The sequence below is a fragment of the Salmo salar genome, chromosome ssa01 (assembly GCF_905237065.1).
Source record: "Salmo salar chromosome ssa01, Ssal_v3.1, whole genome shotgun sequence".
In the NCBI taxonomy this organism is placed as follows: domain Eukaryota; kingdom Metazoa; phylum Chordata; class Actinopteri; order Salmoniformes; family Salmonidae; genus Salmo; species Salmo salar.
This window is the reverse complement of record NC_059442.1, coordinates 115,400,044-115,472,132: the sequence shown is the minus strand read 5'-3', so window position 1 is coordinate 115,472,132 and position 72,089 is coordinate 115,400,044. Positions and strand designations below refer to the sequence as shown.

General features: G+C 44.3%; 2 protein-coding genes and 1 pseudogene across 2 annotated transcripts; 1 reads left to right on the top strand and 2 right to left on the bottom strand.

Moving 5' to 3' along the window:
- Nucleotides 1–25,783: 25,783 nt before the first annotated feature.
- Nucleotides 25,784–38,052, bottom strand: LOC106613861 (uroporphyrinogen-III synthase-like; annotated as a pseudogene).
- bccip (BRCA2 and CDKN1A interacting protein) lies at nucleotides 38,031–48,488 on the top strand. The gene is given in 6 exon segments (NM_001140316.1): nucleotides 38,031–38,793; nucleotides 39,170–39,325; nucleotides 39,576–39,668; nucleotides 42,173–42,360; nucleotides 43,478–43,646; nucleotides 47,788–48,488. Coding segments are annotated over 6 exon segments (1,002 nt in total). The 5' UTR covers nucleotides 38,031–38,568; the 3' UTR covers nucleotides 47,959–48,488.
- Nucleotides 48,230–68,536, bottom strand: LOC106591983 (putative pre-mRNA-splicing factor ATP-dependent RNA helicase DHX32). The gene is made up of 13 exons (XM_014183268.2): nucleotides 67,899–68,536; nucleotides 65,021–65,214; nucleotides 62,683–62,812; nucleotides 62,208–62,289; nucleotides 61,732–61,895; nucleotides 60,609–60,863; nucleotides 60,339–60,432; nucleotides 59,190–59,339; nucleotides 55,542–55,733; nucleotides 54,038–54,178; nucleotides 50,297–50,487; nucleotides 49,620–49,810; nucleotides 48,230–48,949 (listed from the first exon to the last, which is right to left on the bottom strand). The coding sequence occupies exons 1-13, from the start codon at nucleotides 68,184–68,186 to the stop codon at nucleotides 48,757–48,759; spliced, it is 2,265 nt and encodes a 754-aa protein (XP_014038743.1). The 5' UTR covers nucleotides 68,187–68,536; the 3' UTR covers nucleotides 48,230–48,756.
- Between the last annotated feature and the right edge of the window lie 3,553 nt (nucleotides 68,537–72,089).

Genomic DNA, 72,089 nt, shown 5'->3' with positions numbered 1-72,089 from the left:
ACATTCCTCTAGTCTGGGTACCAGTCCTCTAGTCTGGGTACCAGTCTGTTTAGGTAACATTCCTCTAGTCTGGGTACCAGTCTGTTTAGGTAACATTCCACTAGTCTGGGTAAAAGTCCTCTAGTCTGGGTACCAGTCTGTTTAGATAACATTCCTCTAGTCTGGGTACCAGTCCTCTAGTCTGGGTACCAGTCTGTTTAGATAACATTCCTCTAGTCTGGGTACCAGTCTGTTTAGATAACATTCCACTAGTCTGGGTACCAGTCTGTTTAGATAACATTCCTCTAGTCTGGGTACCAGTCCTCAAGTCTGGGTACCAGTCTGTTTAGATAACATTCCTCTAGTCTGGGTACCAGTCTGTTTAGATAACATTCCACTAGTCTGGGTACCAGTCTGTTTAGATGACATTCCACTAATCTGGGTACCAGTCTGATTAGGTAACATTCCTCTAGTCTGGGTACCAGTCCTCTAGTCTGGGTACCAGTCTGTTTAGATAACATTCTATTAGTCTGGGTACCAGTCTGTTTAGATAACATTCCTCTAGTCTGGGTACCAGTCTGTTTAGATAACATTCCACTAGTCTGAGTACCAGTCTGTTTAGATAACATGCCACTAGTCTGGGTACCAGTCTGTTTAGATAACATTCCACTAGTCTGAGTACCAGTCTGTTTAGGTAACATTCCTCTAGTCTGGGTACCAGTCCTCTAGTCTGGGTACCAGTATGTTTAGATAACATTCCTCTAGTCTGGGTACCAGTCTGTTTAGATAAAATTCCTCTAGTCTGGTTACCAGTCTGTTTAGATAACATTCCACTAGTCTGGGTACCAGTCTGTTTAGATAACATTCCACTAGTCTGGGTACCAGTCTGTTTAGATAACATTCCTCTAGTCTGGGTACCAGTCCTCTAGTCTGGGTACCAGTCTGTTTAGATAACATTCTATTTGTCTGGGTACCAGTCTGTTTAGATAACATGCCACTAGTCTGGGTACCAGTCTGTTTAGATAACATTCCACTAGTCTGGGTACCAGTCTGTTTAGGTAACATTCCTCTAGTCTGGGTACCAGTCCTCTAGTCTGGGTACCAGTATGTTTAGATAACATTCCTCTAGTCTGGGTACCAGTCTGTTTAGATAACATTCCTCTAGTCTGGTTACCAGTCTGTTTAGATAACATTCCACTAGTCTGGGTACCAGTCTGTTTAGATAACATTCCACTAGTCTGGGTACCAGTCTGTTTAGATAACATTCCTCTAGTCTGGGTACCAGTCCTCTAGTCTGGGTACCAGTCTGTTTAGATAACATTCCACTAGTCTGGGTACCAGTCTGTTTAGGTAACATTCCACTAGTCTGGCTACCAGTCTGTTTAGGTAACATTCCACTAGTCTGGGTACCAGTCTGTTTAGGTAACATTCCACTAGTCTGGGTACCAGTCTGTTTAGGTAACATTCCACTAGTCTGGGTACCAGTCTGTTTAGATAACATTCCTCTAGTCTGGCTACCAGTCCTCTAGTCTGGGTACCAGTCCTCTAGTCTGGGTACCAGTCTGTTTAGATAACATTCCACTAGTCTGGGTACCAGTCTGTTTAGATAACATTACACTAGTCTGGCTACCAGTCTGTTTAGATAACATTCCACTAGTCTGGGTACCAGTCTGTTTAGATAACATTCCACTAGTCTGGGTACCAGTCTGTTTAGATAACATTCCTCTAGTCTGGGTACCAGTCTGTTTAGATAACATTCCACTAGTCTGGGTACCAGTCTGTTTAGGTACCAGTCCTCTAGTCTGGGTACCAGTCTGTTTAGATAACATTCCACTAGTCTGGGTACCGGTCTGTTTAGATAACATTCCACTAGTCTGGCTACCAGTCTGTTTAGGTAGAATTCCACTAGTCTGGGTACCAGTCCTCTATTCTGGGTACCAGTCCTCTAGCCTGGGTACCAGTCTGTTTAGGTAACATTCCACTAGTCTGGGTACCAGTCTGTTTAGATAACATTCCTCTAGTCTGGGTACCATTCTGTTAAGATAACATTCCTCTAGTCTGGGTACCAGTCTGTTTAGAAAACATTCCTCTAGTCTGGGTACCAGTCCGTTTAGATAACATTCCTCTAGTCTGGGTACCAGTCTGTTTAGATAACATTCCACTAGTCTGGGTACCAGTCTGTTTAGATAACATTCCACTAGTCTGGGTACCAGTCTGTTTAGAAAACATTCCTCTAGTCTGGCTACCAGTCTGTTTAGATAACATTCCACTAGTCTGGGTACCAGTCTGTTTAGAAAACATTCCTCTAGTCTGGCTACCAGTCTGTTTAGATAACATTATTCTAGTCTGGGTACCAGTCTGTATAGATAACATTCCACTAGTCTGGGTACCAGTCTGTTTAGATAACGTTCCTCTAGTCTGGGTACCAGTCTGTTTAGGTAGCATTCCTCTAGTCTGGGTATCAGTCTGTTTAGATAACATTCCACTAGTCTGGGTACCAGTCTGTTTAGATAACATTCCACTAGTCTGGCTACCAGTCTGTTTAGATAACATTCCACTAGTCTGGGTACCAGTCTGTTTAGATAACATTCCACTAGTCTGGGTACCAGTCTGTTTAGATAACATTCCTCTAGTCTGGGTACCAGTCTGTTTAGGTAGCATTCCTCTAGTCTGGGTATCAGTCTGTTTAGATAACATTCCACTAGTCTGGGTACAGTCTGTAGTAACATTCCACTAGTCTGGGTACCAGTCTGTTTAGATAACATTCCTCTAGTCTGGGTACCAGTCCTCTAGTCTGGGTACCAGTCTGTTTAGGTAACATTCCACTAGTCTGGGTACCAGTCTGTTTAGATAACATTCCACTAGTCTGGGTACCAGTCTGTTTAGATAACATTCCACTAGTCTGGGTACCAGTCTGTTTAGATAACATTCCACTAGTCTGCTACCAGTCTCTAGTCTGGGTACCAGTCCTCTAGTCTGGGTACCAGTCTGTTTAGATAACATTCCACTAGTCTGGGTACCAGTCTGTTTAGATAACATTACACTAGTCTGGCTACCAGTCTGTTTAGATAACATTCCACTAGTCTGGGTACCAGTCTGTTTAGATAACATTCCACTAGTCTGGGTACCAGTCTGTTTAGATAACATTCCTCTAGTCTGGGTACCAGTCTGTTTAGATAACATTCCACTAGTCTGGGTACCAGTCTGTTTAGGTAACAGTCCTCTAGTCTGGGTACCAGTCTGTTTAGATAACATTCCACTAGTCTGGGTACCGGTCTGTTTAGATAACATTCCACTAGTCTGGCTACCAGTCTGTTTAGATAAAATTCCACTAGTCTGGGTACCAGTCCTCTATTCTGGGTACCAGTCCTCTAGCCTGGGTACCAGTCTGTTTAGGTAACATTCCACTAGTCTGGGTACCAGTCTGTTTAGATAACATTCCTCTAGTCTGGGTACCAGTCTGTTTAGATAACATTCCTCTAGTCTGGGTACCAGTCTGTTTAGAAAACATTCCTCTAGTCTGGGTACCAGTCTGTTTAGATAACATTCCTCTAGTCTGGGTACCAGTCTGTTTAGATAACATTCCACTAGTCTGGGTACCAGTCTGTTTAGATAACATTCCACTAGTCTGGGTACCAGTCTGTTTAGAAAACATTCCTCTAGTCTGGGCTACCAGTCTGTTTAGATAACATTCCACTAGTCTGGGTACCAGTCTGTTTAGAAAACATTCCTCTAGTCTGGCTACCAGTCTGTTTAGATAACATTCCACTAGTCTGGGTACCAGTCTGTTTAGATAACATTCCACTAGTCTGGGTACCAGTCTGTTTAGATAACGTTCCTCTAGTCTGGGTACCAGTCTGTTTAGGTAGCATTCCTCTAGTCTGGGTATCAGTCTGTTTAGATAACATTCCACTAGTCTGGGTACCAGTCTGTTTAGATAACATTCCACTAGTCTGGGTACCAGTCTGTTTAGATAACATTCCACTAGTCTGGGTACCAGTCTGTTTAGATAACATTCCACTAGTCTGGGTAAAATCTCTAGTCTGGGTACCAGTCTGTTTAGATAACATTCCTCTAGTCTGGGTACCAGTCCTCTAGTCTGGGTACCAGTCTGTTTAGATAACATTCCTCTAGTCTGGGTACCAGTCTGTTTAGATAACATTCCACTAGTCTGGGTACCAGTCTGTTTAGATAACATTCCACTAGTCTGGGTACCAGTCTGTTTAGATAACATTCCTCTAGTCTGGGTACCAGTCCTCTAGTCTGGGTACCAGTCTGTTTAGGTAACATTCCACTAGTCTGGGTACCAGTCTGTTTAGATAACATTCCACTAGTCTGGGTACCAGTCTGTTTAGATAACATTCCTCTAGTCTGGGTACCAGTCCTCTAGTCTGGGTACCAGTCTGTTTAGATAACATTCCACTAGTCTGGGTACCAGTCTGTTTAGATAACATTCCACTAGTCTGGGTACCAGTCTGTTTAGATAACATTCCTCTAGTCTGGGTACCAGTCCTCTAGTCTGGGTAACAGGCTGTTTAGATAACGTTCCTCTAGTCTGGGTACCAGTCTGTTTAGGTAACATTCCACTAGTCTGGGTACCAGTCTGTTTAGATAACATTCCACTAGTCTGGGTACCAGTCTGTTTAGATAACATTCCTCTAGTCTGGGTACCAGTCCTCTAGTCTGGGTACCAGTCTGTTTAGATAACATTCCTCTAGTCTGGGTACCAGTCTGTTTAGATAACATTCCACTAGTCTGGGTACCAGTCCTCAAGTCTGGGTACCAGTCTGTTTAGATAACATTCCTCTAGTCTGGGTACCAGTCTGTTTAGATAACATTCCACTAGTCTGGGTACCAGTCTGTTTAGATAACATTCCACTAGTCTGGGTACCAGTCTGATTTAGGTAACATTCCTCTAGTCTGGGTACCAGTCCTCTAGTCTGGGTACCAGTCTGTTTAGATAACATTCTATTAGTCTGGGTACCAGTCTGTTTAGATAACATGCCACTAGTCTGGGTACCAGTCTGTTTAGATAACATTCCACTAGTCTGAGTACCAGTCTGTTTAGGTAACATTCCTCTAGTCTGGGTACCAGTCCTCTAGTCTGGGTACCAGTATGTTTAGATAACATTCCTCTAGTCTGGGTACCAGTCTGTTTAGATAAAATTCCTCTAGTCTGGGTACCAGTCTGTTTAGATAACATTCCACTAGTCTGGGTACCAGTCTGTTTAGATAACATTCCACTAGTCTGGGTACCAGTCTGTTTAGATAACATTCCACTAGTCTGGGTACCAGTCTGTTTAGATAACATTCCACTAGTCTGGGTACCAGTCTGTTTAGATAACATTCCTCTAGTCTGGGTACCAGTCCTCTAGTCTGGGTACCAGTCTGTTTAGATAACATTCTATTAGTCTGGGTACCAGTCTGTTTAGATAACATGCCACTAGTCTGGGTACCAGTCTGTTTAGATAACATTCCACTAGTCTGGGTACCAGTCTGTTTAGGTAACATTCCTCTAGTCTGGGTACCAGTCCTCTAGTCTGGGTACCAGTCTGTTTAGATAACATTCCACTAGTCTGGGTACCAGTCTGTTTAGATAACATTCCACTAGTCTGGGTACCAGTCTGTTTAGATAACATTCCACTAGTCTGGGTACCAGTCTGTTTAGATAACATTCCACTAGTCTGGGTACCAGTCTGTTTAGATAACATTCCTCTAGTCTGGGTACCAGTCCTCTAGTCTGGGTACCAGTCTGTTTAGGTAACATTCCTCTAGTCTGGGTACCAGTCTGTTTAGGTAACATTCCACTAGTCTGGTAAATCTCTAGTCTGGGTACCAGTCTGTTTAGATAACATTCCTCTCGTCTGGCTACCAGTCCTCTAGTCTGGGTACCAGTCTGTTTAGATAACATTCCACTAGCCTGGGTACCAGTCTGTTTAGATAACATTCCACTAGTCTGGGTACCAGTCTGTTTAGATAACATTCCTCTAGTCTGGGTACCAGTCCTCAAGTCTGGGTACCAGTCTGTTTAGATAACATTCCTCTAGTCTGGGTACCAGTCTGTTTAGATAACATTCCACTAGTCTGAGTACCAGTCTGTTTAGATAACATTCCACTAGTCTGGGTACCAGTCTGTTTAGATAACATTCCTCTAGTCTGGGTACCAGTCCTCTAGTCTGGGTACCAGTCTGTTTAGATAACATTCTATCTAGTCTGGGTACCAGTCTGTTTAGATAACATTCCACTAGTCTGGGTACCAGTCTGTTTAGATAACATTCCACTAGTCTGGGTACCAGTCTGTTTAGATAACATTCCACTAGTCTGGGTACCAGTCTGTTTAGATAACATTCCACTAGTCTGGGTACCAGTCTGTTTAGGTAACATTCCTCTAGTCTGGGTACCAGTCCTCTAGTCTGGGTACCAGTATGTTTAGATAACATTCCTCTAGTCTGGGTACCAGTCTGTTTAGATAACATTCCACTAGTCTGAGTACCAGTCTGTTTAGATAACATTCCACTAGTCTGGGTACCAGTCTGTTTAGATAACATTCCTCTAGTCTGGGTACCAGTCTGTTTAGATAACATTCCACTAGTCTGGGTACCAGTCTGTTTAGATAACATTCCACTAGTCTGGGTACCAGTCTGTTTAGATAACATTCCACTAGTCTGGGTACCAGTCTGTTTAGATAACATTCCTCTAGTCTGGGTACCAGTCCTCTAGTCTGGGTACCAGTCTGTTTAGATAACATTCCTCTAGTCTGGGTACCAGTCTGTTTAGGTAACATTCCATCTAGTCTGGGTACCAGTCTGTTTAGATAACATTCCACTAGTCTGGGTACCAGTCTGTTTAGATAACATTACACTAGTCTGGGTACCAGTCTGTTTAGATAACATTCCACTAGTCTGGGTACCAGTCCTCTAGTCTGGGTACCAGTCTGTTTAGATAACATTCCTCTAGTCTGGGTACCAGTCTGTTTAGATAACATTCCACTAGTCTGGGTACCAGTCTGTTTAGATAACATTCCACTAGTCTGGGTACCAGTCTGTTTAGAAACATTCCTCTAGTCTGGGTACCAGTCTGTTTAGATAAACATTCCTCTAGTCTGGGTACCAGTCTGTTTAGATAACATTCCACTAGTCTGGGTACCAGTCTGTTTAGATAACATTCCACTAGTCTGGGTACCAGTCTGTTTAGATAACATTCCACTAGTCTGGGTACCAGTCTGTTTAGATAACATTCCACTAGTCTGGGTACCAGTCTGTTTAGATAACATTCCTCTAGTCTGGGTACCAGTCCTCTAGTCTGGGTACCAGTCTGTTTAGGTAACATTCCTCTAGTCTGGGTACCAGTCTGTTTAGGTAACATTCCACTAGTCTGGGTAAAAGTCCTCTAGTCTGGGTACCAGTCTGTTTAGATAACATTCCTCTAGTCTGGGTACCAGTCCTCTAGTCTGGGTACCAGTCTGTTTAGGTAACATTCCTCTAGTCTGGGTACCAGTCTGTTTAGATAACATTCCACTAGTCTGGGTACCAGTCTGTTTAGATAACATTCCACTAGTCTGGGTACCAGTCTGTTTAGATAACATTCCTCTAGTCTGGGTACCAGTCCTCTAGTCTGGGTACCAGGCTGTTTAGATAACATTCCACTAGTCTGGGTACCAGTCTGTTTAGATAACATTCCTCTAGTCTGGGTACCATTACATTCTAGTCTGGGTACCAGTCTGTTTAGATAACATTCCACTAGTCTGGGTACCAGTCCTCTAGTCTGGGTACCAGTCTGTTTAGATAACATTCCACTAGTCTGGGTACCAGTCTGTTTAGATAACATTCCACTAGTCTGGGTACCAGTCTGTTTAGATAACATTCCTCTAGTCTGGGTACCAGTCCTCTAGTCTGGGTACCAGTCTGTTTAGATAACATTCCTCTAGTCTGGGTACCAGTCTGTTTAGATAACATTCCACTAGTCTGGGTACCAGTCTGTTTAGATAACATTCCACTAGTCTGGGTACCAGTCCTCTAGTCTGGGTACCAGTCTGTTTAGGTAACATTCCACTAGTCTGGGTACCAGTCTGTTTAGGTAACATTCCACTAGTCTGGGTAACAGTCCTCTAGTCTGGGTACCAGTCTGTTTAGATAACATTCCTCTAGTCTGGGTACCAGTCTGTTTAGATAACATTCCACTAGTCTGGGTACCAGTCTGTTTAGATAACATTCCACTAGTCTGGGTACCAGTCTGTTTAGATAACATTCCTCTAGTCTGGGTAAAAGTCCTCTAGTCTGGGTACCAGTCTGTTTAGATAACATTCCTCTAGTCTGGGTACCAGTCCTCTAGTCTGGGTACCAGTCTGTTTAGATAACATTCCTCTAGTCTGGGTACCAGTCTGTTTAGATAACATTCCACTAGTCTGGGTACCAGTCTGTTTAGATAACATTCCTCTAGTCTGGGTACCAGTCCTCAAGTCTGGGTACCAGTCTGTTTAGATAACATTCCTCTAGTCTGGGTACCAGTCTGTTTAGATAACATTCCACTAGTCTGGGTACCAGTCTGTTTAGATGACATTCCACTAATCTGGGTACCAGTCTGATTAGGTAACATTCCTCTAGTCTGGGTACCAGTCCTCTAGTCTGGGTACCAGTCTGTTTAGATAACATTCTATTAGTCTGGGTACCAGTCTGTTTAGATAACATGCCACTAGTCTGGGTACCAGTCTGTTTAGATAACATTCCTCTAGTCTGGGTACCAGTCTGTTTAGATAAAATTCCTCTAGTCTGGTTACCAGTCTGTTTAGATAACATTCCACTAGTCTGGGTACCAGTCTATTTAGATAACATTCCACTAGTCTGGGTACCAGTCTGTTTAGATAACATTCCTCTAGTCTGGGTACCAGTCCTCTAGTCTGGGTACCAGTCTGTTTAGATAACATTCTAATTGTCTGGGTACCAGTCTGTTTAGATAACATGCCACTAGTCTGGGTACCAGTCTGTTTAGATAACATTCCACTAGTCTGGGTACCAGTCTGTTTAGGTAACATTCCTCTAGTCTGGGTACCAGTCCTCTAGTCTGGGTAACAGTATGTTTAGATAACATTCCTCTAGTCTGGGTACCAGTCTGTTTAGATAACATTCCTCTAGTCTGGTTACCAGTCTGTTTAGATAACATTCCACTAGTCTGGGTACCAGTCTGTTTAGATAACATTCCACTAGTCTGGGTACCAGTCTGTTTAGATAACATTCCTCTAGTCTGGGTACCAGTCTGTTTAGATAACATTCCACTAGTCTGGGTACCAGTCTGTTTAGATAACATTCCACTAGTCTGGGTACCAGTCTGTTTAGATAACATTCCTCTAGTCTGGGTACCAGTCCTCTAGTCTGGGTACCAGTCTGTTTAGGTAACATTCCACTAGTCTGGGTACCAGTCTGTTTAGGTAACATTCCACTAGTCTGGGTACAAGTCCTCTAGTCTGGGTACCAGTCTGTTAGATAACATTCCTCTAGTCTGGGTACCAGTCCTCTAGTCTGGGTACCAGTCTGTTTAGATAACATTCCACTAGTCTGGGTACCAGTCTGTTTAGATAACATTACACTAGTCTGGCTACCAGTCTGTTTAGATAACATTCCACTATCTGGACAGTAGTCTGGGTACCAGTCTGTTTAGATAACATTCCACTAGTCTGGGTACCAGTCTGTTTAGATAACATTCCTCTAGTCTGGGTACCAGTCTGTTTAGATAACATTCCACTAGTCTGGGTACCAGTCTGTTTAGGTAATTTAGTCTGGGTACCAGTCCTCTAGTCTGGGTACCAGTCTGTTTAGATAACATTCCATTAGTCTGGGTACCGGTCTGTTTAGATAACATTCCACTAGTCTGGGTACCAGTCTGTTTAGGTAGAATTCCACTAGTCTGGGTACCAGTCCTCTATTCTGGGTACCAGTGAGTAAATTCCTCTAGTCTGGGTACCAGTCTGTTTAGGTAACATTCCACTAGTCTGGGTACCAGTCTGTTTAGATAACATTCCTCTAGTCTGGGTACCATTCTGTTAAGATAACATTCCTCTAGTCTGGGTACCAGTCTGTTTAGAAAACATTCCTCTAGTCTGGGTACCAGTCTGTTTAGATAACATTCCTCTAGTCTGGGTACCAGTCTGTTTAGATAACATTCCACTAGTCTGGGTACCAGTCTGTTTAGATAACATTCCACTAGTCTGGGTACCAGTCTGTTTAGAAAACATTCCTCTAGTCTGGCTACCAGTCTGTTTAGAAAACATTCCTCTAGTCTGGCTACCAGTCTGTTTAGATAACATTCCACTAGTCTGGGTACCAGTCTGTTTAGAAAACATTCCTCTAGTCTGGGTACCAGTCTGTTTAGATAACATTATTCTAGTCTGGGTACCAGTCTGTATAGATAACATTCCACTAGTCTGGGTACCAGTCTGTTTAGATAACATTCCACTAGTCTGGCTACCAGTCTGTTTAGATAACATTCCACTAGTCTGGGTACCAGTCTGTTTAGATAACATTCCACTAGTCTGGGTACCAGTCCTCTAGTCTGGGTACCAGTCTGTTTAGATAACATTCCACTAGTCTGGGTACCAGTCTGTTTAGATAACATTCCACTAGTCTGGTAAAAGTCTCTAGTCTGGGTACCAGTCTGTTTAGATAACATTCCTCTAGTCTGGGTACCAGTCCTCTAGTCTGGGTACCAGTCTGTTTAGGTAACATTCCTCTAGTCTGGGTACCAGTCTGTTTAGATAACATTCCACTAGTCTGGGTACCAGTCTGTTTAGATAACATTCCACTAGTCTGGGTACCAGTCTGTTTAGATAACATTCCTCTAGTCTGGGTACCAGTCCTCTAGTCTGGGTAACAGTCTGTTTAGATAACGTTCCTCTAGTCTGGGTACCAGTCTGTTTAGGTAGCATTCCACTAGTCTGGGTACCAGTCTGTTTAGATAACATTCCACTAGTCTGGGTACCAGTCTGTTTAGGTAGCATTCCACTAGTCTGGGTACCAGTCCTCTAGTCTGGGTACCAGTCTGTTTAGATAACATTCCACTAGTCTGGGTACCAGTCTGTTTAGATAACATTCCACTAGTCTGGGTACCAGTCTGTTTAGATAACATTCCTCTAGTCTGAGTACCAGTCCTCTAGTCTGGGTACCAGTCTGTTTAGATAACATTCCACTAGTCTGGGTACCAGTCTGTTTAGATAACATTCCACTAGTCTGGGTACCAGTCTGTTTAGATAACATTCCTCTAGTCTGGGTACCAGTCCTCTAGTCTGGGTACCAGTCTGTTTAGATAACATTCCTCTAGTCTGGGTACCAGTCTGTTTAGGTAACATTCCACTAGTCTGGGTAATTTAGTCTGGGTACCAGTCTGTTTAGATAACATTCCTCTAGTCTGGGTACCAGTCTGTTTAGATAACATTCCACTAGTCTGGGTACCAGTCTGTTTAGATAACATTCCACTAGTCTGGGTACCAGTCTGTTTAGATAACATTCCACTAGTCTGGGTACCAGTCTGTTTAGATAACATTCCTCTAGTCTGGGTACCAGTCCTCTAGTCTGGGTACCAGTCTGTTTAGGTAACATTCCACTAGTCTGGGTAAAAGTCCTCTAGTCTGGGTACCAGTCTGTTTAGATAACATTCCTCTAGTCTGGGTACCAGTCCTCTAGTCTGGGTACCAGTCTGTTTAGATAACATTCCTCTAGTCTGGGTACCAGTCTGTTTAGATAACATTCCACTAGTCTGGGTACCAGTCTGTTTAGATAACATTCCTCTAGTCTGGGTACCAGTCCTCAAGTCTGGGTACCAGTCTGTTTAGATAACATTCCACTAGTCTGGGTACCAGTCTGTTTAGATAACATTCCACTAGTCTGGGTACCAGTCTGTTTAGATAACATTCCACTAGTCTGGGTACCAGTCTGATTTAGGTAACATTCCTCTAGTCTGGGTACCAGTCCTCTAGTCTGGGTACCAGTCTGTTTAGATAACATTCTATTAGTCTGGGTACCAGTCTGTTTAGATAACATGCCACTAGTCTGGGTACCAGTCTGTTTAGATAACATTCCACTAGTCTGAGTACCAGTCTGTTTAGGTAACATTCCACTAGTCTGGGTACCAGTCCTCTAGTCTGGGTACCAGTCTGTTTAGATAACATTCCTCTAGTCTGGGTACCAGTCTGTTTAGATAACATTCCTCTAGTCTGGGTACCAGTCTGTTTAGATAACATTCCACTAGTCTGGGTACCAGTCTGTTTAGATAACATTCCACTAGTCTGGGTACCAGTCTGTTTAGATAACATTCCTCTAGTCTGGGTACCAGTCCTCTAGTCTGGGTACCAGTCTGTTTAGATAACATTCCACTAGTCTGGGTACCAGTCTGTTTAGATAACATTCCACTAGTCTGGGTACCAGTCTGTTTAGGTAACATTCCTCTAGTCTGGGTACCAGTCTGTTTAGATAACATTCCTCTAGTCTGGGTACCAGTCTGTTTAGATAACATTCCTCTAGTCTGGGTACCAGTCTGTTTAGATAACATTCCACTAGTCTGGGTACCAGTCTGTTTAGATAACATTCCACTAGTCTGGGTACCAGTCTGTTTAGATAACATTCCACTAGTCTGGGTACCAGTCTGTTTAGATAACATTCCACTAGTCTGGGTACCAGTCTGTTTAGATAACATTCCACTAGTCTGGGTACCAGTCTGTTTAGATAACATTCCTCTAGTCTGGGTACCAGTCCTCTAGTCTGGGTACCAGTCTGTTTAGGTAACATTCCTCTAGTCTGGGTACCAGTCTGTTTAGGTAACATTCCACTAGTCTGGGTAAAAGTCCTCTAGTCTGGGTACCAGTCTGTTTAGATAACATTCCTCTAGTCTGGGTACCAGTCCTCTAGTCTGGGTACCAGTCTGTTTAGATAACATTCCTCTAGTCTGGGTACCAGTCTGTTTAGATAACATTCCACTAGTCTGGGTACCAGTCTGTTTAGATAACATTCCTCTAGTCTGGGTACCAGTCCTCAAGTCTGGGTACCAGTCTGTTTAGATAACATTCCTCTAGTCTGGGTACCAGTCTGTTTAGATAACATTCCACTAGTCTGGGTACCAGTCTGTTTAGATAACATTCCACTAATCTGGGTACCAGTCTGATTAGGTAACATTCCTCTAGTCTGGGTACCAGTCCTCTAGTCTGGGTACCAGTCTGTTTAGATAACATTCTATTAGTCTGGGTACCAGTCTGTTTAGATAACATGCCACTAGTCTGGGTACCAGTCTGTTTAGATAACAGTCCACTAGTCTGAGTACCAGTCTGTTTAGATAACATGCCACTAGTCTGGGTACCAGTCTGTTTAGATAACATTCCACTAGTCTGAGTACCAGTCTGTTTAGGTAACATTCCTCTAGTCTGGGTACCAGTCCTCTAGTCTGGGTACCAGTATGTTTAGATAACATTCCTCTAGTCTGGGTACCAGTCTGTTTAGATAAAATTCCTCTAGTCTGGTTACCAGTCTGTTTAGATAACATTCCACTAGTCTGGGTACCAGTCTGTTTAGATAACATTCCACTAGTCTGGGTACCAGTCTGTTTAGATAACATTCCTCTAGTCTGGGTACCAGTCCTCTAGTCTGGGTACCAGTCTGTTTAGATAACATTCTATTTGTCTGGGTACCAGTCTGTTTAGATAACATGCCACTAGTCTGGGTACCAGTCTGTTTAGATAACATTCCACTAGTCTGGGTACCAGTCTGTTTAGGTAACATTCCTCTAGTCTGGGTACCAGTCCTCTAGTCTGGGTACCAGTATGTTTAGATAACATTCCTCTAGTCTGGGTACCAGTCTGTTTAGATAACATTCCTCTAGTCTGGTTACCAGTCTGTTTAGATAACATTCCACTAGTCTGGGTACCAGTCTGTTTAGATAACATTCCACTAGTCTGGGTACCAGTCTGTTTAGATAACATTCCTCTAGTCTGGGTACCAGTCCTCTAGTCTGGGTACCAGTCTGTTTAGATAACATTCCACTAGTCTGGGTACCAGTCTGTTTAGGTAACATTCCACTAGTCTGGCTACCAGTCTGTTTAGGTAACATTCCACTAGTCTGGGTACCAGTCTGTTTAGGTAACATTCCACTAGTCTGGGTACCAGTCTGTTTAGGTAACATTCCACTAGTCTGGGTACCAGTCTGTTTAGATAACATTCCTCTAGTCTGGCTACCAGTCCTCTAGTCTGGGTACCAGTCCTCTAGTCTGGGTACCAGTCTGTTTAGATAACATTCCACTAGTCTGGGTACCAGTCTGTTTAGATAACATTACACTAGTCTGGCTACCAGTCTGTTTAGATAACATTCCACTAGTCTGGGTACCAGTCTGTTTAGATAGCATTCCACTAGTCTGGGTACCAGTCTGTTTAGATAACATTCCTCTAGTCTGGGTACCAGTCTGTTTAGATAACATTCCACTAGTCTGGGTACCAGTCTGTTTAGGTACCAGTCCTCTAGTCTGGGTACCAGTCTGTTTAGATAACATTCCACTAGTCTGGGTACCGGTCTGTTTAGATAACATTCCACTAGTCTGGCTACCAGTCTGTTTAGGTAGAATTCCACTAGTCTGGGTACCAGTCCTCTATTCTGGGTACCAGTCCTCTAGCCTGGGTACCAGTCTGTTTAGGTAACATTCCACTAGTCTGGGTACCAGTCTGTTTAGATAACATTCCTCTAGTCTGGGTACCATTCTGTTAAGATAACATTCCTCTAGTCTGGGTACCAGTCTGTTTAGAAAACATTCCTCTAGTCTGGGTACCAGTCTGTTTAGATAACATTCCTCTAGTCTGGGTACCAGTCTGTTTAGATAACATTCCACTAGTCTGGGTACCAGTCTGTTTAGATAACATTCCACTAGTCTGGGTACCAGTCTGTTTAGAAAACATTCCTCTAGTCTGGCTACCAGTCTGTTTAGATAACATTCCACTAGTCTGGGTACCAGTCTGTTTAGAAAACATTCCTCTAGTCTGGCTACCAGTCTGTTTAGATAACATTATTCTAGTCTGGGTACCAGTCTGTATAGATAACATTCCACTAGTCTGGGTACCAGTCTGTTTAGATAACGTTCCTCTAGTCTGAGTACCAGTCCTCTAGTCTGGGTACCAGTCTGTTTAGATAACATTCCACTAGTCTGGGTACCAGTCTGTTTAGATAACATTCCACTAGTCTGGCTACCAGTCTGTTTAGATAACATTCCACTAGTCTGGGTACCAGTCTGTTTAGATAACATTCCACTAGTCTGGGTACCAGTCCTCTAGTCTGGGTACCAGTCTGTTTAGGTAACATTCCTCTAGTCTGGGTACCAGTCTGTTTAGGTAACATTCCACTAGTCTGGGTAAAAGTCCTCTAGTCTGGGTACCAGTCTGTTTAGATAACATTCCTCTAGTCTGGGTACCAGTCCTCTAGTCTGGGTACCAGTCTGTTTAGGTAACATTCCTCTAGTCTGGGTACCAGTCTGTTTAGATAACATTCCACTAGTCTGGGTACCAGTCTGTTTAGATAACATTCCACTAGTCTGGGTACCAGTCTGTTTAGATAACATTCCACTAGTCTGGGTACCAGTCTGTTTAGATAACATTCCTCTAGTCTGGGTACCAGTTCCTCTAGTCTGGGTACCAGTCTGTTTAGATAACATTCCTCTAGTCTGGGTACCAGTCTGTTTAGGTAACATTCCTCTAGTCTGGGTACCAGTCCTCTAGTCTGGGTACCAGTCTGTTTAGATAACATTCCACTAGTCTGGGTACCAGTCTGTTTAGATAACATTCCACTAGTCTGGGTACCAGTCTGTTTAGATAACATTCCTCTAGTCTGGTACCAGTCCTCTAGTCTGGGTACCAGTCTGTTTAGGTAACATTCCTCTAGTCTGGGTACCAGTCTGTTTAGAGTAACATTCCACTAGTCTGGGTACCAGTCCTCTAGTCTGGGTACCAGTCTGTTTAGATAACATTCCTCTAGTCTGGGTACCAGTCCTCTAGTCTGGGTACCAGTCTGTTTAGATAACATTCCACTAGTCTGGGTACCAGTCTGTTTAGATAACATTCCATCTAGTCTGGGTACCAGTCTGTTTAGATAACATTCCTCTAGTCTGGGTACCAGTCTGTTTAGATAACATTCCACTAGTCTGGGTACCAGTCTGTTTAGATAACATTCCACTAGTCTGGGTACCAGTCTGTTTAGATAACATTCCACTAGTCTGGGTACCAGTCTGTTTAGATAACATTCCTCTAGTCTGGGTACCAGTCCTCTAGTCTGGGTACCAGTCTGTTTAGGTAACATTCCACTAGTCTGGGTACCAGTCTGTTTAGGTAACATTCCACTAGTCTGGGTAAAAGTCCTCTAGTCTGGGTACCAGTCTGTTTAGATAACATTCCTCTAGTCTGGGTACCAGTCCTCTAGTCTGGGTACCAGTCTGTTTAGATAACATTCCTCTAGTCTGGGTACCAGTCTGTTTAGATAACATTCCACTAGTCTGGGTACCAGTCTGTTTAGATAACATTCCTCTAGTCTGGGTACCAGTCCTCAAGTCTGGGTACCAGTCTGTTTAGATAACATTCCACTAGTCTGGGTACCAGTCTGTTTAGATAACATTCCACTAGTCTGGGTACCAGTCTGTTTAGATGACATTCCACTAATCTGGGTACCAGTCTGATTAGGTAACATTCCTCTAGTCTGGGTACCAGTCCTCTAGTCTGGGTACCAGTCTGTTTAGATAACATTCTATTAGTCTGGGTACCAGTCTGTTTAGATAACATGCCACTAGTCTGGGTACCAGTCTGTTTAGATAACATTCCACTAGTCTGAGTACCAGTCTGTTTAGGTAACATTCCTCTAGTCTGGGTACCAGTCCTCTAGTTTGGGTACCAGTATGTTTAGATAACATTCCTCTAGTCTGGGTACCAGTCTGTTTAGATAAAATTCCTCTAGTCTGGTTACCAGTCTGTTTAGATAACATGCCACTAGTCTGGGTACCAGTCTGTTTAGATAACATTCCACTAGTCTGGGTACCAGTCTGTTTAGATAACATTCCTCTAGTCTGGGTAAAAGTCCTCTAGTCTGGGTACCAGTCTGTTTAGATAACATTCCTCTAGTCTGGGTACCAGTCTGTTTAGATAACATTCCACTAGTCTGGGTACCAGTCTGTTTAGATAACATTCCACTAGTCTGGGTACCAGTCTGTTTAGATAACATTCCTCTAGTCTGGGTACCAGTCCTCAAGTCTGGGTACCAGTCTGTTTAGATAACATTCCTCTAGTCTGGGTACCAGTCTGTTTAGATAACATTCCACTAGTCTGGGTACCAGTCTGTTTAGATAACATTCCACTAGTCTGGGTACCAGTCTGTTTAGATAACATTCCACTAGTCTGGGTACCAGTCTGTTTAGATAACATTCCACTAGTCTGGCTACCAGTCTGTTTAGATAACATTCCACTAGTCTGGGTACCAGTCTGTTTAGATAACATTCCACTAGTCTGGGTACCAGTCTGTTTAGATAACATTCCTCTAGTCTGGGTACCAGTCTGTTTAGATAAAATTCCTCTAGTCTGGTTACCAGTCTGTTTAGATAACATTCCACTAGTCTGGGTACCAGTCTGTTTAGATAACATTCCACTAGTCTGGGTACCAGTCTGTTTAGATAACATTCCTCTAGTCTGGGTACCAGTCCTCTAGTCTGGGTACCAGTCTGTTTAGATAACATTCTATTTGTCTGGGTACCAGTCTGTTTAGATAACATGCCACTAGTCTGGGTACCAGTCTGTTTAGATAACATTCCACTAGTCTGGGTACCAGTCTGTTTAGGTAACATTCCTCTAGTCTGGGTACCAGTCCTCTAGTCTGGGTACCAGTATGTTTAGATAACATTCCTCTAGTCTGGGTACCAGTCTGTTTAGATAACATTCCTCTAGTCTGGTTACCAGTCTGTTTAGATAACATTCCACTAGTCTGGGTACCAGTCTGTTTAGATAACATTCCACTAGTCTGGGTACCAGTCTGTTTAGATAACATTCCTCTAGTCTGGGTACCAGTCCTCTAGTCTGGGTACCAGTCTGTTTAGATAACATTCCACTAGTCTGGGTACCAGTCTGTTTAGGTAACATTCCACTAGTCTGGCTACCAGTCTGTTTAGGTAACATTCCACTAGTCTGGGTACCAGTCTGTTTAGGTAACATTCCACTAGTCTGGGTACCAGTCTGTTTAGATAACATTCCACTAGTCTGGGTACCAGTCTGTTTAGATAACATTCCTCTAGTCTGGCTACCAGTCCTCTAGTCTGGGTAACAGTCCTCTAGTCTGGGTACCAGTCTGTTTAGATAACATTCCACTAGTCTGGGTACCAGTCTGTTTAGATAACATTACACTAGTCTGGCTACCAGTCTGTTTAGATAACATTCCACTAGTCTGGGTACCAGTCTGTTTAGATAACATTCCACTAGTCTGGGTACCAGTCTGTTTAGATAACATTCCTCTAGTCTGGGTACCAGTCTGTTTAGATAACATTCCACTAGTCTGGGTACCAGTCTGTTTAGGTACCAGTCCTCTAGTCTGGGTACCAGTCTGTTTAGATAACATTCCACTAGTCTGGGTACCGGTCTGTTTAGATAACATTCCACTAGTCTGGCTACCAGTCTGTTTAGGTAGAATTCCACTAGTCTGGGTACCAGTCCTCTATTCTGGGTACCAGTCCTCTAGCCTGGGTACCAGTCTGTTTAGGTAACATTCCACTAGTCTGGGTACCAGTCTGTTTAGATAACATTCCTCTAGTCTGGGTACCATTCTGTTAAGATAACATTCCTCTAGTCTGGGTACCAGTCTGTTTAGAAAACATTCCTCTAGTCTGGGTACCAGTCCGTTTAGATAACATTCCTCTAGTCTGGGTACCAGTCTGTTTAGATAACATTCCACTAGTCTGGGTACCAGTCTGTTTAGATAACATTCCACTAGTCTGGGTACCAGTCTGTTTAGAAAACATTCCTCTAGTCTGGCTACCAGTCTGTTTAGATAACATTCCACTAGTCTGGGTACCAGTCTGTTTAGATAACATTCCTCTAGTCTGGCTACCAGTCTGTTTAGATAACATTATTCTAGTCTGGGTACCAGTCTGTTTAGATAACATTCCACTAGTCTGGGTACCAGTCTGTTTAGATAACATTCCTCTAGTCTGGGTACCAGTCTGTTAGGTAGCATTCCTCTAGTCTGGGTACCAGTCTGTTTAGATAACATTCCACTAGTCTGGGTACCAGTCTGTTTAGATAACATTCCACTAGTCTGGGTACCAGTCTGTTTAGATAACATTCCACTAGTCTGGGTACCAGTCTGTTTAGATAACATTCCACTAGTCTGGGTACCAGTCTGTTTAGATAACATTCCTCTAGTCTGGGTACCAGTCCTCTAGTCTGGGTACCAGTCTGTTTAGGTAACATTCCTCTAGTCTGGGTACCAGTCTGTTTAGATAACATTCCACTTCGTAAGTTCTAGTCTGGGTACCAGTCTGTTTAGATAACATTCCTCTAGTCTGGGTACCAGTCCTCTAGTCTGGGTACCAGTCTGTTTAGATAACATTCCTCTAGTCTGGGTACCAGTCTGTTTAGATAACATTCCACTAGTCTGGGTACCAGTCTGTTTAGATAACATTCCTCTAGTCTGGGTACCAGTCCTCAAGTCTGGGTACCAGTCTGTTTAGATAACATTCCTCTAGTCTGGGTACCAGTCTGTTTAGATAACATTCCACTAGTCTGAGTACCAGTCTGTTTAGATAACATTCCACTAGTCTGAGTACCAGTCTGTTTAGGTAACATTCCACTAGTCTGGGTACCAGTCCTCTAGTCTGGGTACCAGTCTGTTTAGATAACATTCTATCTAGTCTGGGTACCAGTCTGTTTAGATAACATGCCACTAGTCTGGGTACCAGTCTGTTTAGATAACATTCCACTAGTCTGGGTACCAGTCTGTTTAGGTAACATTCCTCTAGTCTGGGTACCAGTCCTCTAGTCTGGGTACCAGTATGTTTAGATAACATTCCACTAGTCTGGGTACCAGTCTGTTTAGATAAAATTCCTCTAGTCTGGGTACCAGTCTGTTTAGATAACATTCCACTAGTCTGGGTACCAGTCTGTTTAGATAACATTCCACTAGTCTGGGTACCAGTCTGTTTAGATAACATTCCTCTAGTCTGGGTACCAGTCCTCTAGTCTGGGTACCAGTCTGTTTAGATAACATTCCACTAGTCTGGGTACCAGTCTGTTTAGGTAACATTCCACTAGTCTGGGTACCAGTCTGTTTAGGTAACATTCCACTAGTCTGGGTACCAGTCTGTTTAGGTAACATTCCACTAGTCTGGGTACCAGTCCTCTAGTCTGGGTACCAGTATGTTTAGATAACATTCCTCTAGTCTGGGTACCAGTCTGTTTAGATAACATTCCTCTAGTCTGGGTACCAGTCTGTTTAGATAACATTCCACTAGTCTGGGTACCAGTCTGTTTAGATAACATTCCACTAGTCTGGGTACCAGTCTGTTTAGATAACATTCCTCTAGTCTGGGTACCAGTCCTCTAGTCTGGGTACCAGTCTGTTTAGATAACATTCCACTAGTCTGGGTACCAGTCTGTTTAGGTAACATTCCACTAGTCTGGCTACCAGTCTGTTTAGGTAACATTCCACTAGTCTGGGTACCAGTCTGTTTAGGTAACATTCCACTAGTCTGGGTACCAGTCTGTTTAGGTAACATTCCACTAGTCTGGGTACCAGTCTGTTTAGGTAACATTCCACTAGTCTGGGTACCAGTCCTCTAGTCTGGGTACCAGTCCTCTAGTCTGGGTACCAGTCTGTTTAGGTAACATTCCACTAGTCTGGGTACCAGTCTGTTTAGATAACATTACACTAGTCTGGCTACCAGTCTGTTTAGATAACATTCCACTAGTCTGGGTACCAGTCTGTTTAGATAACATTCCACTAGTCTGGGTACCAGTCTGTTTAGATAACATTCCTCTAGTCTGGGTACCAGTCTGTTTAGATAACATTCCACTAGTCTGGGTACCAGTCTGTTTAGGTAACATTCCTCTAGTCTGGGTACCAGTCTGTTTAGATAACATTCCACTAGTCTGGGTACCGGTCTGTTTAGATAACATTCCACTAGTCTGGCTACCAGTCTGTTTAGGTAGAATTCCACTAGTCTGGGTACCAGTCCTCTATTCTGGGTACCAGTCCTCTAGCCTGGGTACCAGTCTGTTTAGGTAACATTCCACTAGTCTGGGTACCAGTCTGTTTAGATAACATTCCTCTAGTCTGGGTACCAGTCTGTTAAGATAACATTCCTCTAGTCTGGGTACCAGTCTGTTTAGATAACATTCCTCTAGTCTGGGTACCAGTCCGTTTAGATAACATTCCTCTAGTCTGGGTACCAGTCTGTTTAGATAACATTCCACTAGTCTGGGTACCAGTCTGTTTAGATAACATTCCACTAGTCTGGGTACCAGTCTGTTTAGAAAACATTCCTCTAGTCTGGCTACCAGTCTGTTTAGAAAACATTCCTCTAGTCTGGGCTACCAGTCTCTAGTCTGGGTACCAGTCTGTTTAGATAACATTCCACTAGTCTGGGTACCAGTCTGTTTAGAAAACATTCCTCTAGTCTGGGTACCAGTCTGTTTAGATAACATTCCACTAGTCTGGGTACCAGTCTGTTTAGATAACATTCCACTAGTCTGGGTACCAGTCTGTTTAGATAACATTCCACTAGTCTGGGTACCAGTCTGTTTAGGTAACATTCCACTAGTCTGGGTACCAGTCTGTTTAGATAACATTCCACTAGTCTGGGTACCAGTCTGTTTAGATAACATTCCACTAGTCTGGCTACCAGTCTGTTTAGATAACATTCCACTAGTCTGGGTACCAGTCTGTTTAGATAACATTCCACTAGTCTGGGTACCAGTCTGTTTAGATAACATTCCACTAGTCTGGGTACCAGTTAGATAACATTCCACTAGTCTGGGTACCAGTCTGTTTAGGTAACATTCCACTAGTCTGGGTAAAAGTCCTCTAGTCTGGGTACCAGTCTGTTTAGATAACATGTCCTCTAGTCTGGGTACCAGTCTGTTTAGGTAGCATTCCTCTAGTCTGGGTATCAGTCTGTTTAGATAACATGCCACTAGTCTGGGTACCAGTCTGTTTAGACAACATTCCACTAGTCTGGGTACCAGTCTGTTTAGGTAACATTCCTCTAGTCTGGGTACCAGTCCTCTAGTCTGGGTACCAGTCTGTTTAGATAACATTCCACTAGTCTGGGTACCAGTCTGTTTAGGTAACATTCCACTAGTCTGGGTACCAGTCTGTTTAGGTAACATTCCACTAGTCTGGGTACCAGTCTGTTTAGGTAACATTCCACTAGTCTGGGTACCAGTCTGTTTAGGTAACATTCCTCTAGTCTGGGTACCAGTCTCCTCTAGTCTGGGTACCAGTCTGTTTAGGTAACATTCCTCTAGTCTGGGTACCAGTCTGTTTAGATAACATTCCACTAGTCTGGGTACCAGTCTGTTTAGATAACATTCCACTAGTCTGGGTACCAGTCTGTTTAGATAACATTCCACTAGTCTGGGTACCAGTCTGTTTAGATAGCATTCCTCTAGTCTGGGTACCAGTCTGTTTAGATAACATTCCTCTAGTCTGGGTACCAGTCTGTTTAGATAACATTCCACTAGTCTGGGTACCAGTCCTCTAGTCTGGGTACCAGTCTGTTTAGATAACATTCCACTAGTCTGGGTACCGGTCTGTTTAGATAACATTCCACTAGTCTGGGTACCAGTCTGTTTAGGTAGAATTCCACTAGTCTGGGTACCAGTCCTCTGTTTGGGTACCAGTCCTCTAGTCTGGGTACCAGTCTGTTTAGGTAACATTCCACTAGTCTGGGTACCAGTCTTTTAGATAACATTCCTCTAGTCTGGGTACCAGTCTGTTTAGATAACATTCCTCTAGTCTGGGTACCAGTCTGTTTAGAAAACATTCCTCTAGTCTGGGTACCAGTCCGTTTAGATAACATTCCTCTAGTCTGGGTACCAGTCTGTTTAGATAACATTCCACTAGTCTGGGTACCAGTCTGTTTAGATAACATTCCTCTAGTCTGGGTACCAGTCTGTTTAGATAACATTCCTCTAGTCTGGGTACCAGTCTGTTTAGATAACATTCCTCTAGTCTGGGTACCAGTCTGTTTAGGTAACATTCCACTAGTCTGGGTACCAGTCTGTTTAGATAACATTCCTCTAGACTGGCTAACAGTCTAGGATGATCTACTTCCCATCCAGATCTTCTCTTTTATTATTTATTATCTAAATTGTCTACTTCCCATCCAGATCCAGAGGGTCTGATGCAGTCACTAGAGGAGCTGCATTACCTCGCGGCATTGGACATCGATGGGAACCTATCAGAGGTCGGGATCATAATCTCTGAGTTGTCATTGGACGCTCAGATGGCCAAGGCTCTGCTGGCGTCCTGTGAGTTTGATTGTGTGAACAAGGTGGTGACCATAGCAGCTTTGCTATCAGGTATGTAGTTTACACTCTTATGACCTTTGGCCCATTTTAGTTTGATTCTATTTGATTCACTCAGGGTGGATTGCACCAACATGAATTAACTCTTAAACTGGGTTTAATCAAGGTTTATCTAGTCATGTTGTTGCACTGAACTTTAAACCTTGTTTTCAATAATCATAGTTCAATCTAATACTTCTTCTACACTGAATTTAATTTAGAAATCAAACCAAGATCAAATTTAATGTTGTTGCTCCATTGTTTTAGAAACAAATTTAAATTCAGTTTTGGGATTAAATCTAAACTGCCACTGTTTAAAAGTCATTTGTATGTCCTTTATTTTCTTTCTGATTAACCATTTTATCTCCTGTGGTTTATCATGTTCATTAAAGTCATTTGACAGAAAAGTGCAATTAATTTCATCCTTAGCCTGAAGTGAAAAGTCACTTTGCTGGCTAGCTAGCAATGACCAATTCTGGTTTGTTTCCATAGAATTACAACATATTGCTATGGTGAATCCATTAGGACACGTATCACTGATCATAGTTTAGTGCTTTAACCTTTAGATTAACTAATCCAGTCTTAAAATTAAGTGGTGCAACACATATTTGATGAACTATAAACGTATAGATTTACAAAATCTACATTAGGTCTAATCTAAAATGGATTTAAACCATGTTGGTGCAGAACACCCTCCATGTCTTGTAATGGGGTTAAACTCTCACACTTATGTTAACATCCATAAAGCCTTTATTACCGCTACTGAAGATATTAGAATATCCATCATAAGCAGTCCTAACAATTATGGACAACTACATCTGCATCTCTGACCTTGTGAATGTATAATCTGCCAGACAGTATGATCTGCCATATATTGAATAACTGAACATCACATTTGCACCTAATAAAATACTGATCACTTGGAGAGAGAGAGAGAGAAAAACAGTTTTACCTCAGCAGTATCCTTGTCTGTTATGAGCTCAGCCTGGTGAGAGGAAGGGATCTGTAGATCTGAATGATCCCGACTGTGGAAGAGTTTCTCTGCATCAGTGGAGCCAATGCTGGTCAACAATAATACATTTATCAGCTGGAGTAAAATCAGCATCGTAGTTGTTGCGGTGTGGTCTTGACACGGGTCAGTTTGCTGGGGTGAGAGAGAGATAATGACCCACTGAAGAGCTAATCTTAAACCTCAACTAAATGTAAGGCTCCTTTCCAAAGTTACGCCCTTTTAACGTGACACACTTTGAAGTTTACAGAGTATGGACACTTTAATAAAGTACACCTATAGATGGCCCTTTGACTCGCAATACGCACTCAGCTGCGAAAGGTAAACACGGGGCTGCTAAATTAAAATGTCGGCCAAACGTGTGAGTAACGCTTCACTGGTTACTAATGGATACCGGGCGTTTTAACTGTTGGCCTTTCATCCCGACAGTAAAGGGCGGGAAAACAGCCGCGCGACTCCCGCCCAGGAACACACCTGTTTGGAACGCATGGCGCGCATCTCTCCTCCCAGCTGGATTTAAAAAAAATAACGGCCATAAATAAAAATCAATAATCACCATTTAAACATATTGTTATAGTCGTGGACTAATTGTTCACTATTTATTTTCAATAATTAAATTCATCATGCTCAATTCTCAAAGTATGCACCTTTTTTTAAATGTATTTAAAATGTATTTAACTAGGCAAGTCAGTTAAGAACAAATTATTATTTACAATGATGACCTACCTGGGAACAGTGGGGTTAACTGACTTGTTCAGGGGCAGAAGGACAGATTTTTACCTTGTCAGCTCAGGGATTCAATCTAGCAACCTTTCAGGTTACTGGTCCAACTCCTCTAACCACTAGCCTACCTGCCTCTAACCACTAGGCTACCAGCCTCTAACCACTAGGCTACCTGCCTCTAACCACTAGGCTACCTGCCTCTAACCACTAGGCTACCTGCCTCTAACCACTAGGCTACCTGCCCCTAACCACTAGGCTACCCGCCTCTAACCACTAGGCTACCCGCCTCTAACCACTAGGCTACCCGCCTCTAACCACTAGGCTACCCTCCTCTAACCACTAGGCTACCCGCCTCTAACCACTAGGCTACCCGCCTCTACCACTAGGCTACCCGCCTCTAACCACTAGGCTACCTGCCTCTAACCACTAGGCTACCTGCCTCTAACCACTAGGCTACCACTAGGCTATAAATAATAAAATAATTGTCTCAATTTTTTACCATAAAAACAATACTTCTATCAGCTCAGTGTATTCACAAGTTTATAAGAGCATGATTTGATACATTCAGTGTCAACAAATAGGCATAAAGCATTACAATATCTCTGTGGTGCACAACAACACATGAGAATATAATAAATATACAGATGGTTACCGGGATCAAAATATGACATAAAAAGCCACAAATAATAGCAAATACTTCAGAGAGATAAAGCAATCCCAAAGGCTGCAATACCACAATCCATTTCAGAAGCTGATTGAGAAAGTGATGGGGGACGGATCAAGTTTTCAGGTTGGTTTGTGGTCCGTCTCGTCAGTCTGTCACTGTAGAGCCTTTGCTATCCCTGTGGCTAGGTGCTCAGCTGTAGGTTTGTATGCTGAGCAGCTAACCGATAGCCCCTCTGCTATCATGGCATCTGCTGTGGTGGGTCCTATGGCTGCAAACTGGAAGACAAAACAACACAACATTAAGTTCAGTTGTATTGGCAGTATAGTATCACAAGCTCAAAGAAGATATCCACAGTCACTTAAAGTTACATCGAAAAACTAGAAACGTTTTACCTTTATCCGCTTAAGTTGTTCACCTGACAGTCTTCTCACAGTTTCCAAGCAGAACTTGACTCCCGATGGGCTGAAGAAAGCAATGCTGGCTGGAACACCCTGTGTGTGGACAGAGCCCAAACCATGATGATTAGTGTATAACTGTTTCTGAACGATAACAACATCACAGCGTATATATCGGATAGTGTTTTGAGGGGAAAGTCCCGCTTGTTGATGCTTCCTGTACCTGCTCTGTAAAATGGTTCTTCAGGTTCTTCTCCAGGTCTGGATGTTGAGCTGTCTGATAAACCATCAGTGTGTCTAGAGGAACTCCTAAAAAAAAAACATAATGAAATGAATGTCACCTATGGTATTAGATACTACCTTGTAAATAGTACAGTATTCATGGGTATTACAAATATTAGTTATAATGCATTTAAGTAAGTCGTAATAGAGGAAACTTACCGTTTTCCCTCAAAGCAGTAGGTAAAACTTATCTTTTAATAGAACCACAGGGGAAGAAAAGTGGTAATATATTGGTGTCCTCTCCTATATCAAGCCAGAATGTAGGTATAGTTAGCCAGCTCAATATAATACAAAAATAAAAACGCAACATGCAACAATTTCAAAGATTTTACTGAGTTACAGTTCATATAACCAAATCAGTTAATTGAAATAAATAAATTTATGGATTTCACATAACTGGGAATACAGATATGCATCTGTTTTTCGCAGATACCTTTAAAAAAAACAGTTAGTGGCGTGGATCAGAAAACCAGTCAGTATCTGGTGTGACCAACGTTTGCCTCATGCAGCGCGACACATCTCCTTCACATAGAGTTGATCAGGCTGTTGATTGTGGCCCTTGGAATGTTTTCCCACTCCTCTTCAATTGGTGCGCGAAGTTGCTGGATATTGGTGGGAACTGGAACACTCTGTCGTACACGCCGACCCAGAGCATCCCAAACATGCTCAATGGGTGTCTTGTCTGGTGAGTATGCAGGCCATGGAAGAACTGGGACATTTTCAGCTTCCAGGAATTGTGTACAGATCCTTGCGACATGGGGCCATGCATTATCATGCTGAAACATGAGGTGATGTTGACTGATGAATGGCACAACAATGGGCCTCAGTATCTCATCACGGTATCTCTGTGCATTCAAATTTCCATCAATGAAATGCAATTGTGTTCGTTGTCCGTAGCTTATGCCTGCCCATACTATAACCCCACCGCCACCATGGGGCACTCTGTTCACAACGTTGACATCAGCAAACTGCTCGCTCACACAACGCTGTCTGCCATCTGCCCGATACAGTTGAAACCGTGTTTCATCCGTGAAGAGAACACTTCTCCAGCGTGCCAGTGGCCATCGAATGTGAGCATTTTCCCACTGAAGTCGGTTTCGACGCCAAACTGCAGTCAGGACAAGACCCTGGTGAGGACAACGAGCACGCAGATGAGCTTGTGAGGCCGGCTGGACGTACTGCCAAATTCTCTAAAACAACACTGGAGGCGGCTTATGGTAGAGAAATTAACATTCAATTATCTGGCAACAGCTCTGGTGGACATTCCTGCAGTCAGCATGCCAATTGCACGCTCCCTCAAAACTTGAGACATCTGTGGCATTGTGCTCTGTGACAAAACTGGCTTATCGTGGCAACGGAGAAATGTTCACTAACAGGGATGTAAACAAATGTGTGCACAAAATTTGAGAGAAATAAGCTTTTTGTGTGTATGGAAAATTTCTAGGATCTTTTATTTCAAGTCATGAAACGCGGGACCAACACTTTGCATGTTGCGTTTATATTTTTGTTCAGTGTAGTTGCAGTCAAAACTGTTCGCTGCTCTGGCACCCCAATGGTGGAACAAGCTCCCTCACGACGCCAGGACAGCGGAGTCAATCACCACCTTCCATAGACACCTGAAACCCCACCTCTTTAAGGAATACCTGGGATAGGATTAAGTAATCCTTCTAACCCCCCCCCATAAAAAGATATAGATGTACTATTGTAAAGTGGTTGTTCCACTGGATATCATAAGGTGAATGCACCAATTTGTAAGTCGCTCTGGATAAGAGCGTTTGCTAAATGACGTAAATGTAAATGTAAATAACTGTCATACGTTCAAGGATGAGGCGCGAGAGAACGTCTGCAGTCCCAGTGTCCTCTCCCAGGGGGACCAGACCTAGGAAGAAAAACAGACAACTGAAATATAATACCAAACAGAAACCTACTTTTCATCTAATGACATGAATACATGTAGTAGTTTATGATATTAATACATGAAGTAGTTTATGGCATTAATACATGTAGTAGTTTGATATTAATACATGTGGTAGTTTGATATTAATACATGTAGTAGTTTATGACATTAATACATTAGTATTCATTATGACAGTAATACATGTAGTAGTTTATGACATTAATACATGTAGTAGTTTATGGCATTAATACATTAGTAGTTTATGATAGTAATACATGTAGTAGTTTATGACATTAATACATGTAGTAGTTTATGACATTAATACATTAGTAGTTTATAATATTAATACATGTAGTAGTTTATGATAATACATGTAGTAGTTTATGACATTAATACATGTAGTAGTTTATGACATTAATACATTAGTATTCATTATGACAGAAATACATGTAGTAGTTTATGATAGTAATACATGTAGTAGTTTATGACATTAATACATGTAGTAGTTTATGATAGTAATACATATAGTAGTTTATGATAGTAATACATGTAGTAGTTTATGACATTAATACATGTAGTCATTAAGCTACACATGAATGAACACCCTAAACATTCTTAGAAAGTGTTTTGGTGCAGATAACAAACAGTTCAATACACTCAAACTTTAGCTGAAACGTTAACAGAACAACCCTGTAATTCCTCCCCAATAATCAGAGGTAAACGGAACAGTACAGATACCAAGAGAGTATTGCACCTGCCACCTGCCCTCTATAAAGACAAGGCAGCAAGATGTCAGTAAACTGTCACTTGTGGAAAAGTCATTTCCAGCTGAATGCAGGCTAGTGGATAACATGGTCGACACGTTACTGTGACATCCAGGTGCCTGCCACACATACTATATCTAGTTCCATCTCATTAAAGGCTCACTCTGTGATATTTACATTTTTTTTATTACACTCAGCTGCCAGTATATTAGGTACACCATCCCGTTCACAAAAATGGTTCTCTCGTTACAGACAGTGAGTCGCGTGGCCGTGGCTTGCTATAATAAAGCAGGCAGACAGGCATCGATGCTTTCAGTTACTGTTCGATTGAACGTTAGAGTTGGGAAAAACAAGTTGCCTAAACGACTTTGAGCGTGTTATGGTCGTTGGTGCCAGACGCGCCGGTTCCCGTATCTCAGAAACGGCCGCCCTCCAGGGCATTTCAAGCACTACAGTGACTAAGGGTTTACCGACAATGATGCAACAAACACACAACATCCAGTCAGCGGCAGTCCTGTGGGTGAAAACAGCTCGTTGATTAGAGTTCGGAAGAGAATGGCAAGAATGGTGCATGCTAACAGGTGGGCCTCAAACAGGCAAATAACGCCGCATTTCACAACAGTGGTGTGCAGACCAGCATCTCGGAACGTGCAACTCTCTGTCCTTGTCACAGATGGGCTATTGCAGTAGATGACTAGGACTGTTGCAGTGACCTTATTACTGCCACACTGGCAGTCATGAGTCATGAACGCAGTAAATTTCCACGTGACCGTTGATGGACATGCTTTAGTAGTACCCAACCTGCTAACAGACCATCAAGGTCCTAATGGCCTGGAACTCAGGGCTCTACTGTCCCTTTATCAGGTCCTAATGGCCTGGAACTCAGGGCTCTACTGTCCCTCCATCAGGTCCTAATGGCCTGGAACTCAGGGCTCTACTGTCCCTCCATCAGGTCCTAATGGCCTGGAACTCAGGGCTCTACTGTCCCTTTATCAGGTCCTAATGGCCTGGAACTCAGGGCTCTACTGTCCCTCCATCAGGTCCTAATGGCCTGGAACTCAGGGCTCTACTGTCCCTCCATCAGGTCCTAATGGCCTGGAACTCAGGGCTCTACTGTCCCTCCATCAGGTCCTAATGGCCTGGAACTCAGGGCTCTACTGTCCCTCCATCAGGTCATAATGGCCTGGTACTCAGGGCTCTACTGTCCCTCCATCAGGTCCTAATGGCCTGGAACTCAGGGCTCTACTGTCCCTGCATCAGGTCCTAATGGCCTGGAACTCAGGGCTCTACTGTCCCTCCATCAGGTCCTAATGGCCTGGAACTCAGGGCTCTACTGTCCCTCCATCAGGTCCTACCGGCCTGGAACTCAGGGCTCTATTGTCCCTCCATCAGGTCCAAATGGCCTGGAACTCAGGGCTCTACTGTCCCTCCATCAGGTCCTAATGGCCTGGAACTCAGGGCTCTACTGTCCCTCCATCAGGTCCTAATGGCCTGGAACTCAGGGCTCTACTGTCCCTCCATCAGGTCATAATGGCCTGGTACTCAGGGCTCTATTGTCCCTCTAACCACTCTGACATCAATGCAAATGGAATCACATCCAACACTTATCATTAAAACAGTTGGCCTATCTTACTTTTAAAACTCACCTCACTGTGATGATCAATTTGAAGAAAGAAGTTCAACAGTAGGTTGAAACAGAGTAAAACATGATTGTTGTGGATGTTGTTTCAAAGCTTAACACAACGAAAATGGACAGCGCTTTCTAAGGATATAAATTATTCAAAACATCCATACGCATATTAGAGCTTATGCATATAGGATTATGAATTTGTATTTGATTTTGAATAGCCTAGTAATGGGGATTTTAAAAATATTTTCATAATTAATTGGGCGACACATTACCTTTATAGCGTTACAGATTATCCCACCGGTATTCGTTTCCATCTCCTCCTCTCTCTCCTGTACTCCTTTCTCGAGCACGCAGACAGGCTGTCAACACTACAGACAACCACACCACTACAGACGACCACACCACTACAGACGACCACAGCCACCACAGACGACCACACCCTACAGACGACCACAGACGACCACAGATGACCACACCACTACAGACGACCACAGACGACCACAGATGACCACACCACCACAGACGACCACAGACGACCACAGCCCTACAGACGACCACAGCCCTACAGACGACCACAGCCCTACAGACGACCACAGCCCTACAGACGACCACAGCCCTACCGACGACCAGACCACTACAGACGACCACACCACTACAGACGACCACACCACTACAGACGACCACACCACTACAGACGACCACAGATGACCACACCACTACAGACGACCACACCACTACAGACGACCACACCACTACAGACGACCACAGCCCTACAGACGACCACACCACTACAGACGACCACAGCCCTACAGACGACCACACCACTACAGACCACACCACTACAGACGACCACACCACTACAGACGACCACACCACTACAGACGACCACAGACGTCCACACCACTACAGACGACCACACTACTACAGACGACCACAGACGACCACACCACTACAGACGACCACACCACTACAGACGACCACAGACCTACAGACAACCACAGACCTACAGACGACCACACCACTACAGACGACCACAGACGACCACAGACCTACAGACGACCACACCACTACAGACGACCACAGCACTACAGACGACCACAGCCCTACCGACGACCACACCACTACAGACGACCACAGCACTACAGACGACCACACCACTACAGACGACCACAGCCCTACAGACGACCAGACCACTACAGATGACCACACCACTACAGACGACCACAGACGACCACACCACTACAGACGTCCACACCACTACAGACGACCACACCACTACAGACGACCACAGACGACCCCACCACTACAGACGACCACAGACCTACAGACAACCACAGACCTACAGACGACCACACCACTACAGACGACCACAGACCTACAGACGACCACAGACCTACAGACGACCACACCACTACAGACGACCACAGCACTACAGACGACCACACCACTACAGACGACCACAGCACTACAGACGACCACAGCCCTACCGACGACCACAGCCCTACAGACGACCACACCACTACAGACGACCACACCACTACAGACGACCACACCACTACAGACGACCACACCACTACAGACGACCACAGCCCTACAGACGACCACAGCCCTACTGACGACCACACCACTACAGACGACCACAGCCCTACAGACGACCACAGCCCTACAGACGACCACACCACTACAGACGACCACAGCCCTACAGACGACCACAGCCCTACAGACGACCACAGCACTACAGACGACCACAGCCCTACAGACGACCACACCACTACAGACGACCACAGACGACCACAGCCCTACAGACGACCACACCACTACAGACGACCACACCACTACAGACGACCACACCACTACAGACGACCACACCACTACAGACGACCACAGCCCTACAGACGACGACACCACTACAGACGACCACAGATGACCACAGCCCTACATACGACCACAACCCTACAGACGACCACACCACTACAGACGACCACAGACGACCACAGACGTACAGACGACCACACCACTACAGATGACCACACCACTACAGATGACCACACCACTACAGATGACCACAGACCTACAGACGACCACAGCCCTACCGATGACCACAGACCTACAGACGACCACACCGGGTTCTCCTCCAATCAGCTAAAAAAAGGAAGAAGCAGTGGGCACTTCCATCACCAACACTGGACAAATGAGGAGTGGAACAAATTGCCTGGTTCAACGAATCACGGTTCCTGTTAGGTCATGCTGATGGCAGAGTCATGATTTGGTGTAAGTAGCGTGAGTCCATGGCCCCCATCCTGCCTGGTGTCAACGGTACAGGCTGGTGGCGGTGGTGTGATGGTATGGGGAATGTTTTCCTGGCACACGTTAGGTCCCTTGATACCAATTGAGCAACGGTTCCATTCCCCGGAGAATTCAGGCTGTTCTGGATGCAAAGGGGTGTCCTATCCAGTACTCGATGGTTGTACCTAATAAACTGGCCACTGGGTTTACAGTATATATCCCTGGTATTATTTTTTTTTTTATATAACTAGGCCTCCAAGTGACATATGACAAGATCCTCTCAGTGAAACAAAGGAGAGACATCACTTTAGAGACATGAAGGTGTTGTAAACTACAAAGAACTCCATGCTGAATAGAAGTGTTTAATGCCAGTAAGTTTACACAATGTTGGTGATCAATTACTCACCTAACGCTGCAGTAGCCTTCCCAACAACATAGATGGACTTGGCATTCCATTTGTCTTTTATGTCATTGTTCCACTCTATAATAGAAAACAGAAATTAAAACGAGTAGCTTACATACACTAACGCGTGTTGACTTTTGTCCATCTGAAAACGCATGAGACTAAGGCACAGGAGACCTATCCTCTCCTGACAATGACAATTTGTTGATGGGGCGGCATTTACAGTACATAGTTTATTAAAACTTCACATGACATCTACTCACGTTCCCTTCTTTCATCATCTTCAAGAGACATTCTGACTGCCTCCACTGCCCTCGGGCTGGTAAAAATCAGGCCGCCATGTTGTTCTGGCTGAAACAGCTGCAGTAGTAGAGAGAACAGCTGTATAACGACTACTAAACATAAACCAAACAGTACAAGGTTCAGTAACACTTTACTTGACACCCCCAGTGTCATAACACGTTATGACGCTGTAATAACCATATCATAATATGTCATAACAGCTGACTCATAACACTGTCATGACCCTTATATAATATATATATATATATCACACACACCTGTTAAATATATTGCGTTATTTTATGGATGGTTATAACACCTACATCAGAGTGTCAAAACCCACATTTATTCAAATGTGTTTTTCCCCGCCAAGAAGTTTCTTTTCGTTTTGAAAGTTTGTTTCGTTGTTGTTGTTGTAATAATTAATTTCTTTACAGTCGTGTTTTTTTTTCCCATCATATTTTAAATAACTTGCAGAAAATACACTATGACACTGTCAAGAAGCATTATGTCCATCATAATCCTACAAGCCAATAAAGCCAGGTAGGCCTATCACGTACACGCTCTTACGTCAATCAGTCAAAAAGGTGTCTTGTCCTGCTCCTGAAATCTGCTCCTGCGTTCATCCCAGTCATCAACAATAGAGAATTGTGGGGAGGTGCATGTCTGACTTCAATTTGTATGTAATTATAAAGATAATTTAATATAGTCAATTTCAGAAACTATTATATAACATAAACATACTGTTGACCAGTAGGCTATGGTGGAATGGAATGTTCTACCTTGTGTGGTAGGTTTAGTCAGTGTCCTAACCAGCCATAAAGTAACTACCTTGGTAGGTTTAGTCAGTGTCCTAACCAGCCATAAAGTAACTACATTGGTAGGTTTAGTCAGTGTCATAACCAGCCATAAAGTAACTACCTTGGTAGGTTTTATGGGTTTTGACACTCTTATGTAGGTGTCATAACCAGCCATAAAGTAACTACCTTGGTAGGTTTAGTCAGTGTCCTAACCAGCCATAAAGTAACTACCATGGTAGTTATGACGCTTGGTGTCCCAGTAAAATGTTACCAAGCTTTCGATCTTAAAAAATCAACACTTTGATGTATATATAAATGGTATTCACCTTGTCTGACAAAGTGTTCAAGGACACAAATGTAAAAGACAGCACAGGAATTAAGGTTGCTTTGTGTCCACGGGATGCCAGCTCCTGTAAATACAAAGTTGAGAGTTCTGTAAATCAAATCAAATCGATTTCACTGTTACACAGTCACCCATTATACATTTTGGTTATAACGTCCGAGAAGCCGGTGTTTCGAGGTTATATTGTGACGGGTGTTGTTATTGGCAAACCGTTCCAGTATACCCACCAAAACACCGGCTTTGAGGGAATTATCACTTTTACACAACGGGTTACCAACATATTCAAATAATGATTGACATATTTTCATTAAAAATATATATATTTTGATGAATTTATTCATACTATTTCATCCTTCCACAAGATATAGTCCTGACAGAAATCTAGGGTTGCTACCCGAGCCGGCTGGTCGTTCGTTCTATCGGTTCGGTTGCCAGAGACGCGACCCAGTCGTTCAGTCTTTTTGTTCTGTATCTATGGACGTGACCCAGTCGTTCAGTCTTTTTGTTCTGTATCTATGGACGCGACCCAGTCGTTCAGTCTTTTTGTTCTGTATCTGTGGACGCGACCCAGTCATTCAGTCTTTTTGTTCTGTATCTATGGACGTGACCCAGTCGTTCAGTCTTTTTGTTCTGTATCTATGGACGCGACCCAGTCGTTCAGTCTTTTTGTTCTGTATCTATGGACGCGACCCAGTCGTTCAGTCTTTTTGTTCTGTATCTGTGGACGCGACCCAGTCGTTCAGTCTTTTTGTTCTGTATCTATGGACGCGACCCAGTCGTTCAGTCTTTTTGTTCTGTATCTGTGGACGCGACCCAGTCGTTCAGTCTTTTTGTTCTGTATCTGTGGACGCGACCCAGTCGTTCAGTCTTTTTGTTCTGTATCTATGGACGCGACCCAGTCGTTCAGTCTTTTTGTTCTGTATCTGTGGACGCGACCCAGTCGTTCAGTCTTTTTGTTCTGTATCTATGGACGCGACCCAGTCGTTCAGTCTTTTTGTTCTGTATCTATGGACGTGACCCAGTCGTTCAGTCTTTTTGTTCTGTATCTATGGACGCGACCCAGTCGTTCAGTCTTTTTGTTCTGTATCTATGGACGTGACCCAGTCGTTCAGTCTTTTTGTTCTGTATCTGTGGACGCGACCCAGTCGTTCAGTCTTTTTGTTCTGTATCTATGGACGCGACCCAGTCGTTCAGTCTTTTTGTTCTGTATCTATGGATGCGACCCAGTCGTTCAGTCTTTTTGTTCTGTATCTGTGGACGCGACCCAGTCGTTCAGTCTTTTTGTTCTGTATCTGTGGACGCGACCCAGTTGTTCATTCTAAATGGTCCATTGCCATACTGGCTGGCAACGTTCTTATCCCTTGCTTGCTAGCTAGCCAACTACGGCTAACTTACAGTCACATCCAAAAGCGCAGACAGAATAACAGCAAAGTAGCTGCATTTGCATTTGTTTAAGCTGTTTTCTAGTGACATTTATTTGTATACATCCATAACAATGAGGTAATGATCCACGATTTCACCTGGCATAGAAAATGTGCTCTCTCGTCAGGACACTGTTGTTCAGAGGAGCTAGCCAACAACACAGCTAAACACAATCACTTCATACTGAAGCTGGAAAGACTGCAAACTAGCTGCATTTCGTTTAGTTTTACCTGTTTGTACAGTATATATCCATAAAAATTATGCCAGCTGATTCATGATTTAGACTGGCTGAGAAACGCTGCATGCGAATCTACCTACCTCATCCCCATATTGTTTTTGTTACATTTTTTTGCTCTTTTGCACACCAGTATTTCTACTTGCACATCATCATCTGCACATCTATCACTCCAGTGTTAATGTGCTAAATTGTAATTACTATGGCCTATTTAATGCCTTACCTCCTCACGCCATTTGCACACACTGTATATAGACTTTTTCTATTGCGTTATTGACTGTACATTTGTTTATTCCATGTGTAACTCTGTGTTGTTGTTTGTGTCACACTGCTTTGCTTTATCTTGGCCAGGTCGCAGTTGTAAATGAGAACTTGTTCTCAACTGGCCTACCTGGTTAAATAAAGGTGAAATAAAAATAAATAAATAAATAAAATTGCCTGTCTGTCTCGTTCCGAATCCCAACAAGTTCATTACTATGGGACAGCTGGAGATTGAATTTTGAAACAATGTTGCAAATGTCGGAAAGACAGACAACAAGGTTTATACAAAACATCCGCTGTTGAAAACTAAATCTTAGTCTAAAAGTAATGTGAGATAATGTCTAGATGCTTTTTATAGTGGAGATCAAGTTTATAAATTGCCTGGCTGGGCTGATGAGACAGTGGATTGCAGCAGTCAGATGGAACAGAGTAAATAGGCATTTTAACGTCATAGATTTAACCTGTTGGTAACTTGTGGAACAGACACCAGCGCTAAAATGCGGTTTTAACCAATCAGCATTCAGGATTAGAACCATCCGTTGTATAATGGATTATAACAGGTGTAGAGTATAATAGAATAGGATTGAATAGAACAGAATAGAATGCATATATCAATACAAAAGATGTTTCTCTACTGTACCTTGATGTAAGGATCTGGTCCAGAGCCTCCCTCTCTTGGTTCTTTCAGAAGCAGCACATGCATTTCGACAGATGACTCAGAGCCCTGTGGAATACAACTGAAATGTTAGTCAGCAACGAGGTCAATGATGAAAATCGGGAACACATTTAAAAAAAATCCACTCAATGCAGATTTACTGTATTTAGTAAGATTATAAACTGAATGACTGACCCTGTGTAGTAGTTTCAGAACAGAAGGTTGACGAGGGGTGTAACCCATAGAGGGCTAACGTTACACCCAGCGAAAGTCATATGTCGCCTACTGATAACAATGCTGTTGAGCCATGAATCAACTGTTTTCATTGCTTGGGACCATTTATCATTTAGAGGCATGCGGTGTTATTCAGTCAGCTGTAGAGCTCAGCTATTTCATGCATCAGCGTACTGTACGTCTTATGTACTTGCAATGCTGTTATGTTATGCAACACAATTCAAATATGGAGCTGTCACTTCTTGTGAGCGAAGGCGACACATTTACTTGGCTTCGTTGGCGCAACCATAAAACAATAACAACTGCACACACAATACTTATCATGCTTTAACTATTGAGCTAACTAGTTTTCGTTTTCAAGTCAACAGAAAATCAACAGAAACCGTAGACAATCAACAAAAATTGGATGTACACAAGCTCTTCCTCCAGCTGGCTTCATGGCTACTACTAAAAACGAGGAAATAGGGGACAACAAAATAGTCATGTTTTGTTAGGATAATACTTGAGTAATAACAATGAATGTTATCACTACAATTACAATTAGAGAAAGTAATCGTTTTTTTTCTTTCTTCTGGAACAGTTCAGTAAACAATATTCTAACATATTTTAAATATAATTTATATACAATATATATCCCTTTTTCATCAAAATGGTTTATTCCATTCTGCTGTCAGCATGAAGAAACGGGACGCCATTGCGGTTCTACACATGGACGTTCCAAGCATAGCGAAGCATGCAGCAATTGATCCAATATGGCCGCTACAGTGTCTCAGTTTCGCAGTACTCCAACTCCACTTTTAATCCTTCGCCGCACGCGTGGTATCTGTTTTGGCAGCATGGCTTCTTCAGCGAAAAGACGAGCAGTTGGAATGGGAGAAAATCCAGTTGATAGTGAGGATAACAGCTCTGACGAGGGATTGGAAGACGACGGTGATTCAGGAGAGAATGACAGCGGATCAGAAGAGGAGATTAATGAAGTACGATATATGTCTGTAGCGAACTGGCTACATTCCTGGCCTAGCAGGCTAGCTAGCACTGCCTAACGTGTTTAGAGGGGTTAGCAAGCTAGCTAGTTAGCTTTTTTAGCAAACAACTGTTGTTTATATCAAGCTAGCTAACAATGTTAAGTATGTTAGGGACATGCTGAACATAGCCAGTCGATAACTTCAGAGTTTTTAACTAGCTAAATAGTACAATTCATGGACTTTTACACACTTAAAACCATAAGAGTAATTTAGACAAACAAACAATCGATACTGTATTGACACTAAAACTGGCAGCACATTCCCCCTCCAGTCCAAAACATTGTCTCGGGATTCGGGACTTGTATTAAAAACGTTTATTTGTTTCCAGGAGGTCATTGTAGACTTTGAGGCCCATACCATTACTCACAATGACTACAATGGGGTGAAGAAACTCCTACAACAGCTGTTTCTGAAGGCTCATGTCAATACATCCGAGTTGACCGATCTCCTCATCCAGCAGAATCATATCGGAAGCGTCATCAGGGTAAGAAACAAGACGTGGTGCATCTTTCACATATCAGACCATCAGTAAATATGCGACATATTAAACTCCCGAAATATGCTCTCTTCAAATCAAAATGTATTCCTCACCTACATGTTTAGCAGATGTTATTACGGTTGTAGCGAAATGCTTGTGTTTCTAGCTCCAGTTTCCAACCCCACATCCAATGGAGAATAATTGTATATGAATTCAGTAGCATCATGTATGTCTTTGGCATGTTTTGTGATGTCAGCAAGCAGAGGTGCCAGAGGACAGTGATGATGACGAGGATCCAGCTGATGAAGTGTTTGGTTTCATCAGCATGCTCAACCTCACTGAGAGAAAGGTAGGTACGGTCAGATATAGGTTATCTATTTGGGGAGGCGGGTAGCCTAGTGGTTGGAGGCGGGTAGCCTAGTGGTTGGAGGCGGGTAGCCTAGTGGTTGGAGGCGGGTAGCCTAGTGGTTGGAGGCGGGGAGGCTAGTAACCGAAAGGTTGCTAGATCGAATCCCCGAACTGACAAGGTAAAAATCGGTCATTCTGCTCCTGAACAAGGCAGTTAACCCACTGTTCCCCGGTAGGCCGTCATTGTAAATAAGAATTTGTTCTTAACCTCTATGGGCTAGGTGGGACGCAAGCGTCCCACCCGTGGTGCACTCCATCAACAGCAGGTGCATTTCAAGAGCGGCAAATTTGAATCCAAATAAATGTCAAAATTCAAATTTTTCAAACATACAACTATTTTACACCCTTTGAAAGATAAACATCTCCTTAATCTAACCACGTTTTACGATTTCAAAAAGGTTTTACGGCGAAAGCATAAATTTAGAGTATGTTAGGACAGTACATTTACAAGAGTTGTGTGTAATGTTGTGCCAATTCAAAGACAGGCGTCACCAAAACCATAAATCAGCTAAAATCATGCACTAACCTTTTACAATCTCCAACAGATGACACTCCTAGGACATTGTGTTAGACAATGCATGCATTTTTAGTTCTATCAAGTTCATATTTATATCCAAAAACAGCTTTTTACTGTGGCGTTGATGTTCAGGAAATCGTTTCCCTCCAATAACCGGCATTAGAGTCAGCACCACAAATTAAATAATTAAAATTAGAAAACATTGGTAAAATATTATATTGTCATTTAAAGAATTATAGATTTACATCTCTTGAACGCAATCAACTTGCCAGATTTAAAAATAACCTTACTGGGAAATCACACTTTGCAATGATCTGAGCACTGCGCCCAGAAAAATACGCGTTGCGATACAGACTAGCCGCCATGTTGGGGAGATCTAAAATCGAAAATACTATGTAAATAATCCATTACCTTTGATTCTCTTCATCAGATGTCACTTCCAGGTATCACAGGTCCATAACGAATGTAGTTTTGTTCAAAAAAGCTCATCATTTATGTCCAAAAATCTCCGTCTTGTTAGCACATGATCTAAGCCCGCCGGACTTCACTTCATGAACGAGGGGAAAAAAATATATTTACGTTCGTTCAAACATGTCAAACGTTGTATAGCATAAATCATTAGGGCCTTTTTTAACCAGAACATGAATAATATTCAAGGTGGACGAATGCATTCTCTTTTATAACGTATTGGAACGAGGGTACCCAACATGAACTCGCGCGCCAGGTGTCTAATGGGCCATCATCGTTCCATGGCTCTTGTTCGGTCAGATCTCCCTCCAGAAGACTCAAAACACTTTGTAAAGGCTGGTGACATCTAGTGGAAGCAATAGGAAGTGCCAAAATATTCCTCAGCCCCTGTGTTTTTCAATGGCATAGGTTTAAAGGTAATACAACACATCAGGTATCCACTTCCTGTCAGAAAATGTCTCAGGGTTTTGCCTGCCAAACCATTCAAACAGTTTTAGAAACTTTAGGGTGTTTTCTATCCATATATAATAAGTATATGCATATTCTAGTTACTGGGTAGGATTAGTAACCAGATTAAATCGGGTACATTTTTTTATCCAGCTGTGCAAATACTGCCCCCTAGCCCCAACAGGTTAACTGACTTGCCTAGTTAAATAAAAAAAATGTTAAAAAAAAATATATAGATAGATAGATGGATAGATCGATGGGAGGGGAGGCGGGTAGCCTAGTGGTTGGAGGGGAGGCGGGTAGCCTAGTGGTTGGAGGGGAGGCGGGTAGCCTAGTGGTTGGAGGGGAGGCGGGTAGCCTAGTGGTTGGAGGGGAGGCGGGTAGCCTAGTGGTTGGAGGGGAGGCGGGTAGCCTAGTGGTTGGAGGGGAGGCGGGTAGCCTAGTGGTTGGAGGGGAGGCGGGTAGCCTAGTGGTTGGAGGGGGGGAGGCGGGTAGCCTAGTGGTTGGAGGGGGAGGCGGGTAGCCTAGTGGTTGGAGGGGAGGGGAGGCGGGTAGCCTAGTGGTTGGAGGGGAGGGGAGGCGGGTAGACCTAGTGGTTGGAGGGGAGGGGAGGCGGGTAGCCTAGTGGTTGGAGGGGAGGGGAGGCGGGTAGCCTAGTGGTTAGAGTGGAGGGGAGGGGAGGCGGGTAGCCTAGTGGTTAGAGTGGAGGGGAGGCAGGTAACCAAATTTAGTGATTTCATATATATATATATATGAAATCACTAAATTTGACACTTTCTCAACCAATGAGATGTTAAGAGATAAAAGATATTGTCGTTCACTCTTCTCTCTGTTTGAATCTGATATTTTAAAAGGTCGACCTTGAGGAAAGATCTGTTTTCCATAGACTTCAATGTAGTAGCCTACTTCCTCTTCCAGCCTACTGCTCTAGCCTGCATTTTGAACAATCACGGCAGTCTGGTGAATAAGGTCTATGGTGCTATGTTAATAACTGTGTTATGATCCGTTCACAGGGTGTCCAGTGTGTGGAGGAGGTAAAGGATCTGATCCTGGGTCAATGTGAGAAGAGTTGTCCCCATAGTGTGACGGACGATCTGGAGAAGGTCCTCAACGACACCAGTAAGCCTGTAGGACTGCTGCTCAGCGAGAGGTTCATCAACGTGCCCCCACAGATTGCCCTGCCCCTTCACAAACAGCTACAGTGAGTCTCTAACTCTAACCCCCCACATATCATCCTGCCCCTCCAAACAGCAGAGTCCAGTTACCTCCCCTTTCTCTCTGTTATCCCACCTGGGTCATGTTCATTAGGTCACAAAACCAAAGAAAACGTACTGAAACAGGGATGGACTACCTGGAGTTGTCCAATAAGAAACTATATATTTTTTTTGTTTTAGATTTAATAATGTTACAAAATGTTCTGTTGCATACCCTGCACACTGTACTACCAGCAAAACATGCTCTCAGATTACTGGACTGTCAGCAAGACATGCTCTCAGATTACTGGACTGTCAGCAAGACATGCTCTCAGATTACTGGACTGTCAGCAAGACATGCTCTCAGATTACTGGACTGTCAGCAAGACATGCTCTCAGATTACTGGACTGTCAGCAAGACATGCTCTCAGATTACTGGACTGTCAGCAAGACATGCTCTCAGATTACTGGACTGTCAGCAAGACGTGCTCTCAGATTACTGGACTGTCAGCAAGACGTGCTCTCAGATTACTGGACTGTCAGCAAGACGTGCTCTCAGATTACTGCGCTGTCAGCAAGACGTGCTCTCAGATTACTGCGCTGTCAGCAAGACGTGCTCTCAGATTACTGCGCTGTCAGCAAGACGTGCTCTCAGATTACTGCGCTGTCAGCAAGACGTGCTCTCAGATTACTGCACTGTCAGCAAGACGTGCTCTCAGATTACTGCGCTGTCAGCAAGACGTGCTCTCAGATTACTGCACTGTCAGCAAGACGTGCTCTCAGATTACTGCGACTGTCAGCAAGACGTGCTCTCAGATTACTGGACTGCCGCTCAGGCGATGTACCATTGTGTTCACTGTCAATAACCTGCTAAGCATTATGGGTGTGCTACTGTAGATGAACCCTTCTAATCATGGTGATTTAATATGGACCTGCAATTATGTAACTGCTTGTCTCAGATATGGGTCACTTTGCACCGGATAAACAAATGCTAAAAATCATTGACATATTTATTTTTGTTTGTACAAAAGTAATTCCATGTATGTATTATTGTCTATGGAAAGAAGACAAACTGTGTGTCAGTACACTACCATAAAAACATGACCACATCATTGAATGTTCCAGGGAGGAGATGGCAGAAGCCCAGAGCAGCAACAAGCCCAGTGGGAAGTGTCATTACTGTCTGATGATCAGCAAGACCTATAAGGATCCCTCCAAGACCATCCCTGCCAGAGGAGCGCCGCCTAAAGACGAGCTCACGTTCCTCAACGCAGAGGAGGAGTTCTTCTATGAGGTACGTTTCTAACTTTTTTAAATTTATTTTTTATTTAACTAGGCAAGTCAGTTAAGATCAAATTCTTATTTACAATGACGACCTAGAAACAGTGGGGTTAACTGCCTTGTTCAGGGGCAGAACAACATATTTTTACCTTGTCAGCTCAGGGATTCGATCCAGCAACCTTTCAGGTTACTGACCAACCCCTCTATCCACTAGGTTACCTGCCACCCCTCCACTCTAACCACTAGGCTACCTGCCGCCCCTCCACTCTAACCACTAGGCTACCTGCCGCCCCTCCACTCTAACCACTAGGCTACCTGCCGCCCCTCCACTCTAACCACTAGGCTACCCGCCTCCCCTCCACTCTAACCACTAGGCTACCTGCCGCCCCTCCACTCTAACCACTAGGCTACCTGCCGCCCCTCCACTCTAACCACTAGGCTACCTGCCTCCCCTCCACACTAACCACTAGGCTACCCGCCGCCCCTCCACTCTAACCACTAGGCTACCTGCCGCCCCTCCACTCTAACCACTAGGCTACCTGCCTCCCCTCCACTCTAACCACTAGGCTACCTGCCGCCCCTCCACTCTAACCACTAGGCTACCCGCCGCCCCTCCACTCTAACCACTAGGCTACCTGCCTCCCCTCTACTCTAACCACTAGGCTACCTGCCTCCCCTCCACTCTGTCGTGACGTTGTATTAGTTAATGTGACGACTGTTGCTCATCGAATGATTAACGGTTTATAATTGCGTGATTAAATGAATTAAGCAATGAATCAAGCAATTATTAACTCATCAACCTGGGGCACCATGGGAACAGTATTTTGATTGAGTTTCTATTTCCCAAATTAACTCAAAGGATATCAGAATATCGATTTTACAACAGTCGCTAAATTAATCAATTTCCTCTACAGTCTCATTCTGAACGTCGCATAATCCGGGAATCTGCACGGACCCGGGCTTCACCAATGAGTTTACCACACCAATCTTAGTTGATTATTTATTTACTAGCAAGCTAAAATGATGATAAAAATACACATACACAAAACACAGTCTAGCTATTGATTAGGACTTAGTATAACGGGCCAACACACTATGGCGCATGTTACCCAAAATGGGGATTTAAAAGAGAGAGAAACCAAGAAAGTACACGAGAGAAATATACATTTGGGTTCATTTGTCAGCCATGCTTATTTAAACCTAGCCTTGCCCCGAACTGCTGCTCTTATGGGTCAGAATATAATGATGTAATTACGTGTTGGAGGTCTCAGGTGGGAAGCTCCGCGTGTGTCGTTTAGGCTTCTCAATGACGCACTTCTCCGGCGCAACTCTCTGGTTGTCCTCACGATGTCAGTGTCCTTCTTGGCTAAGTGGTCTGATCCCTCGCCCTTGATCTGAAAGGGGTCTTCTGAGGACAGACAGCTCTGTAGCTCAGAGCTCACAGCTTCGGACTCGAACGGTGTAGATACCACGATTCAATGGAGAGTGGAGGCTGGGTGGTTCGGCTTGAATTCACCCGCTTAGACACAGCTACTCGTCCGTAGCTCGTGTAGAAAAAGATTTCTTTGTCTTCAACCTTGTGTTTCGTTTTGGGGTTCGTTGACTTTGTTAGACCTTCGCTGCAGCTTGGGGTCAATTAGTCTCATATGTTAATTCTTCACTCTCCTGTCTTATACCATAGGGTCAGAAGTGGGCGTAACCGCCTTTAGGGCACTTCTCTGGGCGGACCAAGTTAAGGGGCAAGGCCTAGATTTGACTAAAATCCTATTTTAGACACTACCTTCACATCTCATCTTTACCAAAACATTCTCTTGATTTGGATATTTTCCACACAACGTACAATGTATAAACATCAGGCATATACTGGGAAAACTCTTAAAGGTACAATGTTTTCATAATAACGTCATCTCTTAACCTTTAATAACAATTCAAAAGTTACATACATTTTCATATTCCACCTCTCGTCATGACCACCGTTGTGGCTGACGGAAACCATTGTTCCAAAGTCCCTTTATTGCATGTTTTAATGTTCTGAGGCCAGTTCTCCATAGTGAGAGGACAAAGGAATTTCTCAGTGGCCTAAGGTTTATTATGGGCGTGAGGTGTCATAAAACCCCCCACATCTTCAGACCCCTAGATCTCTCCTCCTCTGTTGGGGGTTTGGGAGATAATCTGTAGGGTGGTGGTCTCCTGTACCCTGACCTGATCAGGACAGTCATGACAACTCTAACCACTAGGCTACCCGCCTCCCCTCCACTCTAACCACTAGGCTACCCGCCTCCCCTCCACTCTAACCACTAGGCTACCCGCCGCCCCTCCACTCTAACCACTAGGCTACCCGCCGCCCCTCCACTCTAACCACTAGGCTACCCGCCGCCCCTCCACTCTAACCACTAGGCTACCCGCCGCCCCTCCACTCTAACCACTAGGCTACCGCCGCCCCTCCACTCTAACCACTGGGCTACCCGCCGCCCCTCCACTCTAACCACTGGGCTACCCGCCGCCCCTCCACTCTAACCACTGGGCTACCCGCCGCCCCTCCACTCTAACCACTGGGCTACCCGCCGCCCCTCCACTCTAACCACTGGGCTACCCGCCGCCCCTCCACTCTAACCACTGGGCTACCCGCCGCCCCTCCACTCTAACCACTGGGCTACCCGCCGCCCCTCCACTCTAACCACTGGGCTACCCGCCGCCCCTCCACTCTAACCACTGGGCTACCTGCCGCCCCTACTTTAAGTATAATAATATATGCCATTTAGGTGTGCTGTTGGATTGTTTAAGGTACTTTTTGAAGTGGTAGGGTTTTAGATGGGTTTTTTTTTCGGAAGATGTGCAGGGACTCCGCTGTCCTGCCACCCTGCTGTCCTGGCACCCCAATGGTGGAACAGGCTTCCCCCCCTAAAGCTAGGACAGCGGAGTCCCTGCACTCAGAGAAGAGCTTGGACTGAGCTGAGTGAGAGCTGCCCTCCCGTACGGCCAAGAGACCAGAGGTGGCAGAACGGAGTACTCAGGTTGGGGTGTAGGGTTTGAGCAGAGCCTGAAGGAAGGGAGGGCCAGTTTCTCTTGCTGCTCCGCAGGCCAGCACCATGGTCTTGTAGTGGATGGGAGCTTCGACTGTACGCTAGTGGAGTGTGTGTCTGTGTGGAGGAGCAGGGTGACATGGGAGAACGTGGGAAGGTTGAAAACCAGGTGGGTTACAGCGTTCTGGATAAGATGCAGGGGTTTGACACAAGCAGGGAGCCCAGTCGACAGAGAGTTTCACTAGTCCAGGAGGGAGAGGACAAGGTATTTTGTTTCCACCCCACCAGCTTCCTACTGGTACTAGTCTTGGTGCCGCGGACGCTCCTTCACCTCCTCTACTTGGATCTTACAATCAGCTATTCAAGCAAAAGCTGGAACGTTCTCGTTTTCCCATCTTCCACAGCGGAGCACCACGAGACCTGGATATATCACTGTCAGGGTTGGGAGTCAATTCCATTTCAATTCAAATCAAAGTTTGTCACGTGTGCCGAATACAACAGGTGTAGACCTTACAGTAAAATGTTTACTTACAGGCTCTAACCAATAGTGCAAAAAAGGTATTAGGTGAACAATGGGTAAGTAAAGAAATTAAAAGACAGGCTATAAAAGTAGCGAGGCTTCATACAGACACCGGTTAGTCAGGCTGATTGAGGTAGTATGTAGATATGGTTAAAGTGACTATGCATATATGATGAACAGAGAGTAGCAGTAGCGTAAAAGAGGGGTTGGCGGGTGGCAGGACACAATGCAGATAGCCCGGTTAGCCAATGTGCGGGAGCCCTGGTTGGTCGGCCCAATTGAGGTAGTATGTACATGAATATGCATATAAGATAAACAGAGAGTAGCAGCAGTGTAAAAGAGGGGTGGGGGGGGCACACAATGCAAATAGTCCGGGTAACCATTTGATTACCTGTTCAGGAGTCTTATGGCTTCAGAAATTAAAGCCAATTATCAAATGTCCCAAATGAAGAGAATTGGCGCATTTCAACCCCCAACCCTGGTCACTATTCATAACTTCCTCTATTTATACTCGTTTTGAAGACTACTCAAGCTACACTTGGAGAGTTAAATGGCCCGTTTTTACTTGTCCCTTTCACTGCCTTAACCATTTGTCCATGTCTCCACTACAGCAAGCCACCATGAAGTTCCACTACTCAGTGCAGGAGGAGACGGACAGTGTTCTGAGTGGGCGGTGGTCCTTCGACGACGTCCCCATGAAGCCGCAGCGAACCGTGATGCTCATCCCAGCAGACAGGATGTCAGCCATCATGGACAAGCTCAAAGAATACCTGACCGTGTGACCAACCGTACTACGACACACACAGAATAAACTCTGGTAAACCACAGGACTGATGTCTTTTAAACAGCCCCTCGGGATCATTTTTTTTTTGCAAATGTAAAATTCAATACAAAACATCGAAAGGAAGGGACCACTGGAATAATTTTTGTTAAGCGGAGAATAATGTCAAGTCAATGTCATTGTTGTAACGGTTCCCTTTAGCCCAGCGGTTTTTATCTAGCTGTTTTTAGAGAAATGTATCTTTTGACAAAATAAGTCACGTTAGACATTGGTCATAGTTCAAAGCACTGTATTTACAGATTCATGTAAACATAGTGATGTTTTAACATTAACATTTCAGTGCAAACAATTTCTTGCAAAATGAAGTTGTGCATTTTTCTGTAAAGGAATATCAGATGTTTTGAGTTAAAACTGACTTGACTCTCTGGATTCATTTATATTCTATTAGAATATAGGCTAATTACGTACTGTAATATAAAATTACCAAGGCAGTTACCACCTGACTGAATTAAAGAAATGAAGAATACTGTACAGCAAGTCAGTCATTTGGCAGTTGATCTAACCCAGGGGTTTTATCACACCTCTCCTTGGTGACCCCTCCCTCCAGCCGATCCATATATTAGAACTATTCCACAGCTCACACACCTGATTCGGCTAATCAGTAAGTAAATCGGGTGACATAGTTTAGAGCTACAACAACATTGTGAAAAGTCTGGGGGTCCCCCTGAGAAGCGGTTTGAAAACCACTGTTCTAATTAGCTGTGAAGGTCAGCGCAGCACTAAAACTCTCCACCAGAGGTCACTGTAGCACACATCTGTCATAAGACTGAGCCACTGTACTGCAGTCCTTATCCGCTTTACTGTTGATTGTCAGGGTCTGTTTCTTGTCTTTACGGCCAGATCTGTCCCGGTCCAGGATGTGCTGTAGTAGGTCTTTACTTTCACTAGGAGGCAGGTTGTAATAGAAATACTGTGGGGCCGTCTGGATGAACCTACAGAGAGAATACAATGCTAATATTATAGAGATACGGTGGGGTCGTCTGGATGAACCTACAGAGAGAATACAACGCTAATATTATAGAGATACGGTGGGGTCGTCTGGATGAACCTACAGAGAGAATACAACGCTAATATTATAGAGATACTGGGGTCGTCTGGATGAACCTACAGAGAGAATACAACGCTAATATTATAGAGATACGGTGGGGTCGTCTGGATGAACCTACAGAGAGAATACAACGCTAATATTATAGAGATACGGTGGGGTCGTCTGGATGAACCTACAGAGAGAATACAACGCTAATATTATAGAGATACGGTGGGGTCGTCTGGATGAACCTACAGAGAGAATACAACACAACACTGACTGAACCATTGGGTGAGAAGGTTAGAGGGGAGGGGCCTCGGGGGTCATTGGGTGAGAAGGTTAGATGGGAGGGGCCTCGGGGGTCATTGGATGAGAAGGTTAGAGGGGAGGGGCCTCGGGTCATTGGATGAGAAGGTTAGAAGGGAGGGGCCTCGGGGGTCATTGGATGAGAAGGTTAGAGGGGAGGGGCCTCTGACCTCATCCAATGCATTTTGAAAAAGAGGACATAAGAACGGACATGAGGAGTCAAAGGAAAATGCATTGAGAAAGAGCCTTGGTTTGGCCCATTGACTTACACTGCAGGGGAGATTTCAGAGACTATCCGGATACAGTTGTTTTCCGAGAGAGAATACTCATGGAACAGCACCCACTCTGGCAAACCCAATTGATGTGCCTTGGCCCCATAGCTGGAGGCAGGGTGGACCTGAGCCATGTGCCTGTTGGTCAACATGAAGTAGTTTCCTGAACCATCCACATCACAGGCAATCTAAAACAGGGATAAAGGAAGTTCATATTTGCCATTAAGCAAATTACTTAATGGAAAGTGACAGGACAGTGACTTCCATACAGGACACTGACTTCCATACAGGACACTGACTTCCATACAGGACACTGACTTCCATATACAGGACACTGACTTCCATATACAGGCCACTGACTTCCATACAGGACGGTGAGTTACAGGACAGTGAGTTCATTCAGATGTTTAATGTGTATGTGAGCCGTTCGGGAATTGAACCTCGGTGTTGCTAATGTAGCAGATTAGGATCTGCCAATTGCGCGGCCGAAAAAGCTAGCTTTCAATGGCGTGACCCGCTTCAGGAGGGCGGTCACGTATGCGATCCCTTCGGGAATTGAACCTCGGTATTGCTAACCTCGGGTTTGGAAGTGGAACCGGGAGGAAACGGAACACGCTTAAGCGAGCAGTGGGACGTCCTCTACACTAGCACAACAGTCTCCATTGTCCACCGACCTGCATAAAGAACCCTGCCAGCAGAGCTCTCTTGATGTTGAGTGTGTTGGTCTTGGTTCCGAAGGACGTCTCTGAGATGGGCAGCTCTATTCTCTTCAGGATGTCAGTCAACTCTGACCTGATGGCGTCTGCTGTCTGAAGGGCACGGTGGTTTAGATGGTAGTCCTGACACCACTTCTCTACGCTGAAGTCTGAGGGAATATTAGAATGACAGGAAGAAACATTCAGCTAGAAGTGAGGAGAAGAGAATAGAATAAAGTAGAATAGAATTAAATGTATACATACATATACAGTTAAAGTCTGAAGTTTACATACACCTTAGCCAAATACATTTAAACTCAGTTTTTCACAATTTAATCCTAGTAAAAATTCCCTGTTTTAGGTCAGTTAGGATCACCACTTTATTTTAAGAACGTGAAATGTCAGAATAATACTAGAGAGAATGATTTATTTCAAGTTTTATTTCTTTCATCACATTCCCAGTTGGTCAGAAGTTTACATACACTCAATTAGTATTTGGTAGCATTGCCTTTAATTGTTTAACTTAAGTCAAATGTTTCAGGTAGCCTTCCACAACCTTCCCACAATAAGTTGGGTGAAATTTGTCCCATTCCTCCTGACAGAGCTGGTGTTAACTGAGTCAGGTTCGTAGGCCGCCTTGCTCGCACACACTTTTTCAGTTCTGCCCACACATTTTCTATAGGATTGAGGTCAGGGCTTTGTGATGGCCACTCCAATACCTTGACATTGTTGTCCTTAATCCATTTTGCCACAACTTTGGAAGTATGCTTGGGGTCATTGTCCATTTGGAAGACCCATTTGCGACCAAGCTTTAACTTCCTGACTGATGTCTTGAGATGTTGCTTCAATATATCCACAAAATTTCCCTTTCTCATGATGCCATCTATTTTGTGAAGTGCACCAGTCCCTCCTGCATCAAAGCACGCCCACAACATGATGCTGCCACCCCCGTGCTTCACGGTTGGGATGGTCTTCTTCAGCTTGCAAGCCTCCCCCTTTTTCTTCCAAACATAACAATGGTCATTATGGCCAAACAGTTCCATTTTTGTTTCATCAGACCAGAGGACATTTCTCCAAAAAGTACGATCTTTGTCCCCATGTGCAGTTGCAAACCGTAGTCTGGCTTTTTTATGGCGGTTTTGGAGCAGTGGCTTCTTCTTTGCTGAGCGGCCTTTCAGGTTATGTCAATATTGGACTCGTTTTACTGTGGATATAGATACTTTTGTACCTGTTTCCTCCAGCATCTTCACAAGGTCCTTTGCTGTTGTTTTGGGATTGATTTGCATTTTTCAAACCGAAGTACGTTCATCTCTAGGAGACAGAACGCTTCTCCTTCCTGAGCGGTATGGCGGCTGAGTGGTCCCATGGTGTTTATACTTGCATACTATTGTTTGTACAGATGAACATGGTACCTTCAGGCATTTGGAAATTGCTCCCAAGGATGAACCAGACTTGTGGAGATCTACAATTTTTTTTCTGAGTTATTGGCTGATTTCTTTTGATTTTCCCATGATGTCAAGCAAATAGGCACTGAGTTTGAAGGTAGGCCTTGAAATACATCCACAGGTACACCTCCAATTCACTCAAATGATGTCAATTAGCCCATCAGAAGTTTCTAAAGCCATGACATAATTTTCTGGAATTTTCCAAGCAGTTTAAAGGCACAGTCAACTTTGTGTATGTAAACTTCTGACCCACTGGAATTGTGATACAGTGAATTATAAGTGAAATAATCTGTCTGTAAACAAGTGTTGGAAAAATGACTTGTGTCATGCACAAAGTAGATGTCCTAACCGACTTGCCAAAACTATAGTTTGTTAACAAGAAATTTGTGGAGTGGTTGAAAAACGAGTTTTAATGACTCCAACCTAAGTGTATGTAAACTTCCGACTTCAACTGTAGAGGCATACAGCGCATTCGGAAAGTATTCAGACCCCTTGACCTTTTCCACATTTTGTTACTTTACAGCCTTATTCTATTTTTTTTTACCTCATCAATCTACACACAATACCCCATAATGAAAAAGCAAGAACAGGTTTTTAGAAAAAACTGAAATATCACATTTATATAAGTATTCAGACCCTTTACTCAGTACTTTGTTGAAGCACCTTTGGCAGTGATTACAGCCTCGAGTCTTCTTGGGTATGACACTACAAGCTTGGGACACCTGTATTTAAGGAGTTTCTCCCATTCTTCTCTGCAGATCCTCTCAAGCTCTGTCAGGTTGGATGGGGAGAGTCGCTGCACAGCTATTTTCAGGTCTCTCCAGAGATGTTAGATCAGGTTCAAGTCTGGGCTCTAGCTGGGCCACTCAAGGACATTCAGAGACTTGTCCCGAAGTCACTCTTGCGTTGACTTGGATGTGTGCTTAGGGTCATATTCCTGTTGGACGTTGAACCTGAGGTCCTGAGTGCTCTGGAGCAGGTTTTCATCAAGGATCTCTGTACTTTGCTCCGTTCATCTTTGCCTCGATCCTGACTAGTCTCCCAGTCCCTGCTGCTGAAAAACATTCCCACAGCAGGATGCTGCCACCACCATGCTTCACCGTAGGGATGGTGCCAGGTTTCCTCCAGACGTGACGCTTGGCATTCAGGGCAAAGAGTTCAATCTTGGTTTCATCAGACCAGATAATCTTGTTTCTCATGGTCTGAGAGTCTTTAGGTGCCTTTTGGCAAACTCCAAGCGGGCTGTCATGTGCCTTTTACTGAGGAGTTGCTTCCGTCTGGCCACTCTACCATAAAGACCTGATTAGTGGAGTGCTGCAGAGATGGTTGTCCTTCTGGAAGGTTCTCCCATCTCCACAGAGGAACTCTGGAGCTCTGTCAGAGTGAGCAAGGCCCTTCTCCCTCGATTGCTCAGTTTGGCCAGGCGGCCAGCTCTAGGAAGAGTCTTGGTGGTTCCAAACTTCTTCCATTTAAGAATGATGGAGGCCACTGTGTTTTGGGGACTTTCAATGCTGCAGAAATGTTTTGGTACCCTTCCCCAGATCTGTACCTCGACACAATCATGTCTCGAAGCTCTACGGACAATTCCTTCGAACTCATGGCTTGGTTTTTGCTGTGACATGCACTGTCAACTGTGGAACCGTATATGTACACAGGTATGTTCCTTTCCAAATCATGTCCAATCAATTGAATTTACCACAGGTGGACTCCAAGTTGTAGAAACATCTTAAGGATGATCAATGGAAACAGGATGCACCTGAGCTCATTTCGAGTCTCATAGCAAAGGGTCTAAATACTTACAGAAATAAGGTATTTCTGTTTTTATTTTTAATACATTTGCAAAAATCTCTAAAAACCTGTTTTCAATTTGTCATTATGGGGTGTTGTGTGTAGATTGATGAGGGGGGAAAAAACGAATACATTTTAGAGTAAGGTTGTAACTTAACAAAACGTGGAAAAAGTCAAGGGGTCTGAATACTTTCACAATGTGATGCTTTTTTGAGCTCAATGGATGTGACTGACTGTCTTTCTCCTTCTACATTTACATTTTAGTCATTTTAGCAGACGCTCTTATCCAGAGCGACTTACAGTAGTGAATGCATACATTTCATACATTTTTTTCTCCATACTGGTCCCCCGTGGGAATCAAACCCAGAACCCTGGCGTTGCAAACACCATGCTCTACCAACTGAGCCACACAGGACCTTCTCTGGCTGTATTTGAAGTAACTAACTTACATGTCTCTCTCTGGCTGTATTTGAAGTAACTAACATACATGTCTCTCTCTGGCTGTATTTGAAGGCGTTGTAGATGTTGATGAGGGTGAAGTGGTCTCCCTCAGGGTGCCGGAACTTTCTGTGACACTGTTGTACCTCTTGGGCCCTGCCAACAGGTGGCTCCAGGAAGCAGCTTGGCGCTAACGCAAAACAGACAGAATCAATAGGGTGGTTAGCATTGGTGCTAACGCAGACAGACAGAATCAATAGGGTGGTTAGCATTGGTGCTAACGCAGACAGACAGAATCAATAGGGTGGTTAGCATTGGTGCTAACGCAGACAGAGAATCAATAGGGAGTATAGCATTGGTGCTAATGCAGACAGAGAATCAACAGAGGTTAGCATTGACGCTAACGCAGACAGACAGAGAATCAATAGGGAGGTTAGCATTGGTGCTAAAACAGACATATCAACAGGGTTAGCATTGTTTGACCAAGCTACTCTCCCCGTATAGGTACCTTGTGGCTCATTGTCTGAGTGGGAGAAATAGCAGCCGTCTAGGCTTCAACTGCAAATGCTCAGAGACTAAACTATGTCCATATGGCAGATCAAACAGTCTGGGAGATTATACATTCAAAGGTCAGAGTCTAGACTATGTCCACATGGCAGATTATACTGTCAGGCAGATTATATATCCAAAAGTCAGAGACTAGACTATGTCCATATAGTAGATCATACTGTCTGGCAGATTATACATTCAAAAGGTCAGAGATGCCGATGTAGTTGTCCATAATGGTTAAGACTGCTTATGATGGATATTCTAATATCTTCAGTAGCGGTTATAAAGGCTTTATGGATGTTAATATAAGTGTGAGAGTTTAACCCTATTACAAGACATGGAGGGTGTTCTGCACCAACATGGTTTAAATCCATTTTAGATTAGACCTAATCTAGATTTTGTAAATCTACGTTCATAGTTCATCAAAGATGTGTTGCACCACTTAATTTTAAGACTGGATTAGTTAATCTAAAGGTTAAAGCACTAAACTATGATCAGTGATACGTGTCCTAATGGATTCACCATAGCAATATGTTGTAATTCTATGGGAACAAACCAGAACTGGTCATTGCTAGCTAGCCAGCAAAGTGACTTTTCACTTCAGGTTTAGGATGAAATTAATTGCACTTTTCTGTCAAATGACTTTAATGAACATGATAAACCACAGGAGATAAAATGGTTAATCAGAAAGAAAATAAAGGACATACAAATGACTTTTAGATTTAATCCCAAAACTGAATTTAAATTTGTTTTTAAAACAATGGAGCAACAACATTAAATTTGATCTTGGTTTGATTTCTAAATTAAATTCAGTGTAGAAGAAGTATTAGATTGAACTATGATTATTGAAAACAAGGTTTAAAGTTCAGTGCAACAACATGACTAGATAAACCTTGATTAAACCCAGTTTAAGAGTTAATTCATGTTGGTGCAATCCACCCTGAGTGAATCAAATAGAATCAAACTAAAATGGGCCAAAGGTCATAAGAGTGTAAACTACATACCTGATAGCAAAGCTGCGATGGTCACCACCTCGTTCACACAATCAAACTCACAGGACGCCAGCAGAGCCTTGGCCATCTGAGCGTCCAATGGCAACTCAGAGATTATGATCCCGATCTCTGATAGGTTCCCATCGATGTCCAATGCCGCGAGGTAGTCCAGCTCCTCTAGCGACTGCATCAGACCCTCTGGATCTGGGTTCGAAGTAGACAATTTAGACAATAGATAATAAAAGAGAAGATCTGGATAGGAAGTAGATAATCCTTTCATAATAGAAAATAAAAGAGAAGATCTGGATAGGAAGTAGATAGTCCTTTACATAATAGATAATAAAAGAGAAGATCTGGATAGGAAGTAGATAATCCTTTACATAATAGATAATAAAAGAGAAGATCTGGATAGGAAGTAGATCATCCTTTACATAATAGATAAGATCTGGATGGGAAGTAGATCATCCTTTACATAATAGATAAGATATGGATGGGAAGTAGATCATCCTTTACATAATAGATAATAAAAGAGAAGATCTGGATAGGAAGTAGATAATCCTTTACATAATAGATAATAAAAGAAGATCTGGATAGGAAGTAGATAATCCTTTACATAATAGATATTAAAAGAGAAGATCTGGATAGGAAGTAGATAATCCTTTACATAATAGATAATAAAAGAGAAGATCTGGATAGGAAGTAGATAATCCTTTACATCATAGATAATAAAAGAGAAGATCTGGATAGGAAGTAGATCATCCTTTACATCATAGATAATAAAAGACAAGATCTGGATAGGAAGTAGATAATCCTTTACATAATAGATAAGATCTGGATAGGAAGTAGATAATCCTTTACATCATAGATAATAAAAGAGAAGATCTGGATAGGAAGTAGATCATCCTTTACATCATAGATAATAAAAGAGAAGATCTGGATAGAAGTAGATAATCCTTTACATCATAGATAATAAAATAGATATCAGAGAAAAGACTGAGCAAAACACCTGTTTAACAAACTGACTTGTCAGTTGATGCTTTGGATTATGATCATATAGTATCTGTTCAGCTCCTCAAGAGATCGAGGGCCTTACTTTAACTGGTCACTCCATGTAGCTACAAAATAAAAACGGCACACATCAAAAGACATAAGAATACAGAATCAGTAGGAAACTCTATTCCTGAAAAAGAACCTGAGCTCCAAAAAGGTTGATCCAGGAATATAGCCTGGCGAGCCTCTTTACACCGTGGGATGTGTCCCAAGTGGTACACTATTCCCTTTATAAGGCGCTACCTTTTGACCAGAGTAGGGCGCTACCTTTTGACCGGAGTAGGGCGCTACCTTTTGACCGGAGTAGGGCGCTACCTTTTGACCGGAGTAGGGCGCTACCTTTTGACCGGAGTAGGGCGCTACCTTTTGACCAGAGTAGGGCGCTACCTTTTGACCAGAGTAGGGCGCTACCTTTTGACCAGAGTAGGGCGCTACCTTTTGACCAGAGTAGGGCACTACCTTTTGACCAGAGTAGGGCGCTAACTTTTGACCAGAGTAGGGTTGCTACCTTTTGACCAAAGTAGGGCACTATATAGCGAATAGGAAGCCATTTGGGATGCAGATGTCACTGTCCTCAGTTCTCCCCATGCAGGGACAGCCGGGTGGGTCAAGGCTCTCAGACAATGGTCCCTGGCAGGCCACTGTCAGCTCTACTAAAGCATGACTGACTGCCTCTAAACAGGACAGAGCACCGCATATAGCCCTCCATCAGACCACTATCCAGGACAAAACCCCTCCTGTAAACTGTACCACTCTATAGTTTCAGCTATGGTTGCAAAATTCTGCTAACTTTCCCAAAATGCCCAGGTTTCCCAGAATTCCTGGTTCGGAGGATTCCAGATATCCTGCTTATTCCCTCCTGATTTTCTGGAAAACCTGGGAATTTGAGGGAAAGTTGCTGGAATTTTGCAACCCTAGTTACAGCACAGATCACACAGGGTCAGATCCATTAGAATGACATATTATAACACATTTAATTAGGGTCTCTGTGGTCACCTCCCGTCCAGAGTCTAATAACCTGGACCCAGATACAACCAGGGTTTCTAGTCATGCTTCTGCATTGCTTTCTGTTTGGGATTTTAGGCAGAGTTTCTGTATAAGCAGTTGGTGACATCTGCTCATGTAAAAAGGGCTTTATAGATACATTTGATTGATTGGTAGTTTGGTTCAATTCCTTTTTTTCGTTTCCAGTACCACCAAGTACATTTTGCTCTGCCCGGAGTAGCCCTGAAGTACCCTCTCCTGTAAGCCTATGGTCTCATGAGTCTTCCCAAGTATCCTCCGGTGGACAGGCCAAGTATCCTCCGGTGGACAGGCCAAGTACCCCTGGTGGACAGGCCAAGTAGACCCGGTGGACAGGCCAAGTAGACCCGGTGGACAGGCCAAGTAGCCCCCTGGTGGACAGGCCAAGTACCCCCCGTTGGACAGGCCAAGTAGCCCCCGGTGGACAGGCCAAGTAGCCCCCCGGTGGACAGGCCAAGTGGCCCCCGGTGGACAGGCCAAGTAGCCCCCGGTGGACAGGCCAAGTAGCCCCCGGTGGACAGGCCAAGTAGCCCCCGGTGGACAGGCCAAGTAGCCCCCGGTGGACAGGCCAAGTAGCCCCCGGTGGACAGGCCAAGTACCCCCGGTGGACAGGCCAAGTAGCCCCCTGGTGGACAGGCCAAGTAGCCCCCGGTGGACAGGCCAAGTAGCCCCCGGTGGACAGGCCAAGTAGCCCCCGGTGGACAGGCCAAGTAGCCCCCGGTGGACAGGCCAAGTAGCCCCCCGGTGGACAGGCCAAGTACCCCCGGTGGACAGGCCAAGTAGCCCCCGGTGGACAGGCCAAGTACCCCCGGTGGACAGGCCAAGTACCCCCGGTGGACAGGCCAAGTACACCCCGGTGGACAGGCCAAGTAGCCCCCGGTGGACAGGCCAAGTAGCCCCCGGTGGACAGGCCAAGTAGCCCCCCGGTGGACAGGCCAAGTAGCCCCCCGGTGGACAGGCCAAGTAGCCCCCGGTGGACAGGCCAAGTAGCCCCCTGGTGGACAGGCCAAGTAGGCCCTGGTGGACAGGCCAAGTAGCCCCCCGGTGGACAGGCCAAGTAGCCCCTGGTGGACAGGCCAAGTAGCCCCTGGTGGACAGGCCAAGTAGCCCCTGGTGGACAGGCCTAGTAGCCCCCAGGTGGAAAGGCCAAGTAGCCCCCGGTGGACAGGCCAAGTAGCCCCCGGTGGACAGGCCAAGTAGCCCCCCGGTGGACAGGCCAAGTAGCCCCCGGTGGACAGGCCAAGTAGCCCCCCGGTGGACAGGCCAAGTAGCTCCCCGGTGGACAGGCCAAGTAGCCCCCCGGTGGACAGGCCAAGTAGCCCCCGGTGGACAGGCCAAGTAGCCCCCCGGTGGACAGGCCAAGTAGCTCCCCGGTGGACAGGCCAAGTAGCCCCCCGGTGGACAGGCCAAGTAGCCCCCGGTGGACAGGCCAAGTAGCCCCCGGTGGACAGGCCAAGTAGCCCCCCGGTGGACAGGCCAAGTAGCCCCCGGTGGACAGGCCAAGTAGCCCTAGGGGTCCTAGCACCCCAGGATGAGAACCACTGTCCTACTATAGTACCATGTAGAATGTCTGTCTGGTAGGCTGACCTGGTCTGGTGATGAAGTCACAGTGTCCCAGCCCTGCAATCTTCATCCTCTTGAGGAAGAGGATGGTAGAGGTGAGGTTGGTCTCCAGGATCTGAGGGTATGTCTCTATGGGGAGTACTCTCTCCTCAGGGTACAGGCAGAAACACTTCCCTGGACAAACACAGACAGACGACGTTATTACCTCCGAAATCAATCAATCAATCAATCAATCAAAAAACACACACACACACACACACACACACACACACACACACACACACACAACCAGGCAAAAGTTTTAGAACACCTACTCATTCAAGGGATTTACTTTTTTTTAAACTATTTTCTACATTGTAGAATAATAGTGAAGACATCAAAACTATGAAATAACACATATGGAATCACGTAGTAACCAAAAAAGTGTTAAACAAATACAAATATATTTTATATTTATTTGAGATTCTTCAAAGTAGCCACCCTTTGCCTTGATGACAGCTTTGCACACTCTTGGCATTCTCTCAACCAGCTTCATGAGGTAGTCACCTGGAATGCATTTCAATTAACAGGTGTGTCTTGTTAAAAGTTAATTTGTGGAAGTTCTTTCCTTCTTAATGCGTGGGGGGGGGGGTCCCCAATGCTGGAAGGGGTGTCCCGAGTGAAAAAGACTTGGATCTAACCAACAACCGATGCAAGTCAACTAAATCACATCAAGGAGAGATGACAGGTAGTTAGTACCTGTCGGTCCAGTCAGCTGCTTCCTGACGTCAGTACCCGTCGGGTCCAGTCAGTTGCTTCCTGACGTCAGTACCCGTTGGTCCAGTCAGCTGCTCCCTGACGTCAGTACCCGTCGGTCCAGTCAGCTGCTTCCTGACGTCAGTACCCGTCGGTCCAGTCAGCTGCTTCCTGGCGTCAGTACCCGTCGGTCCAGTCAGCTGCTTCCTGACGTCAGTACCCGTCGGTCCAGTCAGCTGCTTCCTGACGTCAGTACCCGTCGGTCCAGTCAGCTGCTTCCTGACGTCAGTACCCGTCGGGTCCAGTCAGATGCTTCCTGACGTCAGTACCCGTCGGGTCCAGTCAGCTGCTTCCTGACGTCAGTACCTGTGGGTCCAGTCAGCTGCTTCCTGACGTCAGTACCTGTGGGTCCAGTCAGCTGCTTCCTGACGTCAGTACCTGTGGGTCCAGTCAGCTGCTTCCTGATGTCTGCCTGGCATCTGCTGATGGTTCGTAGTACTTCAGAGTTGGCCCTTATCCTGGGATTATACACCTGGTTGAAATAATACATTTTTAAAAAGGACAGGTTAGCCACAGCCATAGAGAGACATATTATAACTATTTAATAATGTCATTAATTAACTCATTTAATAGGATATCTATGGTCATAGCCTTGGCATACATTTCTAAACTAACATGCAATGCTTGTTTTATGGGGATTAAACTCACATATCTTTTCTCCACTCCTGCGTCGATGACAAAGTTAACAGAGTCCACAGCCCAGAACATGTCCTCTCCCTGGCTTGTGGAGAGGAAAACCCTCCGGCCCCTGGTCGTAACTGTTCCCCTACTCCCCATCCCCTCCCCCAGGAGAGAGGGTGCCCGACCCTGCCCAGGGCACAAGACCACGGGCACCAGCTCCCCCAGGCCTGCCCCCAGTCTGGTACCCTCTCTCTGGAGGACAGCACGGGCACAGACAACCTCCTGTGGGAGGGGCAACACAGTGTGAGAAGTGTTGACAGCACCATACGACTAGTCCTGTGTGGCTACTGGTTAGCATGGCCCCAAGGTCATGGGTTCAATTCCTGCAGGGATCACATGTCTAAAAAAAAATGGATGCACTCACTGTACCGCGAGTCTCTTAGGATAATAGTGTCTTCTACTTGACCATTACACCCCAGGCTGGATGGTTCAATGTGAGGGGAAGAGAGGGCTTTTATCATGTCATAAATAGTTAGCACATTTTGCTCTCAGACCCATCAATAGAAAAAGGCTGAGTTGACATCCCTATTGACAGGCTTTAAGCTAATTGTCATACATATATGGTCAAGGACAACAAGGCCTTTCAAAAACGCTTTGTCATTCCAACAGACCACTAGCCATCACAGTCAAACACACTAAAGCACATAAAAACAAAGGCAGACAGTGGCAGACGAGATGGGGGAAATTGTCTGGAATGTTGTTTTGCCATCTAAATTCAATTAATGCAAGTACACACCACACATGATTAAAACGAGATAACATTGTGACAGAAATTCTGCTTAAGGACAGGCCCTACTTAAGGACAGAGCTCCTACTTAAGGACAGAGCTCCTACTTAAGGACAGAACTCCTGCTTAAGGACAGAGCTCCTGCTTAAGGACAGAGATCCTACTTAAGGACAGACCTCCTGCTTAAGGACAGAGCTCCTGCTTAAGGACAGAGATTCTACTTAAGGACAGAGATCCTACTTAAGGACAGAGAGCTATGGCATGCCATCATTCAATACATAGCAGCACCAAAAACAAGCAAGTAATCGAGTTACGGACAAATACCGCACCATCATCGCTGTTGAACTGTGTAAATTGTCTCACCTGAGCTGAGGCCAAGAACAGCACCACATCTCCCTCCTCCTTGGTGCGGTGGATCTCCAGTACCAATCTTAGAGCAGAGTAGAAGTAGTCTTTACTACTACAGTTACTGTAGACCACCTCAGCTGGACAGAGGGCTTCCAGACTGACCACAGCGACGTTACTACCTGTAATGGCAGTGAACATTACTGTTAGTCCAGTCCGTGTTATCATTATATTGATAACTGAAACAGTCAGAATTCCGTTCCATGTTTTACTCATGTTCTAATGGAGTAACAGAGGTAGTGATCAATAAAGTATCCCCACAATGCTTTGAGTAAAGATCAATAAATAATATATCAGACGCCACAACCTCCATTCTTCTAATCATCTGATAACACAACAACGGGGACCATGTGTTATTCCCCCTGGGTTGTTACAAAGTGCATCTTTTCCCATGAAAAAAATGTATGAAACATATAGGAGGGTCGTTCCACTACCGTAGTGGGCCAGGAGCCTGTCTGTCATGGAGGACACAGTCAGAATCACCACCCTCAGGTCTGGTCTGTGGACCAGGATGTCCTGCACAATCACAACAACAAAAACTTTATTGACATGCAACAAACTGCTGTTACTAGGAATTTAACTTGTGTACACAGATTATTATTTTTTTTTAAACCCATCAAATCAGTGTAGATTAACATCAAATCAGCTGGTATTCCAGAGAGAATTTTTGATTTTCCCTCCCTCCCTCCCTCCCTCCCTCCCTCCCTCCCTCCCTCCCTCCCTCCCTCCCTCCCTCCCTCCCTCCCTTCCTTCCTTCCTTCCTTGAGATCTGACTTAACATCTTGCTCACTCCTTAATCCTGCTTTCTGGAATAATACCCCTAGAATAGAAATCTATATAATCCAACAGATCCTATTATACTGAGTGCCACTTTTAAACAAAGGTCACAAAAGGTCATTCCCACCATACCTGGAGCAGTCCCAGCAGTATGTCTGTGCTGACGGTTCTCTCATGAGCCTGGTCGATGACGATGGCCCCGTAGTGCTCCAACATGGGGTCAGACATCATCTCCCTCAGTAGCAGGGCATCTGTACAGAACCTGGAGTGGACCAGAACTGAGTTAACTAATGATGCAGATGGTAACATCTTTCAATGTTCATCAATACACACTATGCACTCAATACCAGTACGGAGCGTGGAGACCAGAAGTGAGTGCCGATATACACCATATATACAAAAGTATGTGGACACCCTTTCAAATTAGTGGATTCGGCTATTTCAGCCACACCCGTTGCTGACAGGTGTATAAAATCGAGTACACAACCATGCAATCTCCAGAGACAAACATTGGCAGTAGAATGGCCTGTACCCAAGAGCTCAGTGACTTTCACCGTGGCACCGTCATAGGATGCCACCTTTCCAACAAGTCAATTCGTAAAATTTCTGCCCTGCTAGAGCTGCCCCGGTCAACTGTAAGTGCTGTTATTGTGAAGTGGAAACATGTAGGAGCTAAAACCAGCTCAGCCGTGAAGTGGTAGGTCACACAAGCTCGCAGAACGGGACCCCATGAGTGCTGAAGCGCTTAAAAATCGTCTGTCCTCGATTCCAACACTCACTACCGAGTTCCAAACTGCCTCTGGAAGCAACTTCAGCACAAGAACTGTTCGTCAGGAGCTTCATGAAATGGGTTTCCATGGTCGAGCAGCCACACACAAGCCTAAGATCACCACGCGCAATGCCAAGCGTCGATTGGAGTGGTGTAAAGCTCGCTGCCTTTGGACTCTGGAGCAGTGGAAACGCCTTCTCTGGCGTGATGAATCACGCTTCACCATCTGGCAGTTCGACAGACGAATCTGGGTTTGGCGGATGCCAGGAGAACGCCACCTGCCTGAATGCATAGTGCCAACTGTAAAGTTTGGTGGAGGAGGAATAATGGTTCAGGCCCCTTAGTTCCAGTGAAGGGAAATCTTAACACTACAGCATACAATGACATTCTAGACAATTCTGTGCTTCCAACTTTGTGGCAACAGTTTGGGGAAGGTCCTTTCCTGTTTCAGAATGACAATTCCCCCGTGCACAAAGCGAGGTCCATAGAGAAATGGTTTGTCAAGATTGGTGTGGAAGAACTTGACTGGCCTGCACAGAGCCCTGACCTCAACCCCATTGAACACCTTTGGGATGAATTGGAACGCAGACTGTGATCCAGGCCTAATCACCCAACATCAGTAACCGACCTCACTAATGCTCTTGTGGCTGAATGGAAGTCAGTCCCCGCAGCAATGTTCCAACATCTAGTGGAAAGCCTTCTCAGAAGAGTGGAGGCTGTTATAGCAGCAAAGGGGGAACCAACTCCATATTAATGCCCAGGATTTTGGAATGAGATGTTGGACGAGCAGGTGTTTACATACTTTTGGTCATGTAGTGTACATACTTGCATGCTACTTAGTATGTAGAGATGTATTGTCTATGGATGCTAGTGGTAGTAGTATGCTAGTGTGGTTATTGAGACATCTCCTTCAGCAGCATCTGTACCTGGAGCTCATCTGAGTTAACTAATGTCAGGGTTTTCATTTTTTTAATGTTTTTTTTTTTTACCCCTTTTTCTCCCCAATTTCGTGGTATCTAATTGGTAGTTACAGTCTTACCTCATCGTTGAAACTCCTGTACGGACTCGAGAGAGGTGAAGGTCGAGAGCCAAGCGTCCTCAGAAACACAACCCAACCAAGCTGCACTGCTTCTTGACACAATGCAAGATTAACCCGGAAGCCAGCCGCACCAACGTGTCGGAGGAAACACCGTACACCTGGCGACCATGTCAGCCTGCACTGCGCCCGGCCCGCCACAGGAGTCGCCCTCCCCTAACCCGGACGACGCTGGGCCAATTACACGCTGCCCCATGGGTCTCCTGGTCACAGCTGGCTGCATCAGAGCCTGGACTCTAACCCAGAATCTCTAGTGGCACAGCTAGCACTGCGATGCAATGCCTTAGAGCACTGAGACACTCGGGAGGTGTGTGTGTGTCTGTGTGTGTGTATATGTATGTGTGTGTGTGTGTGTGTGTGTGTGTGTGTGTGTGTGTGTGTGTGTGTGTGTGTGTGTGTGTGTGTGTGTGTGTGTGAATGTGTATATGTGTGTGTGTGTGTGTGTGTGTGTGTGTATGTATGTGTGTGTGTGTGTGTTAGATCCAGACCTGAGAACATGTGTGTGTGTGTGTGTGTGTGTGTGTGTGTGTGTGTGTGTGTGTGTGTGTGTGTGTGTGTGTGTTAGATCCAGACCTGAGAACAGTGTGTGTGTGTTAGATCCAGACCTGAGAACAGTGTCAGTAGAACAGCATGTCTCCAGAGGGATGCTGTAACCCACTTCATGTCCAATGTTGACGTCCATCTCATCAGCCACCCTGAGGGCCAGGTCTACCGCCTGCTGTGAGTGGATCTGGGTAGACACTGCCATGCCGTGCTGGTACTGGGCCGACAGGCAGAACTCTGCACACCACTGGGGGATCTGACAGATGGAGACATTTTAGTTGATCATATAGAAATTCAATTTCAAACAATTTCTGCCCCACATTATTAAAAGGGTATTCATCCATCCAATCATTATGCATTCTAGTGAATCCACCAGAGTGACCTGACTCAAACACGGAGCCGGTGTCGACCTCGACGCGGAGCCGGTGCCGACCGCGACGCGGAGCCGGTGCCGACCTCGACGCGGAGCCGGTGCCGACCTCGACGCGGAGCCGGTGCCGACCTCGACGCGGAGACGGTGCCGACCGCGACGCGGAGCCGGTGCCGACCTCGACGCGGAGACTGTGCCGACCGCGACGCGGAGCCGGTGCCGACCGCGACGCGGAGCCGGTGCCGACCTCGAGCCGGTGCCGACCTCGACGTGGAGACGGTGCCGACTGCAACGCGGAGCCGGTGGCGACCACAACACGGAGCCGGTGTCACACTAGCTTCTACTAATTGTGTTATGCTAAACTGCTGTGGCAGCAAGTGACAGCTCTAGAGGATTAGTGCCTAACAGCTGGAGGCCAGAGGGAGGGAGGGAGGGAGAGGGAGGGATGGGGAAAGGGAGGGAGAGATGGGGAGAGGGGGGAGGGAGGGAGGGAGAGGGGAGAGGGAGGGAGGGAGGGAGGGAGGGAGGGAGGGAGGGAGGGATGGGGAAAGGGAGGGATGGATGGGGAGAGGGAGGGAGGGAGGGAGGGAGGGAGGGATGGGGAAAGGGAGGGAGAGGGGCGGGAGGGAGGGATGGGGAGAGGGAGGGAGGGAGGGAGGGATGGGGAGAGGGAGGGAGGGAGAGCCTTAAGACCCATGTTATTCAGGGGATATTCACATTATTTGGTATTTTACGTTGTACACGGAGGATATTTTTGCAGAATTATGCCTGCAGTCTCAATTTGGTGTTTGTCCCATTTAGTGAATTCTTGGTTGGTGAGTGGACCCCAGACATCCCAACCATAGAGGGCAATGAGTTCTATAACTGATTCAAGTATTTTTTTATCCAGATCCTAATTGGTATGTCGAATTTGACGTTCCTTTTGATGGTATAAAATGCCCTTCTTGCCTTGGAGAAGGGCATTCACAGAGCCAGAGCCGTGAATGTGACTGTGGGTAGGGGACCTTCATAGCCATATAATCAATTTAGCCACAATCAGTGTCATTCTGCACCTAGGGACATTCCCTGTGTAGCACACAGGCAAAAAATACCAACAATCTTTTCTGAAGTTTATACTTGTAGTTCTAGAATCTAATTGAACTATGTTTTTGGTAGCACTGCAGGAAAGAGATCCCATGGACCTTGCATCAACTTCCCGAGTGGCACAGCGGTCTAAGGCACTGCATCTCAGTGCTAGAGGCGTCACTACAGACACCCTGGTTCGATTCCAGGCTGTATCGCAACCGGCCGTGATTGGGAGTCACATAGGGCAGCGCACAATTAGCCCAGCGTCGTCTGGGTTTGGCCAGGGGAGGCCGTCATTGTAAATAAGAATTTGTTCTTAAACTGACTTGCCTAGTGAAATAAAGGTAAAATAAAAAAGATTCTTCCCAGATCAAATGGATTTTTGTTTAAAACATATCTGGCCCAAACAGAGACACAGCACAGTGCACAACCCCTGGAATGAAGAGCCATATTCTCATAAACCATGTGCTCCTATTTCTGCTTTGGAAAACATCTAAATCAGATTACAGTGAGAGGGAGAGGCCATTCAATACTCCCATCTGTTCCTAGACTCAATGAACAACTGGGTTAGGTTGGGGGATGTGAACTACTAAATTGATGCATACATGACTAATGGCAATTGGGGTATTTACAGGTATTTGGTCATATTAAACCCATGATCTCAGTCATCATACGAAAGGAGTGGATTATTAACCAGGGCTAGCGAGATCAGATCTGGGACCAGGGCTAGTGAGATCAGATCTGGGACCAGGCTAGTGGATTCTGCTGTAAGTAAACAGAGTCATATCTAAAGTCATATGTGTAGCTTCAGGGTCTAAGACATAAGAGACTCTGTCCCAAATAGCATGATGTTCCCTGTGTAGTGCACTACTTTTGACCAGATCCTACAGGGTCCAGGACAAAAGTAGTGCACTACGTAGGGCAATAGGGTGCCATTTGGGACAAAAACACAGCTAATGGTATTAATATCAGGTTCCCTGCAGGCTGGAGCTATATTTATAAGGGTCCCAGTTGAGACTGATCTTCCCAATGCAGCCGGCTGGCATTTAACACTTTACAACAAGATCCTGGCAGTAGTTTCTTACTTGAATACTGTCACATTTTGATTCAATAACAACTCTATACTACCCTTATATGGAAAAACTCCAGTGTAAAGAATTATGATGTGGATGAGATCTGGAGAAGAAAAAAAAAGGTTCATAGCAGGACATTAAAAAGGTTTATAGGTAGCAGACTATGAAGTAGCTGACATGCGTTTTGTATGGAACTAATGTTTAATGTATGGCCTCATTGTTGCCTTATTAGATATCTTCCACGTGTCATCTATGGACTGTATGCTACTATACCAATTAACAAATTTGCAACAACAAAAAATACATCATTATATAAATACTAGATACTGTATTGGGAATCAAAGGGGAAATATTGTTATTCTTTATTATTATTGAAATTCGTTGAAAATTACATTTTAGATCTGAAAATTCTCGTATTAATTCCAAACTCACCTGTGTACTTTTCCCAGTTTTAGTTGTACCAGATACTATAACAAGTCGATTGTTCACCAGGATATCCAAAAATTCCTCTCTAGCTTTCCAAACAGGTAGAGACTTTCTCTCTTGCAGTAGTTTATAATATCGAGAGGAGAAGGGCAATCCATCAAATCGGTTCAGTTCCAGACCCTCTCCGAAGACAAAAGCTTCTTCTTCCAGACAGTCAGCAGTTTCCGAATCTGAACAAATCTCTTTCTCCGTCAAATGATTGTCCTGCTCGGACATGGTTGATCTGTCTGCCATGGCAATGATAGAGGATCCCGTCGAGAGCGCAACAACTGTTGGCTACAGATATAATCAAATGCACAGAGAACCGTTTATCCCAACAACAAAAAACCCGAACTCATCCATGTAACAATCCCCAACGTTGACTTGGAGTTTAACGTCTGATCCGAACAAGATTTCTGTTCATGTTTTGTTGACAAATGTGAAGAAATTTCAGGACAAACAACATGCATTTTTTGTTCATATGATTTCGGATTAAAACTCTTATTACCGTTTCGTGTCTGTCAATCCGCAGCGCACTGTTGCGCTATTGGTCAAAACACGTGGGTTGATTTGCATAGGCGACACGAGTCGCATGAACAAGAATTAATGTGCGCCTAAATATGATCAGGTGACCACTAGGCCTACTGTAGGCTAATAACCCTCTTATAATAATCGAATAATATTGACAGGGAGAGGGGGGGGGGGTGCACCAGTGGAGGCTGGTGGAATAGCTAAAGGAAGGACGGGCTCATTGTAATGGCTGGAATGGAATTATTGGAACAGAGTCAAATGTTGTCTCCATATGTTTGAAACCGTTCCATTCCAGCCATAGAAACAAGAGGAAATAAAGTACAGATGTTTTTTTTTATAGTGGACATCAAGTTAATGAATTGGCTGGCTGGCTGGCTGGACTGATGAGACAGTGGATGCGCAGGGAATTCTCAGAAGGAGAACCTACATTGGTTTACCCCTGATAAACATTTGTTTATTATGAATTACAATGCGTCTCAACCAATCACAATGCTTGTTTTGACAAACCCGTTGTTGGAGGCGTGGCCTTATGTTATCTCTGTTTGTCCACCCATGGCATAAAGTGTCATGTCACTTCATTAGTTATGTTACACTCTGTTAAATAGTTCACTGCTGGTTCTGCAGGCTGAAAGAGATAGATGTTATTGCATGTGATACCAAAGAGACAATTTTTGTTAGAAAAAGGAATATGGAGTTATATTTTAGCTACTCAGACTATAGTCTGGAGTTATACCTTAGCTAATAGGACTATAGTAGTTATACCTTAGCTAATAGGACTATAGTAGTTATACCTTAGCTAATAGGACTATAGTCTGGAGTTATACCTTAGCTAATAGGACTGTAGTAGTTATACCTTAGCTAATAGGACTATAGTCTGGAGTTATACCTTAGCTGTTCTACCTTAGCTAATAGGACTGTAGTCTTAAATTAAATAATAAATAAATGAATGACATAGTATAAGGACTGTGGCTCTGGCCATCCCAGGTCATAGGCCTCTCCTTGATTTCTCACATCCTCTCTCCTCACCTCCTTCTCAAAATACAGAGGAGAAGAAGATTCCCCCTCGTGGTGGAGAGATCAAGGAAAGATTAATTGTGATGGAGTCCTATGTACTGTCTGTCTGTACTGTACTGTAGCTGACTTCACAACAACAACAGTCATGAAGAGATGTGATGTTTGTACTGTTTCCTGACTTCACTACAACAACAGTCATAAAGAGATGCGATGTCTGTACTGTTTCCTGACTTCACTACAACAACAGTCATGAAGAGATGTGATGTCTGTACTGTTTCCTGACTTCACTACAACAACAGTCATAAAGAGATGTGATGTCTGTACTGTTTCCTGACTTCACTACAACAACAGTCATAAAGAGATGTGATGTCTGTACTGTTTCCTGACTTCACTACAACAACAGCCATGAAGAGATGTGATGTCTGTACTGTAGCTGACTTCACTACAACAACAGTCATAAAGAGATGTGATGTCTGTACTGTTTCCTGACTTCACTACAACAACAGTCATAAAGAGATGTGATGTCTGTACTGTTTCCTGACTTCACTACAACAACAGTCATAAAGAGATGTGATGTCCGTACTGTTTCCTGACTTCACTACAACAACAGCCATGAAGAGATGTGATGTCTGTACTGTAGCTGACTTCACTACAACAACAGTCATAAAGAGATGTGATGTCTGTACTGTTTCCTGACTTCACTACAACAACAGTTATAAAGAGATGTGATGTCTGTACTGTTTCCTGACTTCACTACAACAACAGTTATAAAGAGATGTGATGTCTGTACTGTTTCCTGACTTCACTACAACAACAGTCATAAAGAGATGTGATGTCTGTACTGTTTCCTGACTTCACTACAACAACAGTCATAAAGAGATGTGATGTCTGTACTGTTTCCTGACTTCACTACAACAACAGTCATAAAGAGATGTGATGTCCGTCTGACATTCAGATTATGTTCCTGAACAACTATGAAGACTTTGTCAAGCTGCTGTTAGAGAACGGAGCAGATCGTTGACTCAGAAACGAGTTGGTGTGGAGGTGCAACAGAAACGGCTTGAAAACGTTTTAAAAACGTTTTAAACATTTTGAAAAGAAAGGCAACTACTTCCTCTGTATTCATATACTCAACCTTTCTAAACAGGTTAGACAGTTTCACTATTTGTTAAGTGTTTCAAAATGAATGACGTAGTTTTGTTTCAAAGCATCATCCTTTTGTTGGAGGGGAAGAGCAGTCAACGGAGAACATTAGTCTGAGTTGTATAATAGACAAAAAAAAACAAGACCACTTTAGTGTTTAAAAAAACATTTTACTGATACTGATCAAGTGTTCAAAAGTTTGTGTGTATTGACATAGACACTAAAGTGTATTGACATAGACACTAAAGTGTATTGACATAGACAGTAAAGCGTATTGACATAGACACTAAAGCGTATCAAATAATTATCATACAAAAAGCGATCTGTCCATGATAACGTGTTGTGTTTACATGTAACATATTGTGTTTTCTATGTAACACAGACAAAAAGGAACTTTCAAACAGGACATACAGGTAGGACACAGGACAGGTACGGTAGGACACGGGACAGGTACAGTAGGACACAGGACAGGTACGGTAGGACACGGGACAGGTACAGTAGGACACAGGACAGGTACGGTAGGACACGGGACAGGTACAGTAGGACACGGGACAGGTACAGTAGTACACGGGACAGGTACAGTAGTATACGGGACAGGTACAGTAGGACACAGGACAGGTACAGTAGGACACGGGACAGGTACAGTAGGACACGGGACAGGTACAGTAGGACACAGGACAGGTACAGTAGGACACGGGACAGGTACAGTAGGACACGGGACAGGTACAGTAGGACACAGGACAGGTACAGTAGGACACAGGACAGTATACTGGGACACAGGACAGGTAGGACACAGGACAGGTAGGACACAGGACAGTAATACTGGTGTCATGGCAACAAGACTTTCAAACAGCAAAGTAAACAACGTAAAACTAGTGCAACACAATAGAAGGTCATAGTAAAACTAACTGATTATGAATCTATGGATCTCTGCCTCCAAAAGTCAAGAGATTAAATACTAGATAGACATAACAAAACATATCTGTTTTTCATCTAGATATTTGAGAACAAGTTCAACAGTGTGAATGAAAAGTTTTGAACAATACTGTCAATTACAGCCTTCACACTGTAATAAAAACCATACAATTATTTAATAAAATAGTCACCTCATATCTTCTGAGTTTTATGACATAAAGACAGGACTAAGACACATCTGGACTGTGTAATAACACATCTGGACTGTGTAATAACACATCTGGACTGTAATAACACGTCTGGACTGTGTAATAATACCTCTGGACTGTAATAACACGTCTGGACTGTGTAATAACACATCTGGACTGTGTAATAACACATATGGACTGTGTAATAATACCTCTGGACTGTGTAATAACACATATGGACTGTGTAATAATACATATGGACTGTGTAATAACACATATGGACTGTGTAATAACACATATGGACTGTGTAATAATACCTATGGACTGTAATAACACATCTGGACTGTAATAACACATCTAGACTGTA

What these genes read in the sequence shown, in the direction of transcription:
- LOC106591983 (XM_014183268.2), bottom strand. Translation starts at nt 68,186, where the DNA reads ATGGCAGACAGATCAACCATGTCCGAGCAGGACAATCATTTGACGGAG. An exon ending in AAACTGGGAAAAGTACACAG is followed by an intron (nt 65,215 to 67,898) that starts GTGAGTTTGGAA and finishes TCCATCTGTCAG; the next exon opens with ATCCCCCAGTGGTGTGCAGA. An exon ending in GCAGCTGACTGGACCCACAG is followed by an intron (nt 59,340 to 60,338) that starts GTACTGACGTCA and finishes GTGTTTGTCCAG; the next exon opens with GGAAGTGTTTCTGCCTGTAC.